At 38.5% G+C, this 71,551-nt stretch overlaps 3 protein-coding genes and 1 long non-coding RNA gene across 7 annotated transcripts; 2 read left to right on the forward strand and 2 right to left on the reverse strand.

Moving 5' to 3' along the window:
• Window positions 1-343: 343 nt before the first annotated feature.
• Window positions 344-22,657, reverse strand: tbc1d9 (TBC1 domain family, member 9 (with GRAM domain)). The gene is made up of 21 exons (XM_007561965.2): window positions 21,928-22,657; window positions 14,912-15,022; window positions 12,801-12,919; window positions 12,495-12,723; window positions 11,675-11,936; window positions 11,032-11,239; window positions 10,651-10,857; window positions 9,804-9,968; window positions 9,579-9,729; window positions 7,689-7,903; window positions 6,709-6,826; window positions 6,339-6,624; window positions 5,843-5,972; window positions 5,605-5,703; window positions 5,387-5,455; window positions 4,393-4,633; window positions 4,243-4,308; window positions 3,632-3,718; window positions 2,687-2,755; window positions 2,066-2,169; window positions 344-1,755 (listed from the first exon to the last, which is right to left on the reverse strand). Exons 1-21 carry the CDS (start codon window positions 22,046-22,048, stop codon window positions 982-984), a joined length of 3,831 nt encoding a protein of 1,276 aa, XP_007562027.1. The 5' UTR covers window positions 22,049-22,657; the 3' UTR covers window positions 344-981.
• Window positions 19,979-21,989, forward strand: LOC103144820 (uncharacterized). Its single transcript, XR_476948.2, has 3 exons — window positions 19,979-20,126; window positions 21,435-21,604; window positions 21,899-21,989. It is a non-coding gene; the product is annotated as an uncharacterized LOC103144820 (long non-coding RNA).
• Window positions 22,658-26,957: 4,300 nt separating the features above from the next.
• On the reverse strand, window positions 26,958-40,954 carry rnf150a (ring finger protein 150a). Its single transcript, XM_007561966.2, has 7 exons — window positions 40,006-40,954; window positions 35,917-36,167; window positions 35,102-35,173; window positions 34,625-34,707; window positions 34,405-34,501; window positions 34,091-34,301; window positions 26,958-32,083 (listed from the first exon to the last, which is right to left on the reverse strand). Exons 1-7 carry the CDS (start codon window positions 40,445-40,447, stop codon window positions 31,950-31,952), a joined length of 1,290 nt encoding a protein of 429 aa, XP_007562028.1. The 5' UTR covers window positions 40,448-40,954; the 3' UTR covers window positions 26,958-31,949.
• A 1,230-nt stretch (window positions 40,955-42,184) lies between these two features.
• Window positions 42,185-51,138, forward strand: znf330 (zinc finger protein 330). Of its 4 annotated transcripts, none has more exons than XR_476949.2 (11): window positions 42,185-42,291; window positions 42,488-42,625; window positions 42,714-42,733; window positions 42,821-42,891; window positions 43,217-43,293; window positions 44,249-44,375; window positions 44,458-44,562; window positions 44,711-44,757; window positions 47,299-47,416; window positions 49,392-49,906; window positions 50,501-51,138. XR_476949.2 is itself a non-coding variant. In XM_007561970.2 (11 exons), exons 2-10 carry the CDS (start codon window positions 42,506-42,508, stop codon window positions 49,658-49,660), a joined length of 954 nt encoding a protein of 317 aa, XP_007562032.1. In that variant the 5' UTR covers window positions 42,185-42,291; window positions 42,488-42,505; the 3' UTR covers window position 49,661; window positions 50,501-51,138. The 4 variants fall into 4 exon arrangements, 3 of the variants coding, with proteins under 3 accessions (XP_007562032.1, XP_007562031.1, XP_007562029.1); XM_007561970.2 differs by having other exon boundaries at window positions 49,392-49,661; XM_007561969.2 differs by having other exon boundaries at window positions 49,392-49,661; window positions 49,819-51,137.
• The last annotated feature ends 20,413 nt before the right edge of the window (window positions 51,139-71,551 follow it).

The raw sequence follows: 71,551 nt of genomic DNA on the forward strand, positions 1-71,551 counted from the left end.
TGCATATTGTCTTATAAAGGTACAGCCACTACTTATACACACTTGATTTCATCTGAGCAAACCATGAGCGAGTTTCTTCTCTGCAAAAACTCACAATCTTACCAAGTACGTTTGGTCCAGTTTCTTAGAAGTCTTGAAATTAACTTACAAGTAACTTTTCAGAAAGATATGAGAGCTTGTTTAAAGCCAATAATTTCTTAATATTGATGAAAATGTTCTAGTTCAACTGGCAGATTATTTCATTTATAACTGCCGGTTATAAATGAAATAAATGATTGCAATTTTCTGGCCGATTACAAGCTTTAAAAGTCTGACCTGCAGGTTCTGATTTTGGCCATGTTGATTTTTTTTTGTCTGAAATGTTGCTAAATATAGCAAGAAAGTCGCTGAGTTGGCAACAATGGGTTGACTGTTAACTGCCAATGTACAGAAAGTCGAGCCTCTCTCACTGCAGAGCAGAAGAGGACAGAGGTTGATTTTTAAACCTTTGCCAAGTAAATGAGATCGGCGGATAAGATCAGCTTTACATGTACGCGTCGGCCGATCAAAGATGGCCCATAATTAAGGAAATCAAGGCTGATTTATCAGTGGGAAAAATGTTTTGTTTTAAGTGAATAAATCTCCCAGAGGAACTAGTACTTTCTCATCAATATTAAGTGATTATTTACTTAAAACAAGCTCCTATATTTTCCTAAAAAGTTACTGGAAAGTTAGTGTACCTGAAATAAAACAAACCTAACATATTTTTCACTAGAAATTGGACCAAAAATACTTGGTAAGATTTTGTATTTTTGCAGTGTGGTCTTCTCTTCAGACAACAGGATCTATTGATTTACATGGTAGGTTTTAAACTTCTGGTAAAATACGTCATTAGAAGCAGATTTGGTCACATTCTTCACATTCTTTCACATATACACTTGTACAATTTTCTCCACAATCCTAGAAAATGTCACGGAAACCCTTCAGAACAGCTTTAGTCCTTCAGCCAGAGAGAGAGATCTCATAGTCACTAGTGGACAGCAGGGGGCGCCCGACTTTCCGCACGTTCTTGGCGTTGGTGATGCATGCCGCCACGTCCACCGGCTTCTCGAAGTACCGCACCAGAGCCTGTTCGGTGAGGACGGAGGCCAGGAACTGCTCGAAGGTGATGGCCCAGTCTTTGTCGATGCTGGTGCTGTGCGGCAGGCCGCCGCCGTTGGGAATCCCTCTCCGTTCGCGCTCCGAGGGCCGCTCGTCGCTGCACACCAGCACTGTGTCGTCGGCGATGTCTTCGCACTGCAGCTTCTCGTCCAGCTCGTGGGAGCCGGCGCTCAGCACCGAGTACGACGACATGGACGTGTCGTCTTTTGTTTCGTCGTCGGAGATGAGCATGGCGGATGACGTCCCCGTCTCCTTGGGGGACGAGTCTTCCAGCTTGATGTCCTGCATGGGCGCCAGCTCCTCGCTCACATCCTGCTGCTTGGCGTCCTCGCAGGGGCTCGGCTTGTCCTCCAGCTCCGCCGGGATGAAAACATCTCCCAGATCCAGAGGGTCTTGAGTGGATTTGAGATCCACCAAGTCTCTCCTGCACAAACTCGACTCCGAATTCGTCTCCTGGCTGGGATCCTTCCGGCCGCAGGAAGTGAAGAGCTTCCCCACTTCTCCCATTTCCAGCAGCAGACTGGTGACGGTTGCAGTGGCGTGATAAAGCTCCTGCTCAGCTACATCCTCACTGAACATGCTGTAGAGTGTCTTACAGAGCTCAATGAACTGACTCTGAAAGACAGAAACAATACATCACAATTCTTATCATTACAAGAAATGTTCACAATACATGATAAACATTATGATAAATGCCCAAACCTAAACAAGGGTTGCTGGTGCCTATAGAGATTTACTCTACACTAGGGATCCATGGATCCACTTTTTCACTTCTGATACCGATATGTGAGGTTTAGTATCGGCCAATACCAGTCCGATACAGAAAAAAATTGCTGAATTAACTTAAAACACTTAATTTTTAAAGACACAGACATAAATGTTTACGATCTCTAAGCACAAAGCCGTTTCTCAGATCAAATCCTACCTGGTTCAGCTTTGGAAGGTCCTTTGTGCTTTCTCGTTTGGGCTTCGTCTCCTCGTTCCACAGTTTCAAGTAGTGACGGTAATCAGGAGTGCTCAGTTTCTTCACTGTCAAAGAAATTTAAAGAATCTCTTCAAGATTTTAAAATTTTAATTAGACGTTTGGTTCCATATTACAGTTAAAACATTCTATAAACGGCACACATTTTCTTGCTAAGTATTTAGTAAAATTGCCTTTTAAGCTTATAACTTTGGTCAAACATTTGGGTTTCCACAAACGTCTCACAACAGTTTTCTAGAATTTTAGCCCATTCCTCCTGACAGAACCTTATTCATATGAAGGAAATCATTTGAGTGCTTTAGCAAACGCCATTCTCTGGCTTTCTATGTTGCTTTTTGAGTCGTGGCTTCTTCCTGTGCGAGCGGCCTTTCAGGCAGTGTTAATATAGGACTTACTTCACTGTGGATGATGACACATAATTAGCTTCAGCCCGCATTTTAAGGTCTTTGGATCTGATTCGCCCATTCCCCATACAGACACATTCATCTCAGACACAGAACCTCCTTCTTCCCTGATGAGGTTTTTTATTCAGCATCTTTTCTTGTGTCCTATGATTTCTCTCACCTTTTTCAGTCTTGAACGTAACTCTGACGAAGCCATCATCCTTCTCGCCTCGACCCTTTGAATCCCGACCTGAGAAGAGAAGTAATAAATAAGTAACCTGAGCTACAATAGATGTCTTAGATCGAAACATATTGATGTTTTAGAATGGTCTAGTCAAAGTCCAGATTTAATGCCCAAGGAGGCAAGACACAATGTGTTTTTATTTATTTATTCACTTGATTTTAATTGTGTTTCTTATTTAACGGAAACATATTTATCTATATTTACAGACAAAGTGCGTTCACACAATATTGGCATTGTGTTTGTTTTTCATACATAATTCCAACAATTAACACTGAATTTTGTCATATTAATTTGCAAAATTGTGGAAATGTTTGATGGGTTTGAATGAAGAAACAGAAAAGTGGTTGAAAAAGCAGCTAAACTATTCAAACTTTTGAAATACATTAAGGATAAAAAGAATGGAAAAGGCAAAAACAAAAACTGATTTAGAGCCGTCTTTGATTACTAGTAAATCAGACATTTATCAACATATTTTATTTATATTGATGATTTTGATTATGGCAAATTGTTAAGATGGAACAATTAACTGACGTTTTTATGGTTTATAGCACTCTGAGCTGCTTTGTTGCTGAAATGTGCTTTACAAACAAACTTGACCCAAATTGGACAAATGTATCCATTGAACAGCTTCTGCTACGTCATCTAGTTGAATCGGCAGATGGAGCTTCAATCAGTCAGTGGGATTTGTGGTTGCATGGTTAACACAACTGCATCCTTCATGTGCAAATCACATCGCCACAAAATCTGATTTTACTTTCTAACTGCCTGATAAAAATCTCCAGTCTGCTTTCCGAGTCTGTGTACCGATCTGCTCTGACTAAACCTGAAAAACAAAAATACGTGCGGCACAAAGAAGTGATCTGTTAGGAGGTTTAAACTTACTGATGGATGTTTCTGGAGTGATGTCTTCGAAGAAGTACTGAGTGGCTTCGAAGGCCGAGTCGGGCTCTTCTTGCTCATGAGTGATTTCTGGGGAAAAACAGTTTCTTTACAGAATTAGGCTAAAATGCAAAGTTCAGGGAGGCTGAAAAATTCTGTGTCTTGTTGAAAAACAGCATAATCTCTACAGCAGTGCAAAAAACTAAACCTTACTGTCTGGATACTAGTACAAATAATTTAGTAACCTAGAAATAAGATAAATAGAAGCGTTTCTACGGGCCATATAACGCCACAATTTAACATTTTGAAAATAAATTCACTTCATAGAAACACATAGGTTCTTTTGGTCGTATCAAAATTATTTTATTTTGCAAAACTGCAATCACACAAGTCACATGAACAACAACCAGAATGTCACTGATGGCGGAAAGACGAATTAGAAAACAGGAAGTAGATGGAGGATGATTGCACAGCATATTTTTTAATTTGTTCACGTGATTTTAATTGCATTTCTTATTTAATGGAAACACTTTGTGCTTTGACATCTGTAATAGAATGCAGCTACTGGTCAGTAGTATTAAAATATTATTTGTTGCTACTTGTCTGACACTCACCAGGCAAGACGTGCATCTTGTAGAGGAGCTTCAGCTTCTCTGTTAGATCCCCATGACACAAAACACCTGCAACACACAACATGGAGTTGAGAGCTGAGACAGAACCAACGACATCCAGAACGGATGTGTTCGTGACCCATCCCTGCTTACTCAGGCCGTTGATGAAGTCTCGGAAGTTGAGCAGGGCGTCTCCGTTTTCGTCCAGCAGACGGAAGAAGCGCACCGCCAGCGGGTCAGAGTGGGCTCCGTTGGCCCAGGGGAACAGCAGGGCGAACAGGCCCTTGAACAGCTCCACGTCGATGCGGTACTGCTCCAGGTACGGCAGGCTGGGGTCGTGGCGCTCGGTGGGGTTACTGCTGCTGCCCCAGTAACAGCTGCTCAGGTGCTCCGCCTGACGAAGACAACAGAAGAGGCAGGTACAAACTTTAAAAAATGCAACTGGAACTGAAGTGCTGTTTGTTTTGGCAAATTGACATCATTTTGGTAATTCTGACTGACCTAAAACAAGAGACGTTTGGTCTGATTTAACTTCAGACAGTGAGAAATAATAGCAAAGCTTCAAACTGCTGATAATTATTTTAGTAGTTTTTGGTTTCTGTTTAACAACTATGATGTAAGATAAAAACAAAAAACAACAAAAAAAACAGCATTTATTATTTTTCTGACTGTGAACTTTCAGTTATTTTATGGAGTGCAAAACTGGTCACTTGTTTTAAAACGGCTTTGTAATTTTACGAAGACAACAATCATTACAAAGTTGAGATTTTAGCCTATTTAGTGCAGCTGTAACCACAAACAGTCGTTACTGTGTGTGTGTGTGTATGTGTATGTGTATGTGTGTGTGTGTGTGTGTGTGTGTGTGTGTGTGAAACAACAAACGCAATTCTGCCGTGATATGTTAAACCTTCCTATTATCTGCTGAAAGCTTTGCTCTCTCACTCTCTTTTAATCCTCATTCCTCAATAACAACATTCACACTGAAGAGTGTTGCAGCACCACCTAATAGCGTTCAGAATGGTGATGTTGACTAAAACTTAAACCTTTTTCGATTAATCTGTTCTGGGTTGAATTTGTGGTAACCTTCTTTCTATAATGATCAAGTTTATATCTTGCGTTTTCTTACGATTAAAAAGTTCCGACTCACCTTGAAAAGCACATAAAGCTCCTCCAACTCATCAATACTGAAAGCCGTCTCTGTCACAATAGTTCGAACCTGGAATAAAAGAGAACAAACCGTGAGGATCTCATCTGTAAAACGACACCAAAGCTTCTTTTGTTACTTTCTACAGCTAGATTTAACGAGAAGCATGGAATAAACTCTGCGTGAAAAAGAAACTCTTAATGATTGCAGAGGTTTCTTACCACGTTGCGTTTGGTTGTGTCCTCAATGGTCTGAATGACCCTCAGTCTCTGTTTGAAGCGCATCTGTTCGATCACGTCTGCGCGGATCGAGCCGAATTTCTACCGAAAAGGAAAAAACACAGACATGAAGGCTGGATCTCCATCAGTACACTGCAAAAAACACAACATCTTCAAGTTATTGTGTTAAAAACCAGCCTTGCTAGTCAGTCAGACAGACACAAGCCGTCAGATGTTTTACCTCATAGGAGCTGCGGACCAGCTTGAAGATGTCAACCTCTGGATGTGGTTCTCCGTTGTCGGTGAGCAGAGAGTGAAGGTGAGGGATGGGAGGGAGGGTGCTGTCCTTGTTGGTCACACTGTCCAGGTACCTGCACACAGACAAAATGAGACCAATAAATGTGAAGTTATTTGGAAAACATAAAAGGTTATTTTCTATTAAATTAAAAACTGATTTTAATACTGAAATGCCAGAATCTGTAAAAGAAAGAAGTTTTGTGCTCTAAGGCTGAACAAACTGAAATTTGAAAGCTAAAGTGTTAACTTTACTGTTCTTGCAAAAATATGTGCACCGATTTATCAGCTTGCCGATTTATTGGTGCCGATCTCCTTAATTTTGGGAGATCAGTGATCAGCTGATACTTGCATGTGAAGCAGATCTTATCCACTGATCTTATCTACCTCAGCTAAGGCCTAAAAATCCCCTAGTAGCATCTCTAGCATCTCCTCCTCCTTACCTGCCCAGGACAGTCATGGCCTCTCCGTCGTCCTTGCAGCCCAGCAGCTGGTGGATGTTGGCGTGCAGGACAGAGAGCGCCAGCTGAAAGATGACCTTGATGCCGTCGTAGAAGAAACAGTCGACCACCACCACGGCGCTCTCGAACGGCATGACGGACAGGAAGAGGGTGAGGAACCAGGAGAGGGAGATGGTGGATATGACGCCCAGGTCCTGCATGCAGTCATACAGCTGTGGGACATACTCGCGGGCGAGCTCCTCGAACACTCCCTGATCAACCAGGGCTCCTAAACGTGAAGGATCGACGCCGTTACGTCTTCACACACACAAATCACCAAGTCAACAGTCCAGTTGGATGTGTTCAGACTGACCAACTACTCTTGTGTTGTAGTAGTCGGGCAGCATCCTCTCGCAGAGAGCCACCAGGAGCCAGAAAGCTTCTTCTTCTTTAGCATAAAGCAGTAACACAGATGTGACGATGTTCATGGCCTGTCGAGACAAGAAAGATTCAAAAACAGACCAGGAAGGCGAGCAGCTGCTGCTGCTGCGGCTGCGGCTGCTGCTTCAAAAAATCATTTTAATATGTCCCAATAGACACATGATCAGTATCAATAGATAATACGTCTGGTAGAATGTTCTGAACCAGTGTTCGGTTCTGGATCACTGAACTGCACAGCATTCTGGGAGATGTAGGCAGAGGAATAGCTTTAGCTGCTCAAACTCACATCTACCTTAGATAGGTTAGTGGAATCATCTAACTCACTCACTCTTTGGTTACCTAGCAACTCACTCACTCTTTGGTTACCTAGCAACTCACTCACTCTTTGGTTACTTAGCAACTCACTCACTCTTTGGTTACCTAGCAACTCACTCACTCTTTGGTTACCTAGCAACTCACTCACTCTTTGGTTACCTAGCAACTCACTCACTCTTTGGTTACCTAGCAACAACCTGTTGAGTAACTTGCGCTGCAGCAGTTTAGAGTTTCACCAATGTTCCTCATAACTGCTTAAAAATAAAAAAATAACTTTGTGGAGTGAAAACTACGGATGAAACAGGAAAGGTCACATTTGGTTGGCAGTATTTCAGATATTTAAAACAGAAAACTAATCAATAATTGTCGATATCGACTGATACAAAATGATTATATCATTTTTATCTCATCGTTCAGCCCAATCCAGAATGTCCCTTACGTTTTTTATTCGCCTTATTTATCAACATTTGATTCCGATCCAGTCTGATGCCACTTGATGGGGCCCGATATCTGATCCTGTGATTGGATAGCGACATCCCTCGCTGCTGCTGCTGCTGCTGCTGAGTCATGTTGGGATAATCACAATCGGGTCTTCACCTGACAGTATCCGATGTTGGGGTTCCTGAAGGCGTAGGCGGTCAGGACCCTGCGCAGTGCGGCGATGCCCATCTCGTTCTGGAAGGCCGGGTGCTCCGGCAGCGAGCGGTGCAGGTCCCTCTCGATCTCCTCGGTGGCCAGGTTGTACTTCCCCATCGATTTCTCCACCAGGTCTTCGTAGTAACCGGGGTGAGTCGTCATCTCGTTGATCGCCCCTGACCAGGAAAACACGCAGGATTTAAAAACTGAAAGCAGCAACATGTATGACATCTGAAATCATTTGCAACAAAATTACAAACATGCCTTTTTGTTTTCACATGCAGGTAAATTCAGAAACTTAAAGAATAAGGTATAATGTGTTATAGTGCAGACAAAAAGTAAATGAAACTACGATTCTGTTTTTGCTGCACTGTCAGATTTAAATAATTCTGATAAAAGTAAAATAATGTGTAGAAATCACAATAAAACTAAATATACCTTATGTAAATCAATATTATTTATGTTTTAGAAATTTCCACCTAAATTGGAAGTTTTTTAAGTTTGCGGCACAAAATCAGTTTTGTTCTCCTTTCATCTTTTCTCAGTTTATATGAAGGACCAGAAGCTGCACATTTAACACCAGATATAGTTCATATTAATAAAATGGCTTCATTTAACCTGTTAGTTCAGTAAACCTGCAGCTGTTCGTGCTCCACCTTTTTTTAATCGTATAGCACATCTCTGCAACAAGGCAGTTCAAAGTTCAAAGGTCAGTGTGATTCAAACTGAACAGTGAACTCTGCCTCCTGCACTGAGGATGTGTTTACTCTCTAAAAACTGGGTCAGGCCGTCTGTGACCAACCTACTTTCACTCAGGTGATGATCTGCAGCTGCAGGCATGAGACACGTAACTGTGGTTGTAAACTGAAACCTCTGGATCGTGTTCTTACTTGCGGCGTGTTTTGGGTGGTGAAAGATTTCGCTTCACGAGCCAAAGCTTGAAAAATGACACACTGCTGTTCCCTCTGATTCAGGTAAATCCAGCTGTGTTGGATTTTTTCCTGTCAGTTCAATAATATGCAACGTCTCCTTTTTCTATATTAACCCTTTAAAGGCCTGAAATTAACCTGACAATTGCCTTTAAAACTTTGAGACGTTTCTGGAAATATTTTGTAAAAGCATGTAGTTCAAACATTATGCAATAGCAAAGGCCGACTCCTGAGGTTTTCTTTAACATCTATCGTCTTTCTCAAGTCTTTTTGATCAGTTTTGTTCCTGATTTGTTTTAATCCAAAGTGACTTAACAGGATGACCTATGCCCAATTTTTATATCCAAAAGTATTCACACCTATTGACCTTTTCCACATTTTTTCACATTAAATCCACACATTTTGATGCATTTTACTGGAATATTGTGACGTAGATAAACCACCGCACAACATTCCAATTTAAAAAGGAATTTAATGTTTATTTTGTATTTTTTATGCATCTTGATTATTGTGTAAACTGCAAAGCTGCAGCTGTAAATGCAGCAAAAAGGTGGTTCAATAAAGTATTAAACTCAATGAGGCTGAGCAGAGTAGAGCCATTTTCCTTCCACCTCATTATGCACTACTTTGTAACGGTTGAAAATGTAATCCTAATTAAGTACATTGAAGTTTGTGGTTGTAATGTGACAGAATATAAAAAGGTTGAAGGAGTATTGATGCTTTTTGAACAAACTGAATCAAGCTGCAGAAGCTTTAGAGAAACTTCTCCCAGCAGATGTTAAACTGTTGTTGTCTAATCTGTAAACAGGAAGTCTTCGTTTCATAAAACGTGTCTGAAATACGCTTCAGGTTTCCTTTTCGTCTCAGTGTGTGGTTTCCAGCACGGGTTCCTGCAGGTAATGGGTTTGAATTGTTTGCCCACCTGAGAACAGCAGCCACAGCTCCCCCCTCATGCTCTCAGGGATGCCTTTGAGGACGAGCTCCTTCGTCTTCTCCGTGCGGTACATGCACACCCCCTCGCCGTACTCCGTGAAGTGGTTCTTCCACGCCTGCTCCTTCAGGAACTCCTTAGCCTGAGAGGAAGTGAAGATGGCAGGGTCAAAGGTCGGGCAGACGAGACGAGAGGATTTTTCATAATGGGACTCACCAGTTTGGGGTTAAACTCCTCAGGTGAGCGGCGGCGGTACATAGTCATGAGGGCCTCTGAGGCCGTCGGCACGCTGTTGTCGTTCAGGTTGAAGGTGCGTTCGATGTCTGAGGCCAGAGTCTGCTGCGGACTGCAGGAGAGCAGGGAGCCGTGATGGGAGTAAACCTGCAGAAGAGCAACATTTAAATGTATTTCTGAAAGGTGAGGCAAGTCAAAATGGACTTTTAGCTTTCATGCAAACAAAACTCCTCAGTGTTTTAGTAGTTTTTCTGGAAGCTTGTTCCAGATTTGTGGTGGATAGAAGCTGAATACTTTCTCTGTTTGGTTCTGGTTTTGGGGATGCAGAGCAGAACCAGAACCAGGAGAACTGAGAGATTTGGAAGGTTGATACAACAGCAGCAGATCTTTAATGTACTGTGGTGCTAAGCTGTTCAGTGATTTATAAACTAGCACCAGTATCTTAAGGTCTGTGAGCTGCAGGGAGCCAGTGGAAGGACGTTAGAACTGCTGTGATGAGCTCTAACTTCCTGGTTTTAGTCAGAACGCCAGCAGCAGCGTTCTGGATCTGATTTTTAGGCAGACCTTTAAAAATCTGCAGTAGATAAGATAAGCTGCAGTAAATAATGTTTACTGCAGCAGTAAACATTATTTACTGCTGCAGTAAATAATGTTAGGCTCTGCAAGTTCCTGAAACTAAAGTATTCAATCTAGAAATTCCACATTTATTCATTTCCTTGTATAGCCTCTTATTTATTTATACTCCAGAACAATATCCTGCTAAAACAGTGACTCCCTACTTTTTGTCAGAGGTAAGGAAGATCTGACTGAACCCCGACTGTGTTTTTACCTCGTCATCCGAGCTGTTCAGGCTGCCGTTCAGCTCCCTTTCCAGGTAAATCTTGGAGGTGGTTTGCTGCAGGAAGTCAGAGATCCTCTGCACCAGGAAGTCTCTGTCTTTCAGGTTGGCAAACAGAAAAGTCATGCGATTCTTGGTGCTGATGGAGAGCGGGCTAGGCAGAACGTTGGAGCTGTCTGCCTTCTCCACGATGGTCACCTGCAGGGCATTGAGACACATAAAAAAAACTAAATCATTTAGATCTTCCCAAATAAGACTCTCCTCAAATCACAAGTTGTATTTTTACAACCTGCCTTCCCAAGGCTGACAGGTGGTGACACACCACAACATGCAAACTATTACAACATGACCAAACTGCATGTCCTTTCTCACCTCCCGCAGGGGGATGATGAGGCTGCACAGCGTCTCCTCCTTGCTGGTGAAGCAGATGTAGTTGGTGGACACAAACATCTGGCCCAGGATGTGCATCTTGTTAAACGGCGTCCACAGCGTGCAGTCTGTGTGTCCGTCCAGTTTTTCGTCTTTGGGCAGACGGAAGAGAGCCCGGTAACGCTCGCTCTTTGCTCTCGCGTCCAGATCTCTAAAAGATGCAAAACCTTTGTATTATATGATGTTTTACTGAGGAGTTTTGAAAAAGATTAAATGTTTTTGTGAAGTTTTACAACTTGTGTGAATGAATAGACCAACAGACAGAGCAGTGCACAGCAGCCAAGTCAAATATTTGTCTAGATAAGACGTAGCGACCAAACACGGATAATACAATTAATTCAAAGGCTCAGTTTATGTCACCACACCCTTTGGTTTCCTACACTGCAAAAACACAATCTTAACAAGTAGTTTTTGGTCTAGTTTCTTGCAGTATATTTTGCTTTTGTTTTTTTCCAAGTGAACTAAAATATTTGCACTAGAAACTAGATCAAAATGACTTGGTAAGGTTTTGTGTTTTTGCAATGTAAGAGTCTCTTCCACTGATATGTCATCCAGCGTTAGCGTGGTTGTGTTAGCTTTCTCGTACCTCTTCAGCGCCGACACTTTCTTGGGCGACTTCTTCTTCAGCTTGGGCAGCGAGCGGTCCAGTTCGAAGCCTTTGTTGTCCAGCAGCCGCCGCATGGCGATGTTGGCCAGCTGCTCCGCCAGTTTGAAGGTCTCGTTGATGTTTAGGAAGACGGAGAAGACGTGCTCGTTGGCGCGAGTGCTCACCTTGATGACGTCGGGCAGGAGGAGGGTGGCGCTCTTCTCCAGCTGGGTGATGTCGGCCCAGCGGACCACCAGTTTGGCTGAGAGTGAGGAAATGATACTGTTCAATTTTAGACATGACCAAGCTATGCTTAATGAAGGCTAGCTGTAACTGAACCTTGGCTTAAGAAACTTGCTCTCTTAGTTGATTGTAAACTAAGGCTGCATTCACACCAGCCCACTTTAATCCACTTGGACCAAACTCTAGTTTGTTTAGCTAGAAAGTCTGGTTCGTTTGGGGAGGTGTGAAAGCGTAATCAAACTTTTATGCAGACTAAATAAACAAACTCTGGTCTTCCTCCAAACCTACGTCATGGTTTGGTTGCAGTGAACTCTTGTGCTGTTTAAATATATATGTAAACGCCAAACACACCAAAGGCTGCTCCAAAAGCAGAAAGTGGACTATAGTGCAGGGCATTCTGGGTAAATACAACCAACACAAACTCAAGAATCTAGCACTAAAGGTAGAAATGACTCTCAGTCTTTAAGACAAAGAATAAATCTTACAACAGCAAAAATCTGACAACACTCCATTTTTGTTTTTAAGCCTAAAATACGTACACTGCTGGGATGTATTTTGATACACAGATAATACACACCTTCTTTTCCCAGTAAATATGAGTAGAAGCAGATGTGGTTGATGCTGAGGTACAGCCATCCCTGCCGGGGAACCTTCCCCTTCCAATAGCTGCAGGAGTAATAGTTGACCAGCTTCTCTTCATCTGGCATCCCAAACAGTTTCCGGAACTTCGAACTCGCCTCCTTAAATTTGTCCGTGTCGTCGTCCTCTTTGACGTCATGATTCTTGTTGAACTCTGCGATTATCCCCTGCAAAAGAAACAGAAAATTGACAATTACAGAGGCATGACACAAAGGGGCCTTTCTGCATGAGGCTGAGGACTCACCTGCACTTTTCCTTTGACAAAGGTGGTGATGTCGTTCTCGTTCTCGAAGATGGACAGAGTCTGCAGCAGGTTGTGTTCGAGCCACTCCCAGTGCTCAGTGATCTCTTTCCGAGACGTTCCTGCAGGTCGAGGAGGACAAAAAAAGTTGGACTGTTACAGAAACACATTGGGCCTAAGGCGCCATCATGCTGAAAGGACAGTTAATTTATGAAATCCACTCCTTCATAAATCATGTGAAAACTTTCTCCATGTTTAAAATAACATTCTTCAGAAATTACTGCAAGTGAAAAAATATTAAGACTTAAAAAGCTCCAATAACCTGGGCGGATTTCTCTGCAAGTCATTAAAAAAACAACTTTGAATCACTTCCAGCATTCAGTCTACACCTACCATCAATTACAGTAAATCCTATTAAGTCAAACTAATTCAGCCGACTTCACATGAGGTTCAGGACATTAGAATACTTCAGCTAAGGCAGTAATTTGCAGATAAGATGAAAAGAATCAAAATAATCTTTAAAAATAGTCTGGAGAACAGTCCAAATTCAATTCAATTCAATTTAGTTCACCGCCAATTCACAACTAAAGTCAGCTTAAGGCACTTTACAAAAAAAGAAAAATCATTTCAATTCAATCAGGCATTCATTTTAATTGATCCTTGTTATCAAATAGTACAGTATGCTCAATTAATTATTCAAACTAATTTAAAAGGTTTCCATCTAAGGAAATGACTGAGTCAATGGAGAAATAAGGACCAACAGTGATATTAATAAAACTGAATATTTCCCTGACATTTCTGAAAGAAAAAAGAAAAGCTGGACAGAAATCTTTCCTTCCTAAGATTCTGGATAACAAAAATTATAGACGTTTGTAGGAGAATGGGTTGTTATCCAATTAAAACCAATTCAGGAGCAAAAATGAATTCAGTATTTGTTAGTTTTCTACAATAATTGTAGGAGATGGGTGTCACAATCTGTATGAAAAAATTACAATTGTATATCAGGGTGTAATTTTTCCAACCTAAAATCCAGGAGTTTGACCACATCAGAAATCTTTATACTGGACTTTATTATATAAAGAGAAATGTCAATATGTGGAAAAACCTCAACAAAACCAGCAGTATGTTCATATTCTGGTGCCATGTTTTTATTCTTTTCTAAAAACAATGAACAAAGAGTCTTTCATAGTAAATTCAATATTTGGCTTTTAAGCGGTTCAGCGATGAAAACAAGACCATGAGAGCGAAGCCCTGGGGCTCTGAGAAACGGTTTCAGCACAACAGAAGAGCCAAACAGTCAGCAGGGAGTTTATCCAACAGACCAACTGAAGTCAACAACAAACACTTTAAACTTTCATTTCTGATCATTCTGCTCTGTTCTGGCTTTTTTTTATTTCAAATTAAATTAAGTTGATGCTGAGATGTGACAGTAAAACAGATTATTTAGGTAGAAACTGATCCCAGAACAGTGATGGTTGCCACACGCTGCAGCTAACAGCCCTTCATTTAATGCACTCTGACCACATTAGACATCAGATTTCTGGGAGGAGGAACAAAGAACTGGGAGGAGATGGAAAAAGAGCCAAATCTATTTTAGAGTCAAGCTGTTATGTTAAAATGTCCATGTCAGACAAATGACTCCATTTAATAACAAACTGGTTGTTCACCTGTATAAATAAGATTTTAATTAATCTTCATTTAATTAAAAAGAAACAAAAGGTTCCTGCCAAACGACGCAGAAAGCCGATCAGGGAAACATGCAACATGATGCGGATATATGTGGCGAAGACGATATAACCTGCAATATGTGAACAAAATACAAACAATGTTCACCTCAGCATCCTTTTAAAACAACAACAAGCATATATTACTGCCATAGCATGCAGGAAGGCATGGCTAATATTTGCCGTCCAAGCAGTCCTTTGCAACATTAATATTGCAAAAAGTGATACTCCAATGGTGATAAATTTGCAACATATTATGCAACCCATTTCATTCAGCCTTTATCTGACTCCAAACAGTTAAAAATAAACTTAAAGTTTAAGTTGTGGCAGCTGAGTTTATTAATCTGTTTTGATAACATGAGGTGTGGGAGTGAAAAAATGTTCTCCTACCGTGAGCGATGATCCAGTAGACTACAGAGTCAGGGGTCTGGTAGAGGATCCGGTAAGGAGCCATCCGAGCGCTCGAGTCCAGAACGACATCCAAAGTCCCAACAAGCAAACCTGCAACCGCACAAAATAAATTATTAAACAAAAACCTGAAATCTTAAACTTCAGATTGTGCTCTAGCAAACAGGAGGGGAAAAAATATTTGATGCAGATTTTAAAACCGTAAATTAGCTGTAGACAAAAACAAAATTAGCTAAAAACATGTCACTATTTTTTCCATTTCAACAGGAAGAGTGCCATGGTTTAAATTTCCTGTGGCTTCAACTTATGTTTACTTACTAACCCGTCGTCCTCTGCAATACCGTTACTGCCCAGCATTTTTCTGACAAGTCCTACTTAAATTATAGATGAGCTATAACCAATGGTCTTATTAATAGTTAATAAGCCCTTTAATAATTTATCCATTAGTTGTAACCAATTAGCATGAATCCATTTGAAGTAACTGACTATTGGTCCAGGTTACGCCAGCGCTTCTCAAACTCAAATCTTCTAACTTAGCATGTTAAAAACGATAATTTAACATCAAGTTAATCCATTTGGGCTTTTTAACCTGTCTTATGCAGGAACATTTAAAATGTTGGCCACACTGCAAAGAAAGGAGAAATCTTAACATCTGACCTGCAGCAATAAAATGTTAAGTAGAAGCTTTTAAAACAAGAAAATGCAGACTCTGTTCAGGCCCACCAGATCCAGAAACACGGAGACAACTTTAAATCCGAAGCTTCCCCGCAGAGTTTCAAACTAGTGAAGAAGTTTTTGTGTAATTTCAATATTCAGTTTGTTTCAGCTCAAAGTTAAACCTTCAGCTCAAGTCACAGGTTGAAGAGAACTGAGAAAGCATCAAAAGTTCTTATTTTATGAAGGTATCAGTCAGGAGAAGTGTACAAAACCACCAATAGGAAAACAGTGACATAACAGGAACCTTATAGCTGAAAGGAGGCCGACAGCAACACCGAAGGAGCTACATGTGAGAACAACCTCCAGTGATGGTCACAGTTCTGCTAATCTGATAACAGCAGGGCTAATTTTGCTTAGCGTTTAGCATTTGTGCTAACCTTAAAATGTTTAGCACTCTAACCTTTTTCTAGATTAACGCTAAAGAGCTAATTTATTTGGTTATTTTGTAAACATTCAGTTGAATAAAGTCTGAGATCTGCTTTGAAATTTTGGCTATTGACTTAAGAATTCTTCAAATAGTTAAAACGTTTATTTTGAAACAAAGACTTTATGCAGCAATTCCATTCCTTCTCCTCCCTCTCTCTTGCTTTTTCCCCTGTAATCATAAATACAAAATCTTGGGGCATTACAGAACATATAAATTATGTCAAAATTAAATTGGTGCTTTCACAGGCAGATATAACTTGAACTGAAGTGAGCATTTAGCATTAGCTTCCACTAAGTCATGTGTTTGTGTAGTACTTTCGCATCAACTATCTTTTAGTTAGTGGTGCCAACCACCCACAGTCTCCTTTAAAATTCAAACATCAGAACCAAGTAGGTTTGCAAGACAAGATCCTTTCCAGGTTATTTTTGTTTTAAAGCTCCTTTGTGACAAATTGTATGACTCATGTAAAAAATGAGTAGGTGGGGGAGGATAGAGGAGACAAAGGAGGGAAAAGAAAGCAGCTTTATTAATGAAGGGAGCAGTTGGTGTGCAGGAAGAAAGCTCAGATTTCTCCTTAATCTTCCTTCTCATCTTATTTTCACCATTCAGCACCTATTTAGTTATGTAAAACAAAGCTGACACTCAACATTCTGCTAAAGAGGAAGCTGCTTTTGCATTCATGACATGTTTGACTACAGAAAAACAGCAAGTTAACGCCAAGTCACTGCTGACGCTTGCATGCCGACCTGAAAAAAACAAAAAAAGGCTTGAAGGTGTTAGTGTAAACCAACGTGTGACAAGCTGATGCTTCCTTCAGAAATCTTGTGGTGAAAGTTTGTGAAAACCTGCAGATCTGGACTCTAGTTGCCCTACATGAAACAACCAGCTTGATGGAGGTGTGAGTTGAGGTTTACTTCAGGAAAACCAAATGAGAATAACTGTGTCAGACTGCAGTGGAAACAAATAAGGTCTCTGGGTTTTTTCAGAAGAAACTTTCAGCTAAATCTGTCATATCTTAGTCCAGCACTTGAGGAATCGGTGTTCTCCTCTTCTGTGTTTGATGCCAAACATGAAGCCTGCAGGACTAACTCACAAAAACACAACGTGCTCCCTCTCACCACAACCTAAAAACCAGACAAACAGACAACAAAGCAGCTCTAATAGTCCAGTTATCCTTTCTGACTGAAAAACTCCTGCTGCTCAAAAATAAACTCTAAAAAAACAAAAAAAAAATCATATGACACTCTGACTTCTCTAAGACAGAGACAATCAGATGTTCCTGCTGCTCGAGCGAAACGAATCACATTCTGAGCTTGTTTTTCCATGTGGTGGAGGAGCAGGAAACCAGGTTCACACCATGTAAACAGTTACTTGTTTCAATTCACATTTTCGGTCCTCCCCCACAACTTGAAAAGAAAACAGAGGATCTGTGGTGGGTAACCACAAATGTCAACAATAAGCCCCCTGACCTGAAACTGATACAGAAACTGACCAAATTAGGCTACCTTCAGTAGGGCAATATACATTCCCATCGTCTTTAACCATCAACATTCACTTACAAGTGTTTCACTGCAAGCTGAGGCCTGCAGAAGGAGAAGCATGATCCTCTGCAAACAAAAATAATTTGTATTATGAAATGCGGTGCAAAAAAAGAATAGTGTGCAATTTTATGCCGTGAGCAACCTTGTGTTCAATTATGCAACAAATGACTCAACAGCCTGTGACTTAAAGCATTTACAGTGAGATCAAATGGGGTTTTGTTGTGTATTTTCCTATATTGCTAAAAACAAATTCCCCTCCTGCAGCTTTTGTAGCTTTTTTCGTCAACGTGACGCCTGGAATATGAGATACAACAATAACATACCAATCAGGACTCTTTGACAGCCCACATGCAGATATGATCACTCGCTGCCTTTCCATTACAAATGTGTGAAAATCTTTGTTGATATTCTGCTGATGTTGAAACAACAATTTTTCAAACAAATGAGGCGTTTCCATTAGATATGACATTAAAATCACAAATAAATAAGCTTGTTCACTCGATAAGTTATTAAAAATCATGGCAGCGATGAATGTGAACAGCTACAGAATATATATAGTCATAATCTCCATGACTGTGACTTCCCACCCCATTTTACAGAACAGTTGTGGATTCAACACGTTCAGATGACAACTTTTTATGAGCTGTGATGCTGTGAGACTTTTGGTTGAGCTAGCTGAGATGTTCAAAAAACAAACCATCATCTTCCTACCACTTCCTGTCTTCTTTGTTGTTTTCCCCAGTAGTAACATCCAACTGTTGACTTGTGTAATGTGAAAAAAAAAGTGTTTCAATACGGTTGAAAGAAAAAACACTATTTTAGCACAAAAACTATATTTAAATTATATTTAAATTATATCTAAATTAGCTTGTTTCTATTACTCAAATTTATTTTTGTAACTTCATACAAAGCTTCAATTAACTTCCCACTTTGGTGTCTCTATAAAAGATCTTCTGTCTGTTGACCTTTAGTCACTGCTCTGACTGACAGGCAGATTTTCAGGCCTTAAATGCAAATCTGCATTCCTTCTCATGCCCTCATCTTGGCAAAAACCTCAGGTGGAATCTTCTGGGGAAGGGATTAAACGTGGCACCGTGCACATTCAGAGAAAGGGCTGCCCTGCTCTAAATGTCAGGCTGGAAAGCTTCCAGAGATGATTACCATTTTTCTATTTCTCAGAGGCCACAGTGTCATAATGCTGCATCATGCAACCTTCTTCACACTTGATCGGTTTCACCGTGTTCTGCACAAACTGCCCATTCAGACTACATCCTGTCGCGTTTTACGCCTGCGCTGAGCTTCTGGTTTACATGCTCTGCTCTCGTGCTGAAGGTGGCTGCTCAGCATCCTGGAGGAAAAGCCGGAGGGCCGTGCCAGTGTTGCCGGGCGCTGCTCAGTAGCAACTGGCACGCACAGCAAGTCAGCAAGCACAGCTTTTACATAACCATGACATCATCCCCCGACACAACTTTAATATTGCCAAAGCAGAGACTGGGTTGGTGCTTTTGATGAGAGTTCAATAGATGTGGCGCAAATAAAATGATCTAGTTTTATTAATGCAGCTTTAAAATTATACTGGTGCTATGCTGGTTTCCATTCTGGATAACAGATGACTCTAAAACTGTAATTCAGCATACAAATCAAACAATCAACTGGGGTGATTAATTAGCACAATTAGCAAAGGAATGGGAAGACTACAAACAGTTAATTAATTGTCTGAACAAGGATAAAGAGCTTTGACACCTCGAATAAAAAAAATAAACTGCAGCTGAAATGTGTGCGGTTTCTTCAGATGTCTAAATAAAGGGGGGAAACGTGCAGCAAGGAAATTTAAGAAATAAGCAACACTTTATTTAACAGCTTCTCAGATTCAGAGGCTTTGACAAAAACTATTAATACCAAAAAATATTTCCACCCATGAACTTCTCCACATCTTGTTTCTAATTTTTCTATAAAGTTTTGTTTAATCTAACCGTGTTAAAGAGTGTCATGTGGCAATAATGTCGTTATTTAGCCTTTTGAATGACTGAATAAAAATGAGTTACTGATTGAAGCTTAAGATCCGAACTGAAATCTATTCCATAGAAAGCAGAGAGTGAAGCCTGGAATGACTTTACTTAACAGTAACTTTACTCAAACTGCAGCAGAATCTTTGCTTTTTTTTGACAAATACGATGACCTGCATCATTGTGAATAAAGATCTGAAACTAAGGCCCCGCTATGGGGGCTGTTTTTATTTTTAAATGGTAACTTTTACACACAGAAACAGTGTTTCAGAGGACTCTAAATGTGTTTTTTGGACTATAACATGTTAATTTTGATTAATTAATAACAGATTTTAAAGTGTTTACCACAATTCCTTTTTAAACATACAAAAGTCCCTGAGCCGGAACCTTTGTTGCCTGTTTCTGGTACGCCCGTAAATTTGACGCACAAATAGCAGCGGTGATTGAGGAAGCCATTTCTCTTGTAGAAGACAACGTTAGCAAAGCTAGCATCAACAGGAATCTAGGTAAGTAGAGTCTTAAGGCCTCCTTTTGAAACATTTGCTTCAAATGTTTAGTTAGGTTTTCGTCATCCATTTATAGACTTTGGTCACGTGACAACCAGTCAGGACGCACGTCGGTAAGAATCTGGTGTAAGGGCCAAGAAATGAAACTTGTACAATCCATTCGGCACATGATATCCTCAGTGAAAACAAAATACATTCATCATTATCGGTGTATATTTCTAGAGATTTTTACCCCAAAATAGGATTTAAATGTCATTTATTAGGTTAATCAGAAGGTAACTGGTGTGAAATATTGCAGCTAATAACCAGCTATAATCCACACCAACATGTTTTAGGTCAAGTCTTTAAGCTGCGATCGGTATTTTACTTTTTTAGTATAAAGGAACTGTGTCCAAATAGGTTGGACTTGGTAGCTGTTGCTGGTCACTAAGCTGCATCTGATTGAGGGTTTGCAATTAATCTGACAGCAAAGAGACAGCAGCCGTCTGTGGTCTGCTTGTAGCTGTCTGAAAAGATAACAAAACTAAAATCACGACTTTTCTCCAACACTAATCAGGGCTGGTATGAATGCATCCTTATGATGTTTACGCCCTATTTAGGACTTAATTAATCAAATTAGTTTGAATTTAGGCACGATTTGAATGCATGATGTGAATGCCAAGAGGACCGGCGACCGCTCCAAAAGAAGGAAGTGGCCTAAAGCGTAGGGCATTCTGGGTAAATACAACAAAAACAAACGCGATATTGTAGTGCTAGCGGGAGAGATAAAATCTGACGGCACTCTGTTTCGGTTTACATTTTATGAAGAAGGAAGTGTCTTCTTCAGAGGTTATCATGTCATTTCCTTCAGTAGGTCTTGGTGCAGCGCCACCACAGGCGAGGATGGGAACAGGTTGCTCAAAGGGTTTGGTTTGTTTGACACAATGCAGTGTGAAAATGATCTGCAGCAGCTGAAAATGTAACCAATGTTGCAACTTTGGTCCCCAGTCGTGAAAAACACCCAGTTATTGCTGGCAGATGAAGACTAGTCTGAAAACAATAACAAAACTCTTCTAATCAGGTGATTTAGTTAAATGTTTCAAACTATACTCCTGAATTTTCTCATGCAGAGGTCTTCATCTGTGCACCAATACTCCAAAAACTGCAGTCTGACTTTTAAAGCCCCAAAATCACCACAGTCAGCTGATTCCAGGCCAGAAAATGTTCTGTGTTTCAACTCGGAGAACATCAAGATCTCAATTTATGAGAACTTTGGCCAGTTATTTCAATAACCTCCTCATCCTTCTGCTGCTGTTTGACCCATTTTAGATGGAGTATGCCAATGAGGAAGAGGAGGATGAGTGAGGAAGAGAAGAAGAAGGATGATTCAGCATGAACAAGCAAACAGACTGACTCTCAGGCTGTTTGGCAAACAGATCCCCTGTTATTCAGCCTCCGTAGCTGTTAGCAGCAGCACAGCAGAAAGCGTCATTGTTTGGGTAGGAATCTAATTTCTTCTGCAGGCAATATCCTTACAAAGTCCCCTGATAAGACAAAAATAAGTTATTGTCTGTGGAGGCTAATATAAGATTCAGCTTTTCTTACGCCTTGAGTTGGTTAATTTCCAAATCAATAAGCAGCATGACTGAGTTACTGAAGGTAAGGGGTGACCCCTTACCTTCAGTAACTCATTGATTATTGATTTGGAAGTCACAGCTGATTGATCACATGACCATCACCTGGACATCTTTAATTAATGGAAAATTGTCATATTTATCACGGTGATGTTGCAGAGTCATGGCAGCTCAAGGCTGGGACTCACCGGCCAGTCCGCCGCCTCCATCCCCGTGGCCTTTCCGTCTCTGGAGGATGAAGTACGGATTCGCTCTCTCGGTGATCCATAGCGCTCCCGCCAGCAACACATCTTCGGGAATGACCCACATATTTCTACTTATTTGTATTTTATTTTATAACAGAACCATTGAATTCACTATCCGGTCAAACTGATCCTAGTAAGTAATGTTCATTAAATAAAAAAATCAACTATGGAGGCCTTGTTATTCACTTGGGCTAATATCTATCATTTATAACCGTTTAAGACTTAATGATTGAGGAAAAAACACGCATTGAAAGCGCTACTATAAATAAAACGAGCAGTTCGGGCTCGGCTCGGCCTATAAACAAGTGCTGTTAACCAGCAGGTTCCGCTACCGAGTTTTAAGGAAAACTGTATTTCTTTGGGGGGCCGAAGGCAGCCTGGCTCGGTTCTCCGCAGCCCGGGGAGCAGCGCTGGCTTTAGTCTTTGTTGTCCATGTCTCCACGGCAGGTGCGAATCAGTCCGCGGATAGCGCTTGTTTACAGGCGTTGTTATATTAGCTATCGGTCGATCTATCCACAGGAGTAAGCGGAAATGTCTTCCAGCTGTCGTGTCCGTCTGTATGCCGACGAATAACCGCGATTTTAACCCCGAGAATGCGATAAATAGCGCTGCGGCTCTGCGCTCCTCCTCTTGTTCGGCTGAAGCGCCGCCGTTGCTGCTGCACACAAAGCGCCTCGGTATGGAAAGCCGTTTTAGTATTTATTCGATGCAATAGATAAATATTTTCCTACATTGGTGTCGGGAAATCCACTGATAATTTAGGGACTGTAAACCAAACGAAAACTAACAGAGAAGAACATGCGGTATATTTGGGAAAGTGTGACACTAAGTGTGTGTTACACAGAAAATGCCTCCCAAATTAAAAATCGCCACCTTCCTAAAAATAATGGCCTATCATAATTTGCCAAAATTGATTTCTTTTTTTGCCTACATTATCTTTTTCCAAAAATTGATCCAGACAATTATACTTAGGAAGGTGACAAAATGTTGTTTGAGCAAAATAAAATCTGATTACTTTCATACCAAATCCAATTTCCGATTTTAATAGTTTTTTTTCTCTCTGATCCTTTAAAAAGAAATCACCAAAAACAGAAAATATTTCAAAAAGCTGTTTTTTATTTCAATCATACTGTCTGTTCATGAGACAATATGAATTTAAAGTTCAAATAAATTGGAGCTGTAAAATATGCTTGCCAAACAACATGGTAAGGCTTTGGCAAGCTGACGTTACTCTGAACTGTTGAAACACATTGGTGACAAAAAAAAATCAACTCGTCTTTTAGCACTCTGTTTAAAATGTTTTATGACCCAGTAGTGAGGACAAAACTGGAAAAGTGGGTTTCTTGGATTATTATTGATCCATTGCACCATCCAGCAGAATCCTGCTTGGCAGAGTAAATCTCTTCACTTGATTATCGGTTTAGTTTTGAACAGTGGCATTTGATAGAAGAATTGAGTGTTATCAGTTATAATTGATATATATATAACACTAATTAACAACCTTATATATATCCAGATGACTTGGTGGTTTTGAGTCCAACTTGTACTGCTCTCCAAATATCCAAAGCATAGAGGAACAGCCTTCTTTAAGTCGAATAAATGCTCAAACGACTTTCCATACAGCGTTCGCATGTCGTCAACGCGCAGGAGGCAGAGGAGCGTGAGCCGATTGTGTCCCCTTAAAACTTAAGCAGTTTAGTTTTGGTGTGTTCCTTTAACTCGTACATAAGAAGGAACAAAATGTATTTTTTTTTTCTTTTAGTGATGCAAAAACAACCGGAGGTCACACTGATAGCCGACTCTCATGATGTTTTTGAGCGTCAATGCGCATTTCACTGTTCCAAGTAACATATTCATCAACTCCCTGCAGGCCAAGCAGAAAGACTACCTCTGTAACTGTGGTTAACATGCATGAGAAAATGCATTTTCCAGACTTACACGCTCATTTTGCCAGTCACAAGAAAACTTCTTGTGTTAACTAAAAGCCGTGTGTGTAGATTGATGTTGCAAAACGAACCTTTTGTGAGAAATTTGCGTCATTGTGTTTATGATTGTTAGAGGTGGCTTTGTTGGTGAAAACATACACTTTTTGTGAAGCGTCATTTGACGAATTTAGGGTTTGGTTAGATTGCATAACTTGTTTTAATTACTCAACAAAAATATATTTGTTATGTGCTTTGATTGGTGTCACACTGCAAAAACAAGTATTTATTGTGTCATTTCTACTGCAAATATCTTAATGCACTTGAAATGAGAAATAATTATTTGACCAAGACATCCTTAAGTCATTAATTATTATTTTATTGTTTTAATAAAGTGCTACTTCCTATCCCAAATTTTTTGTCATAAAAGACATTTCAACGTATTTGAAGTGAACAAATCTGCCAGTAGAACTATCACTTTGTTTTACCAATAGTAAGGAATTATTGACTTAACCAAGATCCTATGTGTTGCTGAAAAGTTATTTGTAAGTTAATTTTGTCTTATTTGAAGTGTATTAAGACACTTGCACAAGGAATGAGAGAAAATTCAGTTTTTTTCAGAGTGCAGATGCATATAATTTGGTTTTGTGAGTGAGGGAGGCTGAATATACAAAACAGCACTTCCACTTTATTATAAAATTCTGAAGTTTGTGGTTGAAAAAAAAATGAAGAAATGTGAAAAAGCTCCTTTTGCAAGGTAGCTAAATCTAAATTCTGGATGACCTGGAGCTCAGAGTTCAGGTCTGAGGAGAAGACTCTGCAGAGATTTTCACCAGAGACCTCGCTTTGAGGTGACACTGCTAACCACCAACCACTGTGTGCCCCAGAATCACATATGTCTCTTTAAAAGTTCAGCTTGAGCAGGCGAATAAAGTCAGATTTTGGGAGTGAAGACCGTTCCGCGCCCAACATGCACACATCCTGAGAGCAGCTTTGCTTTGCTTCCTGTTCTGTGTGGCCTCAAAAACAGGATACAGAAAGATGGGGGAGCTGCTGCTCACTCGTCGGTTGACTCAGCTCTGGGTTCAGGTGGTTGTTTACGAACTTTCCCCTTCAATGAACCACTCTGAGTCTCCACGCCGCAGACTCTCAGGGCTGACAGGGTTACAGATGATGGTTCTGCTGAGGCAGAGGAAGAAATGAGTAATTCACCATACTGTACCTCTGCTTTGGCTTCCCCCCGCTGTGTGTTTATAGAAGAGAGGTCTGAACTGCAGGCTGGTGGGAATGACAATAATATCAGTTCCTGACCTTTTGAAACCAACAACAACTTGGTCACATTTAAATTTTTCAAAATGAATTGCTTTGAGGGCAGAGTATGGAAGGAAATCTTTTACTGAGGTAACAAAAGCCACTCAGAGGGACTGTCAGTGAATATCGGGGGCTTTCCCCTTCACTTTATTCACGGTAACATCAAAATAAGCGTTTTATACCCGTAAAGAAAAGGATGACACCATTCACCGTTGGCCATCAGATGAGAACGGATCATCTAGGACTATTTGTTCCACTTCTTGGTTCCTACCTCACATCCCCATTCTTTGCAAACACTGGCTCACTTCTCCTTTTAAAAGACAGGAAGGAAATCCATTCCAGTTTGTTTTGCTTTTTGGTTCAGGAATCCACAGAGTTTAAAAGAATTGCTGATTCAAACCTGCATTTATTGTTTTTACCTTTTGGTGAAAAGAAAACTGAAGATGAAGCTGCTACATATAGTTCCCTCCACACTTTTGCTTTTGTTGCTATTTGTGGTAAAAATGTGTTTAAATCCTGAAACTAAATTGAATTTTTATTTTGGGAGTATAATCTGGTCAAATTCTGGAAGATTTAACTTTTAATTTGAGTACATTTATTTAGAAGGGAAATAAATACCACATTTAAACTAAGTCTAGAAAAAGATCAACCTGGATTCTCTCCAGCGCCCCCTACAGGAACATCTGAGGATGCAAAAACACAAAATCTTACCAAGTATTTTTGGTCCAGTTTCTAGTGCAAATATTTTAGTGCACGTGAAATAAAACAAAACTAACTCACAAGTAACTTTTCCACAAATTATAGGAGCTTGTCTTAAGTAAATAATGCCTTAATATTGATGAAAAACTACCAGTTCCACTGGCAGATAATTGCACTTATTACAATTCATTTTCCCATATTATAAGTGCGATTCTATTTTTCCTTAGGTCCCTTCTGATTATCAATATAAATATGGTGGATTTTAGATGGCCTGATCCCTAAGCCATGGCACTTACACCTCTGTGCTTTATTTTCTTATTTTCATTTCCAAAGAAACAAAGAACATTTATTGAAACGGATCTAGAACTGATACCATATCTATACTGAAAGCTTTAACAGATTCATTTTGCTGTAGAAAGAAAACAAAACTGTTAAAAATTCCCCCTCTCTCTCTATGGGAATTTGCTCTGCTGGATTTTAGCATCAATTCCCTGGAAATGACCTTTTATATTCCAGTGAATAAATCAAAAGATTCTCTGATAGGTCATTGATTTTGAAAGTGCATCTCGCCCTAACTTGAACTAATCAGCGAAGTGAACTTTAGTATACTGTTTAGGATGAAAGCACTATTGACTCAGTACCACAACCAACCAAAACATGGGATTATTCACAAGTTTACATGATTTATCTGTCACTCTTGGTGTTGGCCTACATCATGTATCAAACTCAAGGCTTGGGGGCCAAATCTGGCCCGCTATAACGTTTTAAATGGCCCTCATATAAACAGAACCTTCAAAATAACAGTTGTGTGCTTAAATATGACTTTATCAATCAAATCAAAGACATTTTTATCTGTATTCTGCCTAAATAGATCAATGAGAAAAGATTGTCAGTATTGGGTCACATGTGCTCGCATCAGAATATGTTCCAAAATAGTGGTTTATCTATTTAGTCATGTTGGACTGCTATTTGAACAAAACTGTGTTGGGTGTAACCTTCTCTGGGAAACTTTTCAAAAAGGAAAACAGAGAAAAATCGAAATAAAATAAAACAGATTAGGATTTATTTCAAAATGCATTCAAACACATGCATTGAGTGGGGCACAAGAAACCAACACCATGTCGTTACACTGCAAAACTGAGTTACTTATGTTTGGTCTTATATCCTGCACCACACAAAACAGAGAAAATCTCAGAATATTTTCATGTGCATCAAATCACTCACATTGAGTAATATACCCCTTGTAGCTACCACATGTGCTTTTATAGTTTAAGTTAAGTTTTTCCCACCATCAGAATGGTTAAAGTGCAACACGACTGAGTGTAAATACATCCATACGGACAGTGGCGGCTCATCCTTTAATGTTGCCCTGGGCGGACCCCCTTTTTCTCCATCCCAACAACAGATTAAGGTTAAAATGTCCTTTGTTCCATTTGTAATTTAACAAACAGAATAAAGGTTTCATAAATCCCATTTATGAGCCATAGATGATCAAATACAGCCACAATTCATTAAAAAGACAATGGAAAATACACAAGAGGCTGCAAATCTTGTAGACGTATTTTCCTACAATGATTACCTCGTATTGAAGGGACATGTGAGGAAGCAAAATGAAACCTGTTTGGGGCAAAACTGGAAGAAAACCAAACAAAACAAAAAATAGTCAAGTGCTTAGGTGTTCCCAATTATGTGCTGCCCTGGGCAGTGTGCCATACAAACCACATAAAAAAAACAAAAATAAAACCAAGAATGGCTGGCTAAGATCAAAATAAAACAACGATTTAAGGCTGACGTTTACAGACCTAAAAATTAAGCAAAATTTTTAAATCATTTTCTAAAATTTCCTTGAAATTACAAAACGTAAATAGCTTCTAATTTTAGGAGAGGTTTCTTGGAGGGTTTTCATTAATATCTGTACATTCCTTTATGTTAACAGTTAATCACACAAATCTGGAAATAAACAGTTTAATTGTCATCAGGCAGTTCCCAGGACGCCTGACAGTCAGTCAAAACCCTGTAAACAGTAATAGACGCCATTTTCTGCTCAGCAAATCTAAATGAGCCTCTTAGAATCTTTTACTGCAATGAATGAATTGCTGCTGTTAGCACCCCCACATTTACATATTTGGAATAAATAACGTGTAAAAACACTTGATGGCTCTATGACACAATCTGTTTTGCAAACAGGGGACTGCAACCTTTAGCTCTTTAGGGACTAAAGGTTCACTTAAGTTTGGGCAGATATAACTAAGCAGTGTTTCAGCAGTTACTCTGTTTTTACGTAATTTAAAGGGGCAGTATTATGAATTTTCCTGGACATAATGCCATTTTGTTGCACAATTAAGTAACTATGTTACCTTCAGTTCTTATTAAAATGCTATGCATATTTAATATGATAAAGAAAATTTGACTTTGTAATTTAGCGCCTTGAAATTGGGTCCCTGTCTCTTTAAAAACTCCTGTTCTCTCAGGAAGTCATCACAACATGGCTCCTCTGTTAAGTCTTTAGCAACATATTTACCAGCGTTGCTCTGAGAAGAAGCTTGTAAAATTGGCTCAGCAAATGTTCAGGTGTTGCTAATTACTGCTGGCTAGTCTGAAGGAGCTGAGTGGGGGAGGGCTGCTCTGCGAGGTGAAAGCTTGGAAGTTTGGAAACTGCAGCCTCTAGGAGGAAGAGCTAAGTCCACTTAGCAAATGGTTGCCATGGAGATTATAGGATTTCTCAAACATGCATGAAAGAATCAAGGTCAGCACTCCAGGTTTGTTTTTGATGAGGAAATAACATTATAACATAATGATTTAAAAGTTGATTTTACATAATACCGCCTCTTTAAGAACCAAACTGCAGTAATAAGATTTTATTATCCCTAAGCTTACGAAATCCTTTTTTTAACTTTTATAAAAATATAAAATAGAAATAATCTTATTTTCATTCAAAAACTCATAAAACAATTGCATAACTTTTATCGTTTTTGAAAGTTTCGCAGCTCAAGATAAATTGTAAGAAGGAGGAAAAAGTGCAAAAATGACTTGTTGAATTTTAATGGGTGCTGACCCCTGACCTGAAACTTTTCTATAGAGTTTGACCTTTGTATTTTGAGTTTTTATTATCATTACTCAGCATTAGTCACACTTTACCCTCCCTCAGTAGAAGAAAGGTTTAAGCTAAATTAATATCTACTTGCAGGAACTTTATTAAACTTTCAGAAGTGTCCAACCTTTAATTTAATATAATTTATTTAGTGAGGGAAAAAAAAAGATTCCCATTCATTATTGGTCGTTGTAACAATGTCACAAATTACTTCTAACATGAACATTTCCTCTGAAATACACACAACTGAATAATGTTTTTATGTTTTTTTTCCCATGGGAAATAAATATGTTACACAGAGACCCATTTCTCTTAATCTTAAATATTAGATATATATGAGAATATTCCGTTTAAATGACGTAAAACTGTCTGGAAATGGCCTGCCTAAGCTTGTCTACACTCACAACCTAGGCAGTAATGGAAAAGATTAAATTAACTGGATCTGCACAAACCACATTGTTTCCTGAAATTATGGTACTTCAGTGAAATATTTTCTATCTTTACCAAGAGTGGGAATAAATGTGGAGGGTGGTAGCAACAGGTTAAACGGTTTATACCAATCAAACTAATACGTAAAGTTCTTCCTCTTACAGATGACACACCATCACTCTTCTGGGCATTTGTTCCATGTCTGCAATTTGAGAAAATCTAATAAAATAAATTATTTTCACCCAAACTTAGCTCATGTACGTGTTTCTTTAAAAAAAACCCACACGCATAAGCATTGATTCAATCACAAGGATAGCTGGTACATTGTTCTCTTAAAGGATAAGGAAAAGGATTTTAGTGAGAAACTTGGCATATTTGGCTGGTTTTTGAAACAAACGATTTAGTTTAGCTGATACTCAGACATTTATGATCCCTTTTGATCCTGAAACTGTCTGCTACATGTACATGTGCTGGTGTACCAATAAAAGAACGATCTCCAGTTTCTTAGGCAGTAAGTTAGAAAAGTTTTCCAAGCAGAACGTTTCGATTCCCGAATCATCAGCTGATAAAAAGCCAAAAGTAAATCTTCTAGAAACAACAAAGGCTTTTTCAATGGGGGCAAAGGTTTCTGAAACAGGGGAATGTGCAATAACATGAACCAATCGACCCAAACAGCTGTTACAACAGAGCCTGCAGGACTCTGCAGAAACAAAGAGAAAAGTCTGAGTCGCTAGAAACAAGAACTTCTGATCAAACTCCATGAAGGATACCTGGAAAACTACTTGCTTGGTGAACCGAAACATTAAATTAAACAAAATATGTCTAACTAAAATCTAACTTGAATGTAGTTTTTCATATTGTAAAGTAAATAATTATAAAATTGGAGCTGGCATAATTCTATTGTCACACAATTTTGATCTGCTGAAACAAATAAAACCTAAAATACACTCGTTCAGATATGTTTTTGGTCTCTTTCAGTTTCTGAGAGGAATTTGAGTCTCTAGTGGGTAAAAGCAACAGAGTGCCTTTGTGTTGCTTCATCCTCAAAGGTAAAATGTAAAAGGTTTTTACTACTGTGAAAGATTTAGTACCAGTCCTTTCTAAAAACCAGAAATGTCAGATTTAAAGAGTAAAAGCAAATGAGGTGGATTAGCAGTACTTAACAATGGATGATGTCATCCAGGACTTTTCTGTGGAGAATCGTCTCAGCTGCCCAGATATTATTATTATTAGCGTATCTTGTCAGTCATAAGACTGTCTGTCATACAGCAACAGTCTTCAGTCAGAGGCCGTTTCGGATTAGTTGCAAGACTGACAGCTGCCAGGGAACTTCCTGCCCACAGCATCACCGTCTACAATGACCGTTTGAAGATATTTTGATGATTATTGTAGTTCACTTTTTTGTTATTGAAGTGGTGGAAACAAGTGTAACGGACATTTTGAGCTCTAACTGCCTCATAAACCTGTGCTTTCATTCAAAAATGTGGCAACAATTAAACAGCGATGTTGAACTGTCACAACTCTGTGGGGTTATTAACTTCTGGTTATGGAATAATCAGCAGCAGTTTCAGAAGGGCAACCAGGACATCACTTCAAAAATCTAAAGGCTCACACAGAGATCTAGTTGTGCTTGCTTATTTCCATAACAGGCATTTACAGAAAGTTAAAAAATGGAAAACCTTTACTTTTATAAAATCAGAAGAACATGTGCTTGAATTTTCTAACTTCTTGTTTGGAACCTTTTAAAAAAATCATCAAGTTTTCAGGTGATGTACTAGCAAATTTGGTGAGGGAGTTAATAGCAGCTGTTTTGGACTGCAAACTGCTGGTATATGAGCTACAGAACTGTGCAAAAGTCTTCAGTCACTGCCAATTTCGTTCTTTCCAGTTCTTGCAACCTTTAAATGTGGTTCAGACCAGTTTTTCTCCAGAGTTTCTAAAGGTCTTACTAAATATTTTATGTGTTCAGAAATGAGGGGGAAAAAAGGCAAATAAAGGAATGATTCACAGGCCTAAAAACACATCCACAGCACATGAACAGTATGTGAATGGCATGTCATCAAGGAATAGAAAAAATTTAAGCAGAGACGAAGGAGACGTCAGAAACTCTGGAGAACTGCTGATCCAGATCACGTAGAGCTGGAAGGAATAATGAGGGACAACTCAACACTTTTGCACAGTGCTAAGTGTGCACTGTTTGTTTTTGGCAGTGATCCTCGATGTCATGCTGACCGAAGCTGCACACATGCATTAGGGAGGCCATGTTGTGTCCAGTCTCCATCATCATCGTCGCAGTTTGTCTTTGTAGTACGTGAAACCGCTCTGAGGTTTGACAATGTGAGAGCTGTTCGTCATGGTCTGGTCTCCATGAAGCACAACAAGCAACATGACAAATCTGTCTATAGTCAGTGAAACAGAACCGAGTGTTTTTGGATCTTCTTTACGACCAAACGTGAATAATCTCTCAATCCCTCATGTGTTGCTTTTGTGCATCTTTTCTGCAGAATGTCTCCTCAACATGTATTGTCCCTGGACTTCGCGTCATCGTGCTCCTGCTCCAAAGGAAAGTCTGCTTCCGACACGCTGGCATCAACACTCAGGATAGCAGACGTGTCTGAATCGCTGCTCATCGGAGGCTGGTTCTCACCTGGAGGGTCAAACAAAGGTGAGTCAACATCGCAAAACACAAAGTCTTGAAATAAGACTAGACGAACTTTAAAAATAACTTAGAAAAGTCTGTATTTGTATTCTGTTGACTTACCACCCCCTTGTGGTGGGATTTGAGTTAGATTTTATGGCGTCCTATTTTATGGCCAAAAAGTCAAGCATGGTCGCCCACAGCATGTTATCATTACTTTTAAGTCTTTAAGTATCTTTGTCTGTAAATTAACACATTTTATGGTATCAGAAAGTTTTTTTGATTAGTAGTAATTAAGTTTAATTAGTCTAATCTGCCTAATACTTCTGTGTTAGCTGTAGCTTAGCTAACTGTGTTGCTAGCTAATATAAATATGCATTTACGGTGTGCAAAATGCAGTCTGTCTAGCATAGCATGCTGCCTGTGTGAGGACAGAATAGTGATGCTGTGTGAATGATAGAAAATACCAAGTCAACTCAAACGTTCCTGTTGTTGAGGAAAAATGAATATTTTTAGTGTTTAAATACAGTTAGTCATATGACATGTGAGAAAGGTATGAGCATGGTTACTTTGAACAAAATTCTTACTTTAGAATAGGTTTATGTTAATGATTTAATCTAAAACTGTTGATGGGTAAGGTCTCAACTTACAGGAAGGAATGATAGACAGAGATCTGAAGGTACCTTATAGTAGGGTCTGTTTGGTTATCATTGGTCAGGAGGCCATAAAATTAGCATTTGCAGGAAGGCAGTATCATTTGGATGAGCGTGAGAGAGAGAACTTTGCCCTGTTCACAGAAGATCATAAAAGTCTTCCAAACTAGCATCTGGGATGGTGTGAAGATTGGTGAAAAAACTGAATACAACATAGAAAATCTAAAACCACTATCATCTAATTTGTAAGACGTTTTTCTTAGTAATTAACAGCATGCTCTGATTGAAAATAGTCTAATCATAGTTTTAGAATTAATAATTTTAGTTAGTGATTAATTCATTCTGAAATTGTCTGTTAGTTTATCAGAATCAAATAGAAAATGTGTGAAAGAAAATCTTTTGTTTAGTATTCGAAAAGTGCTCAGGTTTATGGTGAAAGGTTCTTGGAAAATGATTGTGTTAATTCTTATACTCAGGATTGATTCTTTCATTTGATAGGTTAGAAAAAGGAATTGCACCCCATTCTGCCCCGCTGATTTTTGTGTTACTTTTGGTTTACAGCAAGAGTCAATCTTTTGAAGTGCTGAATGACAGGAGAACAAATGAGGTCTGTGGAGATAACATTTGCTTCAACTTCCTACATGATTTTAAGTTTCTCTTTGAGGTACCTGAGTAGGGAGAAGACGGGAGAGATTCCAGGTTTCACACTTATCTGTGAAATACCTATTTCTGTTTTTCTCTGCTCAGAAAGCCATAAAACAGCATGAATTCAGGCCGGTTAATGAGGAACTCTGTTCTTCTTTGTTTAGAAAGGGTTGTTGTTTGTTTGTCGTTTCCATCTTTTGTCTTTTTCCCTCTCTCAGGTAAATTCATGTGTCGTTTGTGCTTTGAGTTTTCTGATGTTTTGTGATGTGCTTTTGTGGTGATAGTATGCATCTGTCTTGAATAAATGCTGATTATTGTGATATCTCTGTGTGATCTCAGTCTTTGCACACAGCATTTCCTGAATCCGGACATAAGAGAGGATATAACGAGTCAAAAATGTTTTAAAAAGGGTTAATAAGCTTTAAAAATTTTCCTCTCGTAATACCATCCAAAGCTGATTAAAATTATTTAGTACAAAATTCATGTCTCTGATGATAATATTCAAGCTATAGAATCAAGAAGCAAGTCTTCTGAACAGCTTGCAGTTACCCTTTTTAGCCACTTGGTGGCAGCAAATCTTTTTTTTTTTTTTTTTACATCCCTAATGTTTTCAGTTATAAAGCCAATCACAATGAGTTCGGCTCCATATTTCAGGCTAAAACCTTTCCACACTGACGTGTTGGTAATGCGATGAAGCATGTGTAACCTGTGGACGTACAGCTTGCAATAATGTGGCTCTGTCCTGCCTGCGACGTCGTTTCTTGGTAATGATGGAGTTGGTGCAGATCTATCACCCTTCCTGCAGGATCCAGCACCACTGAACTCTCGTTGACTGTGATTTCACTCGCAGCGCTGATGGGGTTGGTCAGAGGACCCCCAACACTTGTCTCGTAATCTGGGGGAGTCTCACTGGTACAGTCAGCACTGAACTGGAACAGATTAAACATATGCTTAGCATCTTACCAGCCTTTAAATAGGAAATAGCATCAGTGTAATGATACACTTAGTAAATAAACCAAAAACGTAGCTTACAGGAATTCCCAGAGCTTTCAGGATGTTTATTTTGCACATCGGACACGTTCTGTGGTCTTGCAGCCACGGATCTACACAGTGTTTATGGAAGACATGTCTGACCAGACGAGATGAAACATACACATCAGAAACATGGTGAACAGTGGAACGTCTAAAGACTGGGGGCTCTGCTGTCTGTGATCAAATCGATGTTAAGGCATTCGGCAGACAGAAAACTCACCTGCAGGGTAATATCCTCACAACGTCATTGGGTTTGTAGCATTCAATGCAAACTGCACAGTTGTCAAAGTCTGGTTCAGTTTCCTTAAACACAAACAAAACATCAAGAGGCTAAATTCCAGTGTTTTCAAGAAAAGATCTCAGAGCAGTAAGCACACTCATGTTAAAATGCCATGATCTGGTCATATCTTAAGTAAAAACAAACAAAAAAACAGGATAAACAATTTCAAGACATGTTCCTACTTAAGTTGAGGTTTATCCTGTAAACCTCACCTAAAACAGTTTGAAGGAAAAATTTCAACTTCACATCTAGACTTCCTGGTTATTAGTCCGCCTTGCAAAGTTTCACAATCAATAACCATTACCAATCAACTAATCAATAATCAAAACAAAACCAGGACAGGCTGCTATATGTTTTAAGTCATGAGCTTTTTGTTGTTTTTTATTTTAATTACAAAGTGTGCAGAATCTGCTTTACCTTGTCTCCTTTCTTTAAAGTGCGCACTTGAAGCTTACTGATGGCCTTTTTAGCAGCATCTCCCAAACGCCTCTGCAGGCAGAAAACACACACAAAAACAACACAGTAATGGTCAGAGGCGTCTTTCTGTGGCAAATATGCTTGAAAAGCCAACAAAAAAAAATTAAGCTGCAAAGAAATCTAGCATCTCACTGATTTGCTTAATTTATAAGATTTGCAGCAGACTTTAACGGATTTTAATGGTTTTTATCTCCATCTTGTGTTTTGCCTGTTATGCAACAGATAACAGGAAGGCTAAATGTATTACAATTATGTTTTATCTATAGAAGCTTTTAAGTTCTGCTATTAAACATTCTGAAAATGTTTGCATCCTTTTTGTCTGGGCAGTGAATTGTTGTGTCATGATTGTTGAAGACATTTTCCAAATATAAGCTTCACAAATCAATTGGGAATCAAAAACGAAAAAAAGTCCTGAAAGGTTTGAACTGCATTTGAGTTACTTAAAAGATTTTCTCCAAATCACTTACTGACAGAAACCCACAGACAGTTTGGCTTGGGTGCAACTGGAATTGGTATTTGGAACTGAACATCTTCATGTCATCTGTAAGGAAATGCCTTCATAAATAAGGAGAAGAGCAGCGGCCCTAAAGTGGATCCCTGTGGGTCGCCCATTTCACAGATTTGAATAGCAGACCTTAAAACATGGATGTCCATTATTTTCCAATTCTGTGTGAGAAATGTAACTTGCATAAATGAACTTCTTACAAAAATTGAGATAATATCAAAATGCTCTGAAGGGTTGCGGTCGGTCATACCTGGTTGCGGTCTCGTGCGTTAGCGTAGCGGAACCTCTGGATGTAGTAGAACACGAGCCAGGCGAGTGAGATGATCATGAGGACGATGAAGGAGATGGAAACAAACACCACAGACGTTCTGCTCACATATTTCTGCAGGTTGCGCGTTCCCACACTGATGTGCATCACCACCACGAAGCGCTGCTCCAGTAAATTCACAATCTCCCGACCTTTAGGTTCAGGGATCATGATAGCCACGATGTCGCCTGTATCTGTGCAACACATGAAGCACGACAAAGAGCAAAGTTGAACAAGACTTCACAGTCTACAAAAATGTTAATTTCTCCTGGAAGGAGTTCCAACTGAATGTAAATGTATGTTGTGCTTTAAGGTTTCTCACAATGCCAAAGCACTGTGAGAAACCTTGGGCTGATTGCTGGGAGCTTAGATGAAGAAGCTCAACCAAATCCTCTCTTAAAGGCTTCCTGCCAGCAACCATCTGTTGATTTATGCATAAATTGTTACTGTGTTGTAGCTACTTTGGTGGAGTGCTTATTGTCCATTTGGAAGCAAAGCGTTAACTTCCTGAAGGAGATCATGAGAAGTTTCTTAAATATGTCAACATTATGTTCTTTCAACATGATGCCATCTTTTTGTGAACTTCAAAGTGCGGATGGTGTTCTCAGGCTTGCAAACTTTCATTTTTTTCCACCAAATGTTAGAATAATCATTTTAGTCTCAGTAGACTGTAGGACTTTGCTCCAAAATGATTTTTTTAATTTACTGATTTAATTTAATGAAACACCTAACCCTAACCCTACAACTTCAATGACTTCCCCAAACTGAGAGATTAGATTTAAAAACCTGTGGAGCAATGCTGGACGTGTGATAGGAAGATGACAAGAGAAAAACATTGTGAGTGACTACCGAAGCTCTGCTCCCTCTTCTGTAACTCAGATAATGATTCCAAGAACTGTTTAGCAATCGGAGCACAGTTACATCATTCTCCCTCTGTTGCCTGTGTGTGACAGAGAATCAGACAGTGAGGGAGGCTCCCTGCGGTGTTTCATCCATTTGTCACTCCCCATAAACGGCGCCTCATCACCAAACAAAACTGGGGTTCAAACAGATAATGATCCTGCAGAGAGAAAGCACGTTTCCTGAAGCGTCCCAGGCTTTGAATCCCACACATTAGCAACATTTGCAGCACTTTGGTGCCTTTTGTCTGTCACACTGATTATTCCCTTTATGTAACGAGTCTTTTGTAAAACATTCACAGTTGCTGCTCGTGTGGTATTCTGGTAAAAATCTCACTAATGTCACAAATTATTTTATTAAACACTAAAACAGACTTGGCTGAAAAATTTTACTGTTCCTTTTCTGAGGTAGAACAATTATATGAGATGCAACTTTAGCACCAAGACTTGATCCTGGCATGAACTGGAAACTTGTAGTTGTCAACATGGACAAGACAGGTGACTTTGTTTAGCCATATAGATATTACATATAGATATTACATATAGATATTACATATAGATTGACTGAATGGAAACATCAGTGGGATTTTGTGGTACCGTGCCTAACTGAATCAGATCTTACGTTTCAGACTGTGACTACTTTACAAAAATCTAGTTTGAGGTTAAAACAGCATGAAGAAAAATTGGTGCATGCTTTTATTTTATGCTCATTAGACTGTAGTTGTGTTTTCCTTGGTTTCTATAAAATAGAAACAAAAATATAAATTAGGCAGACACAACTTAGCCAGGATGCTGCTGCCAGAGTCAATATTATGAGATTAAAGTTGTAAAATTATTACTTTATTCTTGTATTTTGACTTATTTTTGTCATTTATTTTTTTTATTTTTCTTAACGTGGTCCTAATTCTTTGGTAAAAGGTTTGGATACCACTGCTGTAATCTGGTGAAGATCTACATCTTGTCAGAGGTCACATTTAGTAGCAGATTCAACATTCGTTGAACAGTTATTGTTTTGCAAATTAATGTTTCACCTTTGTAACTTTAAACATCTCCACATGCACATTTATGGTTTTATTGGCCATGGCCATACGGAGCTGGTGGGAATTAATGCATCTCCCCAGCTCGACAGAGTAATTTAAAGGACAAACTCTGTAAAATACAATAATCTATGCACCAACTTTGAGCTTTATGTCAACAGAAATAACTGTAGAGTTGCTTAGCGATGTGGGATTTATCAAAGAAACTGACAGTAAATCATAAGGAAACCATCTGAAAGAGACACAAACCTAATGAGAAAAAGGTTTCAGATTCTTTCGGCAGAAATATGAACTCAAAGGGAAAATGTGTAAATGTGGTTAATTATAGCAGTCACCTATTCCTATAAAGTATTCAACGAATACTTAGCCACATTCAAAATTATTTTTCATACTGTATGGCATAAATTGTTAAATGATTGTTTGATTTAATGTTTTTACAAACCCAACTGAACTTTAATTATGGAAATATTAAGGTTTCATATGAACATTTGCTATGAAAAGCAGCTGGTTGCTGAACATGTTCTTACCAAAAATAAGAAAGATTGCTGTACAGTGAACACCTACCTACCTATTTGTGTTTCAGTATTTGCAGATTTACTTGCAGAGCAAATCTAAAATTTTCAAAGAAAATGCAGATCAAGGAGCTAAAATACTTTGGCACAATGCTACTTGACATTGTAACACTTGCAAAGCAGCCAATCTGGGAGCAGCATTTATTTTCTTTGGTGCCATTTGGCTGTAGGAAGGGAAATAAGAAAGACTGTAGATTTTAACTTCTGTGGTAGGGCCAAGATTGTTTTCACTGTGCGTAATAAATTGTTATTGAACTATTGAAGCTTTTCCCTCCTAACATCTGTTAGAACTCTACTGATCCTTTAATCAAACTCCCTTAAAGCACCAAGTTTCTGTTTAATCTTAACGACGGCCACACCTTTATGAAAAGCAGCAACAGGCTGATAACACACTGCTATTCAACAGGAAGACGGAGCTCTGTCAACAAATCAGACTCTGACAGCAACACCAAAACAACAGAGAGCAACTCCGGGTTTTGGAGTTGCACTTGTTGACACCAAGGATGGCACTACCAGTTAGTAGTTTTAAAGGGTCATTATTATGTAAAATCAACCTTTTAGATCTTATCATGTTATAATGTGAATCAAAAACATATCTGTAGTCCTGCTTTGATTCTGTCTGTCATGCATGTTTGAGAAGCCTTTTCATCTCCCATGGAAACTGTTTGGGGTACAAAATGTTTGGTGTTGCAGTCTCCAGATCAAGCTTCCACCTCACATAACACCCCTGCCCACGACTCCCCTCTCAGCTCCTTCAGACTAGCGGCAGCAGCAATTAGCAAACACCTGGTGGAACTGAGCATCTGCTGAGCTCATTATATGAGCTACTTCTCAGTGCAACACCCATAAGGACGTAGTAAACAGCTTAATGTAGAAATGTTGTGATGACATGCTGAAGGCGAAATGTCAGAAAGAGCAGAAGCTTCTTAAAAAGACAGAGGTGCGATTTCAAGTCGTTAAATTGCCAAGTCAAATTTCTTTTAATTTATTTTATGTTACATTTGATGTAACATTAATTGTGCTATGAAATGTCACTGGAACGTACATAATACTGCCCATTTAAGAGGTGATTATTTTTTCACTAAGAACCAGGCTGGTTTTTAGACATATTTTTTTTATAACATAATTATTTTCACTCTGTAATTGAGTTTACTCTGGTTCTCTTTTTCTTGGAATGGAAATGAGATTATTTACCATCTGAAACCTGACTCCTGAGCTCCAGTCAGCATCTGAACTCAGAGGAAACTTGTCCTTGGGGATCCAGGTCATTGATTCGGTTCTTCAGCCAGATCATTCATTCATAATATATCAGATGCCACTGATTCAGGAGACCTCAGAGGCCCCAGCTCCAGGATCTATTAATCACCCTCTAAGTTTCGCGCAGTGATTAGTGAGAGCCGCTCCGAGGCCTCGCTTAACCAGCCGGACACCTGTAGGAAGATCCGTCTTCTCTGACATCACCGCATCAAACGCAAACTGAAAATCTCGGCGTTTCTGGTCCGATTCGGACCGGTTTCCTCTTACCTGAGTGGGGCATCGTGATGGTGTCGTTGGCACTGTTGTATATAACAACCGCAGACGCGTTGCTGTTTGCGGCGTTGCGGATTTTCTCCCTGAATGTGCAGTTTCCTTCAGCCACCAGCGCCACCCAGGCCGTGTTCTGGGGGACCGGGGGAAAGCGGACGTTCGGGTCGCAGCCCTGTCTGTCCTGCGGGAGGCCGGGGATCAGGACCCGACCTCTGGCTTCTCTCTTGGGCGAGTGCTCTCCGTACCGGCCGCACTCGGTCTTCTCCGTCCGGACCTCCGAGGAAACCGGGTCCAGGTAGGTGATATTGACGAAGGCCGTGTACCACTCCTCTTTCTCTGCGGCCGTGAAGTCCAGGCAGAGCAGCTGGACGAAGCAGAAGGACAGCAGCCAGGTCCACAGAGCCAGACTGCGGCAGGCTCGGAGGAGGGACGGAGCCATGGCTCGGCTGATGGATGGACGGATAGACGGCGAGTTCAGCGCTAAACTCGCATCACATCTGCTTCAGAGGGATGTGACTTTGAAAAGACAGGAAAACCTCCATAATGTCCGAGGTCCTGCTCCAACAGGCTGGCAGAGTGGCAGTTTGCGTGGAAGCAGCCACGGAGCATCTCAGAGAGGGGTGTGCATTGTGTTGTTGTTCAGCGTCAGTTGGTGGGCGTGGCTCTCAGGAGGGACTCTGTTGACTGAGCCCATCCAATGTGCCGAGTCTTTTAAATGAACCGAACTGTCCTATTTTTCCGACAATGTTTAATGTATGGAATCGTTTAACTGCGAAAGCTAGAAAATGAATACATGAGCATTATCTTGTTAAAATGAGAATGTTTCTCGCTGAAATTGATTAGGATAAGATTAAAATTTTATTAAAACTAAAAAAAAAGTTTCTCGTTTAAATGAGAAAGGTGTAAAACAACACCTTGCAGGACGTTGTTGTCTTGAAGTCAGAGAACATGAAGACCTTTTATGTCCTTTAAGAAGTCATCATCTGTCAGATGAATGCATTAATGCAATAGTTTTGATTCGTTAATTACATAGATTTTAATGCATAAAAAATTTAACCCAATTAGTTGCATCTTCTTTTTTTCTATAAAAAGTCCCAAGCTTGAACTTTTGTATTGTGTTGGTGGTACGCCTGATAAAGACTATAAAGACGTTTCTCTTGGCCAAGCTAATGTCAACACTGTCCTAATTTCTAAGGAAGAATATGTGACAAGTTGTCTAATATGATGATCTCTCCCGGATCACTTAGTTTATTTGAGCCAAATGATCCGGCTCTTGAATAGAAACCGGAATTCCCATCACTAACCGGCTAGCTGATCATCAGCACGTGACCTAGCCATACACAAGGCGCATCTGACGCTCAAAATCACGTGGAAGAAATAAATATGTTCAGTTGTTACGATCAAACTAGACACAGAAGCATCGAATTGTAAATATTAGCTTTTCTTTATGGAACCTGATTTATGACCGACTTTGAAAAAATAAAATACATTTTAAAAACAAAAGGTATACATAAACAAATTATTTATTTTTTAAATTATGTTAGAATTATTATGTTTAATAACGGACTTGTGCTATAGTAATGTAGGACCTTCCCTTATATTTTTTAGAAAATATTGGCATTATGAGTAAGGAATTATTTTTATTGCTCTTTATATAATAATATAGCAAAACCCCCTCCATATATTTTTTTTATTATTTCCCTTAATCTTAAAGTAAACGTAAAATAAATGTGCTGTTTTACCCAGTATGATGACTTTTCCTAAATTCTACAATTTTCTTTCAATATGATAATACTGACGAGAATTGATTTCTTCATCCCATCACTTCTTTTTGACATACAGCTTAACTATGCTTTTAACGTCACGTTTGCTCATTTTTACATCCATATTTACTTTTTTTTGCAACATTTTTGGCAAATTTGTCAGCTAGTTTTTTCCTTTCTGTGTGCAGGAGCCACAATAATTGAACCTCTACTGACCAAATTATTTCTATCAAAATTTCCTGTCTTGAGTATAAATCTAAACATATTAAAATCTTCTTATTCTTCCTGTACCCAACCCAATGGCATCAACATTGCTGTCAATTATTTTATTTGTCATAACATTTTAACGATTTAAGTGATGTAAGATTCAGTCCACACTCCATTCCTGCTGATGGTGGTAAGGCACCAAGAGAAATAGAGGAGAAGTGACTGCTGTTCCACTTGCGGAACCCAAATCACTGCATTATGTTTCACCGGACACCTTTTTCAGACGGACTTAACGCTAGCTTCGCTGGGTGAGGTAAAGAAAATTTAAAGTTATTTCTTATATCTGAAATGATATTTTCATTAATTATTCAGGAGTCAGTTAGTGTTTGTATGCTACCATTAATTAAAATAAAACCTAAAATAAATGAGCACAAAGTGGATGCCATTAGTTTTCTACTTCTGTTTTTAAAAGCTAAGATCACCATGAACTTTTCCCTTTCCTGCTACAGCTATTATTGATTCCAGAGATGCCCAAAAAGAAAACCGGAGCCAGGAAAAAGGCGGAGAACCGCAAAGAGCGAGAGAAACAGATCCGAGCCAACAGGGAGCATGTGGAAGTGGCCAAACACCCCTGCAACGTGAACATGGTCAGTAGTCACTACCGCTGCTACTGCTTTGGCTAACAGTGCAAACACTGCAGCGTGCTAATCCTCTCTGTTTATTTGGTTTTTACAGGAATGTGACAAATGTCAGAGGTAAGTCTGTATTTTAAGAAGATGAAACAGATTCAGAAGAACTTTGATTTGAAGAGAAATAAACGTATTCCTGCTTATTTTTCTTAGGAAGCAGAAGAACAGGGCATTCTGCTACTTCTGTAACTCTGTGCAGAAGCTGCCTGTCTGCGCTCAGTGTGGTGAGTTTTTTTTCTCACTTTTCTTTAAATTAAACACCAAGCTAAAGACTGATTCCACCTAATTGTTCACTATCTCAAGCATTTTTAATTCATTTAAGAAAGTTACTCATGTAAGTATCTTCAAAAACGTGTGGACAAGAAAGCTTTCTAGTTGCAGTCAATCTTGCAATGAATCTGAAGATGCCTCTGACTGAAGAGTGTTGTTGTATGACTGTCTTATTAAATTACACACAATGGACTGTTTCAATTTTATTTATGATTATTGGAGTAAAATAATGTTATTGTTATAATAAATGTTGATTTATTTGTGGGGTTTTTTTTTTAGGTAAAACTAAGTGCATGAAGGCTTCTGATTGTGTTATCAAGCATCCAGGGATCCACAGCACAGGAATGGCCATGGTGGTGAGTTTATATCAAACCATAAGTAAATCTTGTTCTGATCTGGATCTGTTTTAGAAACTAGATGGTAACACTTACACTATCTGGTTAGATATACAGTTCTAGATATTTTCTGTGGTTAAATAAAATTAGTCGCTTTATTAAAGTAAATGCTTATATGAAACTACCTACTATTTTATCTGATGTATGTCATTCTTCTCTTTAAAATCTTGTAATTGATAATTTGTTTATTAGTTTCAGTGTTTTTAAAAAAGCCAGATTAAGTGCAGAACATAACTGTGTCATATTTTAATTGTAGGATTTTATTTATTAGGGAATAAAGTTGATATAGTCAGGAACAGGATGAATGAGCCTCAAGAGTTCAAAAGCCAAGAACATATTTCCACTAGGGGGCACCGATTTCAGTTTCAAGAAAATATTTTGATATCTTCCCAAAGAGACCAAGTTTTTGCATGTTCTCTAAAGGAGATGGGAGCAGTGATGAGGAAAAAAATAAATCACTTTTTCCTCAGAATTCAGACATTTTTTGTCAGAGTTCTGACTTTTTTTACAAGTATTATAGCTAGATAAACTGCTCTAGATGTGATGAGATCAAAGTCAGAGTTCTTTTATTCATTACTTTCTGGAGTCCTGGTCTTCTTCCATAAGAACAGCTGCTGATTTATTTTTGGTATTTTTTTTTGTCAGGCTGCTGGTTAACAGGCTGAAAGGGATTTTTATTTTTAGCTCCTATTTTAATTTTTTTTATATTGAGCTTCTTTTTTTATGTCGGCATTCAGCTTGAAAGGTTTCTTTTCGGCTCTTTAAGAAATGTTTTCAAAGAGCTTTTCGTTTATGCCTCAATCCTTCTTGAACTAATAATAATCTTGTTGAATGTGTTGCCAGTTTTTCTCCAGTTAACCAAGTTTAGATAATTTTTATCCTGTCCAGATATGTAAAACATGTTTTTATCCACAAGGGGGCAGTGTGTGACTTCTGTGAAGCCTGGGTCTGCCATGGTAGGAAATGTCTGAGCACCCACGCCTGCTCGTGTCCTCTGGCCGACGCTGACTGCATCGAGTGTGAGCGTGGAGTCTGGGATCATGGTAAGACACTCCCCTCTGCTTGTAAACAAATCCCATCGGCTCAAACACTGATAATCAACGGGATGCTCCATTTCCTTTGCAGGAGGTCGGATTTTCCGCTGTTCCTTCTGTCGGAATTTCTTATGTGAGGATGATCAATTTGAGCACCAGGCCAGCTGTCAAGTCCTGCAGGCAGAAACCTTTAAATGTGAGTCATGTGGATTTACGCGCCCATTCATGTGGTTAAAAGGAAAATAAATTGTGTCTTATTTGTTCTGCAGAGTAATACCTGGAGGAGATTTGTGCACTGAAGAGAAAGTGAATGCATTTTTATCCTTTCCTGTGTTTTATTTCAGGCGTTTCCTGTAACAGACTGGGACAACACTCGTGCCTGCGTTGTAAGGTGAGAATGTTCAGCTGGAAATTTTATCCATTCCATCAGCCTGCATCACACGAGAAAAGACCGGCCCTCAAAATTCCTTTAACTTATTCTGTGAGCTAAAATTAGACAAACGCAAGTACTTTTTGTTTTTGTTTGTACCATTTCAACAAATCTTGCAGGTATACTGAGGCTGAATAAATGAAACTAAAGATTAAGGCTTTCCCATCTGAGCAGCTGCGCGGAAACGCTCCGATCAGATAAAACTTGACTTGCCAGAAACTTGTTTGACCTCCTGCAGACAGGGTAGACTTTAAACTGAGCGGCTAAAAATAAGCACATGTTGTTATGCAAGCTCTACCTCAGGGTCAAGTTATCATCAAGTTATCATGGCGTTTAAAATGAAAACGCCATGATAACTTGGCGTTTTCCTTTTAATGAACACAGTTCATTAAAAGGAATGCTTTGAAAGCAAAACACTTAAAAGAAGTTGGGGGTCAGAGAGTGATGCATGATCATAAAAACAAATAACACTTGCAGCAGGTACTGTTGCAAAAGGTGTTTCTACATGATATTACCTCAGGAAGGCTGAGGTAATAGGCTATCTCATATGAATATGCACGCTTTGCATATTCTCAACTATGCACCACTCTGTTCTGACTTGTTGCACAAAGTCACAAAAACACATTGAAATGTTTTTTGTTTTTTTTTAGAGGGACAAAATGAGGAAAAGCTTATAAAAACTCTGCATCTTGATCCCAGTTGGTTATAGTTATTTAAAGCAATTTTTGTGTAAGTTAATATCTTTAGTTTCAAACAGGATCTAACTGCATTTCTACAGTTAGATAAAAAAAAAAGACATATAACCACGGTTAAGTTGAGTTAAGCTGACTCAGCATTCTTTAAGACGTTAGAGGTTTACATAAACGCTGTTACTGTGGCAGGGTTGCACAACAGCAGCATGAAAGGAAAACGTTAAGTTCAAAGGTTGCAAATTAAAAGGTAATTAAACATTTATAACAAGAAGAGTTGGAACAAGACCATTCTCTACTCCAGGGAACAGGAAGTCAGTGTGTCATCTGTCCCTAGATTCCCTTCTGAAGCCATTTCACAATTTGAAAATGTTAAGCAATTAGATCTGGCAACTACTCGCAGCTAAAGGAGAAGAAATGATTAACTGGACCTTTGATTTATTATTTACACTGCAAAACATGAAATTTTACCAAGCATTTTTAGCCAGTTTCATGTATGAATATCTTGGTATACTTGAAATAAGAGAAACACTTAACATGTGACTTCTCAGTGAAGATATAAGAGCCTGTTTTTAAGTAAATAATTCCTTAACAATGATTAAAAACTACTAAGTTTACTGTCAGATTTTTTTTCACTTGAAACAAGATATTTTTAGTGAAATAATCTGCTAGTGGAGCTGGTACTTTTTAATCTCTATCAAGGAATTATTGGGCGCCTTTATCCTGTTGAAAAGTTACTCGTCAGTTAGTTTTGTCTTCTTTTAAATGTACTAAATAATGTACTACAATATTTGCTAAACCAAAAATACTTGGTAGCATTTTGTGTTTTTGCGGTGTAGAAGTTTTGATCAGTGGAAATTTCCAGGATGTCGACTCTTGACATTTTAATATACTGTCGCCATGACAGAGTAGGAGAGAGGAAATCCAGTCCTGGAGGCTTCAGATCTGAAGAAGCTGTCGAGCGTAGTGGTATCTTGGCGGAGGCGGAACAGATCGTCCATCACGGAGAGCAGAGTCCTCACTGACTCTAGTGGACCTTGGCCGATAAGTGGGGTCCACTTAGAACTCAGTGTTTCAGCTGTTTTGCAGTTTTCTGGAAGTTTGTTCCATTGTGGTGCCTAGAAGCTTCTCCGTGTTTGTTTACTGGCAAAAATGTTTTCATATTTGCCAATAAGCAGAAAAATCTTCTGCAGGCCTTTTACCGCATCCTGTTATATTTTGCTCCAATGACCCAAACCCATTGAATTCAGGTGGTTGGTTTCATGCCTGCATAAAAAGCCGTTTCAACCTGTGATCATTCACTCAGTCGTTTGGTGTTCCTCAAGGCTGCATTCTCGGGCAACTTTTACTGTCTGTATTTACTCCTAGCTCAAACTGCGAAGTATTACACCTTCTGTTACTATTCATAAAAGCACATAAACTGCTGGTTCTTTTAAATGAGACCTTATTGCATCTTTGATTTGTTTTAAACTTAATGTCTTCAGTTTCTGGATATTCCCTCAGTTTTCTTGTTTTTTACAGTAGTACCATTATTTTTTCATGGTGTTTAAATTTGTGTATAAATGACTAGAAGTAAACTGTCTATTGATTCTTGACTACTTCCACTTCCTCATCTACTCAGCATGACTGGTTTTTCTATTCAAAGGGGTAAAAACAGAAATGACTTGACTCAAAGTGTTTATTATTTTAGTTCTGTCCTTGCAGTGTCGGTTTCCTTTGTTGTTCTGTCGCTTGAACATTTTCTTTCTTGAACACTTTCATGCATAGTTGAAAGGACAGTGAGTATTAAAAGTTTTCTTCTTCATATCTGCAGGCCTGTTACTGTGACGACCATGCCAAGAGTAAAGTGTTCAAACAGGAGAAAGGCAAGGCTCCACCTTGTCCGAAGTGCGGCCATGAGACCCAGGAGACAAAAGACCTCAGCATGTCCAGTGAGTTTCACACAACCGGAGCGCGTCTTGTCATTCCTGTAAATCTGCCAATTCAAGCAAGTTGCAGCAACCTCGTTTTCCTGCTTGAATGCTTTTGGAAAACGAAACAGAAAATATGCACTGATTACTTCTTGGCACAGGGGCTTATTTCCCATAAAATGTTTATAGAGACCTGGATACAAACAACTTACCCTGAATGCCCTTTTCTCTTTCTTCTCTTTTTTTGTTTGTTGAGGTTTACATATAAATGTCTGTAAAGTATTTTTCTTACTGCAGTGTAAGGGAAGTAAAAACCAACTGCTTCCCCTGAAATGTATATCCCTCTTCTGGCTCCTGAGAGATAAAAATGTCTGTTATTAAACACAGCAGTGGGCGGCTGTGGTAGTTTCTGAAAGCCAGATCCTTGAGTGAACACAACTTTTCTCCATATTTGATGGTAAACTGTAGCAGTTTTATTGTTGTTTGGGAACATTAATATAAAATCCGACCCGTAGTACTGACAGCTGAAGGGTCATAGGAACCCTGGGAGGTCCACCAGTGTAACATGGGAATAAAACGCTCTTTTAAAGATCATCCTTATTTACTTTACTTCTCAGCTCTCGCAAGTAATTAAAAAAAAGGATTTTAACTCCTTAAAGGGTCAGTATTATGTAAAATTGACTTTTTTTTAGCTTTACATCATTACCTCAACATGTAAAGCTAAAGAACAGCTTTAGCTTTACTTCAACAAAAACATACCAGGAGTGATTTTTTCATGTGTATTTAAGAAATCCTATCTCCATGGCAACCATTCAGCAGTTCACAGCACCTGGTTGGATTTAGCACCAACTTCGAGATGCAGCTCCTCCTCTGAGCTGCAGCTTCCAAGCTTTCAACTTCTGCCTCACTGAGCAGCCTTCCCCAACTCAGCTCCTTCAGACTAGCCAGCGGCAATTGGTAAATACTTGATGGAACTAAGCCTCATTATAGGAGCTACTTCTCAGTGAATCGCTGGTAATAATGTTGTTAAAGGGTTAATAGAGCAGCCATGTTGTGATGACTTCCTGCTGCTGTTTCAGAAAGAGCAGGTATTCTTAAAGAGACAGAGGCCCAATTTCAAGGCATCAAATTTTAAAGTCAAAAGTTTTGTAAGTCTTGTGTGTGTGTGTGTGTGTGTGTGTGTGTGTGTGTATGATGTGTGTGAAGGTAACATATTTACTTCATTGTGCTATAAAATTGCATTATGTGCTTTGGAAATACGTAATACTGCCCCTTTAAAGGGTTCTTGGGTATTGTTGGAGCCTTAGTGCCAAAAAAGGCTTATAAATAAATTTATTTAGGTGCCAAGTCATCAAAAACCATTATAATTTTAGATTTTTTTATATGTAAATATTGTTTTGTGAAAAACATGACATTTTGAATGGATTTCAATACAAAAAGTACTGAAGGGTCACAGATTGCTTTTTTTTAGATTGGGGAAAAATTATGACTTAAATGAATGAAAAAATTTTACTAATGTGTCAGTGCTGCCACATGTAAAATGTAAAATCCCCAAAATGATCCTACATATCCTTTATACAAACATCTGTCAATAGTTGTTTATTTCTCTGCTTTTTTTCCTCCTGCATGTAATTTTTATTGTTTAAATTCAAGATGTGGTTCCAAAGAGCAGGTCTGTTTTCCATAAACTGAGCCCAGTAAACATGTAAATACATGTCTTCTTAAAACTCCACATTTTCTCTTTTAGCCTCTTTATTGTTATTGCAAGCCATAAAACTTAATGCTCCAGAATGCCTGCTTTAAAATACACACGGTGAGAGGAGAATTCTTGAGTAAAAAACTGACAGTTGCCTTCAAACTATATACAGTCTTGTAAAAATTATTCGGATTCATGCACAGAATTAATTTGTGCAAGCTTGATTTTCATGCAAACATGCATGTCTGCAGCGGAGACGAGATCTGCTCTAAATCTGATTGGTTCGTTTGTTTTCCGCAGCTCGCACCTTGAAGTTTGGTCGGCAGGCCGGTGGCGACGACGACGAAGACGACTACGACGGCGCGTCCGGGTACGACGCCTACTGGAAGAACCTGGCAGCTGGAGGAAGCCGACAAGACGACTATGGAGATGATGATGATGAGGAGGAGGAGGAGGAAGAGGAGGATGACGGGTATGAGGAGGATGAGGAAGAGGATGAAGATGAAGAGGAGGATGAAACTGCTTCGGAGTCCCTGGCTGAGCTGAAGATAGATGGCACTGCAGCCTAAAGTAAGACTGAGGAGTTGATGGTCAGAGTGGATTTTAACTGAGTGAAAGTCACAGAGTTTGGCAGTTAGCATTCAAGCAGCCTGAGGTTCTTGTAATCTTTGGAAGTGGTTTATATGCATTCTTTTTTTTAAGCTTTTCACATGTTTTTTTTGTCCAGTCCTGGTATCAATATGGTATGATGAGGAAGAGGAGGACAAACGGAGAAAAACCATAAACTGTACCAGAAAGCCCAAGTTTACCCAGGAGTGAGTAAATAAATATCAAAAGGCAAAACTGATTATTAAAAGCTGCATTCTGCAGTTTGTTGACTAAGAACTATGAGATTCTCACAGTTAGACCAGGCTTAATAAAAGAACAATCTAAGAAAGGATATTTACAAATTAACACCTGTGTAAATAAATAAAACATGATTTTTTTCTTTAAAAAAATAGAAAAGCAAAAATCCTTCTTACAGCTGCTAAAATAATCTACGTTTAACTTGCTGCTGTTTTTCCCCATCTTGCGTAACAGGAGTATATTGTTAAATTATCAAGTTTGTTGGCAAAATGTAATAATATTTCAATCAAAGGCCAGGCAGTACTTGGCATCATGTGGGGGAGGGGCATTAGTACATTATTGTAAACTCCCATACATAACTTAACAGATTTCATTTGCATTGCATTAAAATAACTTTACAAAAGCATTTAATTGAAATTCAGGAGCAGGATTTTGTTTTGCAGTTTCTCTGTAAAACAAGATGAGTTTTAAATATCGTAAAAAGTCGTAATTTGTCAGATTATGACTTCTTAAAAAGGCATAAAGCGGCTTCCTCTGACACCTTCTTACTTTGTTTCTTCTAGGTGACACTCAACCATCGCACAAGGTGTTGCTGTTTTACTGTTACGACTTTTCTCGTTTAAAACATGTTTTGGTTTTAACAAAATATAAAACTTTACTTTTTTTATCTTGTTAAAATGTAAAACTCTCTTGTTTTAGCAAGAAATGCTCCTGAAATGAACACTTCTGTACTTTCATGTGTAAAAATTATATGATGGGAAATTTTTGTAGTTTTTAATCTGTGCCGGATCTCTGGATACATAGTTGTGGATTTTTTTTAAATGCTTGAGCATTAGCAAATAAAAACATAACTGCCATATGTAGAAACAACACTGGTTCTTCACATGAGATTTTTCTCGCAAAAAAGAGTTGTGGGTCATGTATACTGGATTGAAATCAGGAGAAAAGCAGTTAAAGTCTAAGGAAAATCCTCATAAAGGCTGATTGACCTGTTGATCAGAACCACTGTTGAAGATGAGAAAGTCTAGCTGTTAGAAAGCATAAAACATAAGAAAGGTTCTCTATTTGAAGCTCCTTGTTCATTCCAGCGCTCTCTGGTGACTTTTAGGAATGTTGTGAACCATTTTAAACTTCACCCTTCTGCAAGGAATTGAAGGAATAAAGTTTAGTATGAATCTAAATCAATAAAATTGTGACTGAACATTCTTTATTTTAATTCATTCTCTGAAATGTTTGGTTTTTAACAGGGTTGGGACTTCAATTTTGATGACTGAATTATGTAAATTTAACTCATTTAATTGGATATTTTTTTATTTATTTGCACGTTTCTGGTACACCCGTACATCTGACGCACAAATGCTTAATTGTTTTTTATTTAAAATGTGATTAATTGTAATTAATTAATAACAGCCCCTGCAATTTACTGGCTAAACATTTTAATTGAGTCGGAGCTTAAGTGGTTGGAGCTCCACTAGTAACATTATTCAGTTAGCTTACAATACTTGTATATGAATTCAAAATCTCTTGCTGTAATGAGAACCAGTGGGAAGATCTCATGACAAATGTTTCCACTATTGTGTGTCCAAGGTTTTTGGTGTGGTGTGTCTGTGGGAGTTTGATTTCATCATGTCTGTTTATTATGGGCTTCATTAGTGAAACCCCATAACAAGAGTTCACTTGTTTTTCCATCATTTTATAGCTAGCTGGATTTTCCCAACTAACAGGCCAGATGTCTGTCTCCTTTTGGTGTCACCCTTCATGTCTACTGTAACAGAGAATTTAACATGAGCATGACGTGCAGCCGGGCTGCCTCAGGACATTCAGTTCTTTTTGAAACAGCTTAAGGAACGCATACAGTTGATCCTACACATTTATTTTCCCACTGAAGTACTTTACCATGTGTTTTTATGATCTAACTTGCCAAGAGATTAGGAACTGCTATTTTTGTGTGTTTTTGTGACTTTTCTCAACAAGATTTAATTTTTCCTTCAAAGCCCCCATTGACTCTTTCCAATTTTGACAGAGTATGCATGCAGGATAATGGTAATAAGCGGTTTGACTACTCTAAGGGATGGATGAGGGCAATGTTTTTCTTGAATTAAGATTACCTGAAGACACAAAATAAAAAAACACATTCCTTTCTGAGAAACTTCTTTTGTTCTGTTAAACTATCAAAATTAGTTTTTGTCCTAAATGCTACAATAATTATAGGATATGTCAGATTAATGTCTTCAAAACCAGAAGTTTACTTATATTTTCTCAGTATTTAGCAAAGTTATTATAGTTTAAGTTAAATGAATTAAATAAAAACTGAAATTGAGAAAACATTTTTAACTGAAATAAATAAAAGTAATTAATGGTGAAAAACTAACTGAATTGTGTGTTTGTGAAATGGAAACATGCTGAAATTATAGATATAATATCCCTCATTTTTATGCTTATGATCTACTTTTTAATCTTTCAAACTGATGTGAAATTGATTTTTTTTTCCTCTCCACATCTGTCAGGAAATTACAGCACTCCATACTCCTGGCGGCACTTACAGTATTCCACAAAATGGTGACACCAGAGATTAGGAGAAAACTCCAGACTCAGTGGTTGTTAAGGAATAATTAAATACATTATTTGAAAATGTTATCTTCTGTTGAGTATTTATCCAGTGGATGTAAAATTGTAGAATACTTTCACCTTGAATTCTGTACCTACAATTTAAACTGTCCATCTAGCCAGGCTGCTTCCTGGCTAGGGATGCAAACAATTAATCTACTTACGGTTAATTGTCAAATAATGTTTTTATAGATTACAAATAGTTCCAATCGATTACCTAAAACTGTCTGCTTAGACCTTCTATTAGAGTGGTACTTTACCCTCCAACCAGAAGAGGGCGCCGTCGGTCATCCTGAAGCGGCTCTAGTTGGTGTAGAAACAAATATGGCGCCCATACTAGTATGGGAAAGAGAAACGGACCGAACAGAGACCCGTGTGGGACGCAAATGGGTTCTGTGTGTGTGGTTTTGTTTAGAAATATAAACACTCAAGTTTCACCTCTTTAGTGATCATTCAACTGTGCTTCTTATTTAAAAATGACTGATTTGTTATGAAGACGAGGATGTGATGACAAAGAAGCAGAAAAATTGTAACAAGAAGTAAAAAATGTCTACACAGGGTTGATTTTGACAGCTGTTGTGAGTTAATGCACTTCATGGAGAAACATTTTCTCCATGAAGTGCATGGAGAAAATGCACTTCATGGAGAATAATTTCGAATTTGAAAACGAATTAAATTATATCCTCACATGGATATAATTTAAGGTACAACTCAAACACACTCATTCTTTTGGTGGCGTCATGACAAATAATATCACATCTACAGGTCTGGTTCATCATTGGGTGAAATTTGCCTTAAGGTTCCAAAAAATATAAGCAAAAACATCTTGGGACTGTCCAGTATTTTTACCTTCTGCGAAGGAGGTGGAGCAATTTAAAACAAAGAAGAAAGTCTGATAATCCTACCGACCTAATGGAAGAAAACTCCCATCAGACGCTGAGAAAGAAAAAGTGTGGTTTTTAAATACAGCAAACACAATTATCAAGTTTCAACTAATCATAGTAATTACTGTTTCCACACTTCCTTTCTTATTATCCCAACTCCTAATCTGCAGAGAAAGGAAACGCTTAGTAATTTAAGCATTTGACATGCTGCAATTTATCAAATGACCACAAAACAGCCTGGAAGTTGTAAATTATGATGCAGATGAAACGGTGTCTAGGTGCCAAATAAACATAAAACAAAACAAAAAAAAATAATAAAAAAAATGTGATCATGATGAGTTTGGCACGGTGACGCTTCTGGGAAACCATCTGATTTCTCCGGCAGGGCGAAGCTGCAGAAGTGTTCCCGTAATAAAAGTGACATGACAGCTGAAAAACTTTTACAATAAATTCTAGAAACAACTCCTTTACAGTGACGGAGGAGGAGTGCGCGCTCGACGTGACGAGAGAGACGCACAGGGCGGGCGTGTGTGAGTCTGTGTGTGTGTGCGTGTGTGTGTGAGTGAGTGTGTGTTGGGAGAGAGAGTGGAACTGCGGAACCGCACTCACGCTCGGCTCAAGTGTAACCAACAGTGGATTTCGGACCAATGAGACAAAGCGGAGTTACTGTCGCAGATCCAATGCGAAGATGTGATAGAGTTGTGCTGGTGCTGTGCTGGGTAGAGGAGCCCCCGCGGCAGCTGCGCTGATGATACAAGAATTCATGACGGCGCTCCAGGTCATCCATCTCCAGCTCAGATTGCCCCGGGACCAGCGAGCGGTAAGCGGGTTTACCTCCCCACTCTGACCCGACAGCAGGGCCCAGCAAGCCCAACTTCGGATATATTATAAGAAGCATTTTTTTTTATTATGATTATTATTTGTAGTAAAGTAACTGTGCGCAGGTTTAATCCGGCGTGGCCTCACTGCGCATGTGTTTACCTTTCAGCACCGTTTTCGATCACCTTCAGGCAACACTCTTATTTGGTTTAGAAAACTTGAAAAGCCACCTTCTCAGATTCACTTTCACTTTCATTTTCCAAGAGCTTATGGCTCCACCTGCTGTTTGGAGGTTGTAGGTGCCGGAGTCACCAGACACTCAACTAGGTAATTGTGCAATGCAATTACTTTTTTATCCATTAACAACAACAAAAAAAGCAATTTATAAATTTTCTATCATCTTACAAAAAAAAGATGACTTAATTTGATATAATTTATGTCCCCATAGGGCAACTTATTTGCAGCAGAGTCTAAATCTACACCACAACAGTACACTCCCACACCGCAGAGGACAGGGAAAAAAAAAAACAAAAACTAAATACACATTACAAATTTATATCAGGAATCCAACAACATGACTCATCTGAAACCATTTCAAAACCCTGTAGCTAAAGGAATAAATTATCTCCAGTACCTGTTTGATATTGCCTTTTGGGCCTAAGTAAGCCTCCTTTTTCATGGTATTAGTCTGAACTCAGAGTGCAAAGGATGCCAAGGCTTTCAGGATCGATCTTGCCCTCTTAGTAACTCTAGTTTTCATGACTTAATTCATGTTTCTTAAAACACAATCTATGATTAGTGTGCAAACCCGACCTATTATTTATCAAGCTGAGGTTTCCGAACCAGTACATTATGCCAAAAGTTCAAATGGATTCAGAAGAAAAATAAAACACTCAAGATTAAAAGCTAATATTTATACTGACTGACAATCTCTACCACTGTACCATTAATAGCTGTTTGTACGATCGTAGAGAGACTTCTTCGAAAATCAATCAGCATATCTTTTGTTTTCAAAACATCTAACTGCAAGCATGACTTATTGCACCACTGGATAAATTGTTCTAATATAAACAGGGCTAAAAAAACATAAACAGAAGAAATCTTTAAAGGGAAAGAGTGATGAAAGCTAGGGTGAGGATTTATAGGCATCAGTACAGTTTTACGCTGAGAATGAACAATACAGATGCAAGTTTTGCTTCAAGGATGCAGATAGAGAAGTAAAGTGAAGGTCAGAAGGAGCTGCATTGCATCTTTGTAGATTTAAAGAACGTGTACAACAAGGTGCTGAGAGAAGAGCTGTGGTATGGCATGAGTAGGTCTGAATTGGCAGAGAAGTATTCTAAGGGCCCTGCATGGTTGGAACAAAGACAAACTGTTGACACATAGTTTCAGCACATTTGCACACACCCTTCAAGGTCCACAAGACGTATCAAACCGGTGCTTTATCATATGAGTGGTTTACAACAGTTACAGTAAACACAGCGGCCAGGACGGAGAGAAACAACTCTTACAAGTTCACAAATTTGGAGGAAATAATGATTGACGAGCTGCAACATCTCATTTTATTTTCAATGTTATCAAGAAAACGAAAAACAGAATGCATTGGCGGGAAGCTAAGCCACCCAAAACTATCCATGCTGCTGTCAATGTGAAGAGCCTGCTTCTGGAAGTTGAGTAATTGAGGCTGGCTTCTGCATAAACAAACATACCCAGGAAATTCTGACCAAGCACACAATAGTTTCACATGCAGAGGGGAGCAAAAAGTTTACAAAAGACAACATGGGGCAGACAACAAAACGACACACAACTCTGACAATGAAAACAGATTTCGGCAGTTCAGCCTGACCATGCAGAGCCCTGTAGAGTGGGGTAGGACATGCATGAAAGCTGTGAGAGAGTAGTGAGGTGTGCTGAGGAGTTCAAGGTAAAGCTCAATAGAGACCTCAACATGCAGAAGTCAAGGTTTTCTTTGGGAGTGATGAGGATGGGTAGGATCAGGTATGAATACATCAATCAATAAAGTTTATTTGTATTGCACATTTCAGCAAAAAGGCAGTTCAAAGTGCTTTACATCATGAACACATAAAAACATCATAAACACACAGACACTCATGAGAGGGACAGCTCACGTTGAATGTTTTGGAGATAAAATCAGGATAAACTGAGTTGTTTTTAGACATGTTCAGAGGAGAGACACTGATTACATCAGCAGAAGGATGGTGAGGTTGGAACCACAGGGCTTTATTTATGCTTTATTTCAAATTTTAAACTTTGCTTTAAACTTCTCCACAACGTTCTCATTGACCTGCTTGCTGGGATTCATGGTCTTCATTAAGCTGATTGGTCTCTGAAAAACCACTGAGGCCTTCATGAAACAGATTTATTCACGCTGACAAACTATTCATAGGAGGTCTCTATTAAGTTGGGAACTTTTCAAGCCTATTGGTTGCTCTGGATTTTTTTTTACTTTTTATTTTATGTTAGTTCTGTCTTGTTTTTTTGGAGACTTTTGCTCATAATTGTTTTTGGTTGAAGGTATTGCATGATTTAGGATACTGTGCACAAATTCTTTGTGCAGATCAAAGAATTTGTGCTCTTATGTTTTATTATTTTCAGACAGTTGTTAAGATGCGTAGCCATGGCTACGAGGGGTAATTCTTACTATCAGGAGCAGCTCATTAGCATCTAAAAAGCTCTAATGATACCTGAACTTTGACCCCAAGTCCCAGAACTGAGAGAGGAGGAAGTGCAAACCATCTCTTCCATCAGTTATAATGGTCTTCAGTCAGATTTTTTGTAAGACTGACGCTACTGGAGATCCTTCCTACTCACAGCATCACCATCCACAACAACTCTGGTGATACATGGATGATATGACAACATTTCATTTCCCTTTGGAACGAATAAAGTATCTCTGAGTTCAGCTGAACTGAATTGATCCAGTGGGGGCTGAATACAAATGCACACCACTGATTTAAAGATTTTTAAACCGAGTATCATTTCCCCTCCATTTTACAATTTTCCACTACTCTACTTTTTGTTGGCCATGAAATCCCAATAAAATGAATTGTTTCTGCTGCACTGTTGGCACATATAGAGAAGTTGTGAGGTGACATTCCTAACCTCTGATTAAATGCCGCCCGTGTTTATTATTGGTTACAAGAAAGGTTGTTGAAGAATACATTACTTCGAACATCTACAGTCACAATATTATGAACAGAATCTGGGACTTTATCGTTACCCTTGCTTTGAAGTTTTTCCCATCACTTGATGTCTTTGGATTTGAAACTTTGAAACAAATAATATGTTCTCCATTTGTCTCAGACATGCTCATGGGTTGGAAGACTAGTGGGATGTGCTAGCTGTTCTACTCTGACCTGACTAGCACCTCTAACCTAACATATATAATATATGAACAGACTATTGGTGCAGCTATTGTTAGCTTATTGTTGGACTTACACAGCAGCCATTTTAACTTTTGAGGTCACAAATCACAGCTGGGAAGGGACTGTGCCCTCCTCCAGATGTTACTGCACTGTTAAAATTCAAAGTTTAGCAAAGCCTTTTCTTTCTCATTAAACATTATTCTTAACAATTTCTTGTGTTCAGAACAAACAAAAATAAAATGTGTTTCAATTTCAGATTGAGACTTGTGACGCTGAGAGGTGAAATGTTTTAATGTGACGAGTTTCCATAAAATATTGAGAGGATCACTGGTGCAAGTTAAAGATGGAAAAATAAAGGATTTTTTGTGCTGTGTATTTACACATTTTGAACAAATCACAGGTTGTAAGCTAACATCAAAGGTGCATTTAAACACTGCAGATATTTTAGTAATTAATTATGCAGTACATAATGCACACTCTAACAATAATGGAGGAAGATTTCTGCAGCTAAATTAGTTGGTTGCTACTAAAATACTCCAATTTCACTCCAGATGACTAACACATTGAACCAAATGTCTACTGAATACTTTCCAAAGGTTTGATATAAGTAAACATATTAAAGTGTTCTCCTTTTATGGCTTTTAGAAAAGTGACCTGTTCCAGTCGACGTGGAAGCTGTGCTGTCGAGACAGCCACAAAACTCAGGTGTGGCTTTGTTTCTTTACTCTGAGGTAGGCATACAGTCTGTGACTTGATGGGAAATTAATACAGCTAAATGTACAACTGGAATACTTAATGAAAACTAACGAGACTGGAAAACATAAATACAAAAACGGGCAAGAGTCATTTGAAATGTTCAATTGGTACTAAATGTATACACACCCCTCTTAAAAAGAAAACTTTTTGCGATGTAAAAAAGGTTATAATATTTAATTCCCAAACTTTTTGCACACTTATCGTTTTCTTATCACGGTATACCTTGACAGCGGTAACTGGCCCATGCCTAATTCATGCCTTTGTATGACCCAATGCTTGGGTCATACAAAGGCCCAAGCGTTGTTTTTCCAAAACAGGAAAAAAAGATATCTGCTCTCTTTGTCTAGGACGTTTGCTCCTTTAGTGATCTGTGTTTCGTAGAAGATGCTGGAGGGAGGAAATCCTTTAGCAGAAGCTTGTGTTGGCACTCAAACAGCAGGAAGTAACAGTTCCTCCATCTGTGAGAGATGACCACAGAAAATCTGTTCTCATCTGTCTTTATTTAACTAAGAGCTGAAGTCCGAAGAAGATCAGATCCTCAAATGAAATACTCCAACAACACATTAGTTTAAGGTTGTGCAAACTTCTGCAGCCTGTGTTGTGAAAAAAGATTTATCCAGGCATTTTTAAAGTGTTAGAAACTTTATGAAACATGACAGGAAGCAGGCAGCTTTAACTTATAGAGATGAAAACATATTTTTATAAGAAAAGACAGAACTGCAGTTCTCAAGACAAGCTTCTCCAGTTGCAGAGAAAACAGACGTCTGCAGATCTAAAGCTTGCAGCTGCAGACAGCAAAAAAGCTCCTACTACACCCACAGCTAATAGGGAATTAAAGACAAAACACAAACCATAATGTTAGACAGGCATGAGTTTGAGAAATTCACCTGTTTCTTTTTCTGGTTATTTTTCAGTTCAATTGTGAAACATAAAAGCCACATTAAAGGTGGAAAACGATCTAAAATTATTAATATTGGTCTAATTTCCCTTTACCCATAAAATAGGTGATTGTGTAAACCATTTAAGTTCATTTTTTTTAACTTCAGAAAAATAATAGCAAAAGAGAAAATTGATAATTAACAAACAAGTATTTTATTATTTCACTGCAGCTCAGCAAAGGACACACCTGGCACCTTTAGCATAAAAAACAACATTTATCCATTAGCCTCCTTTAGTCTTCTCATGTATATATTTGCTGAATTCTTTGACTAATCTGCAGTGTAATTATGGTGGCTCCTTGTTTTACAGCTTGCTGACTTCATGCGTTAGTGCTACTAAAATCGACGTGCAGGATCTGCAGACCTGTCTCCAGAAAGATCTGAAAGGCGCCATTGAGGTGAGAGAAGGTATCAGATACACTAAGATTTTGTTTATAATTTTCCTTTAAAACTCAACAGTCCATCCAAGATTGCTCTTATGTTACTCTTATGATTGTGTTGTTGGGAAAAAGACCAATAAATGCAAACGAAGTCGTCTTTCCTTCCCTCAGTGTCTGTTATTTTCTTCTTAGAATCAGAGTCAGAATAGATTTGTTGGCTGAGATAGTGTGCTAATGTGAGGAATTTGACTTGGATTTAAAAGTGCTCACATTATACAGACAGATATAAATATGTAAGTTATGGTGAAATAAATTAAGGATAAAGGAACAATTTGTTCATCTATTTACTGACAGTTTTGTATTGAGAAAGAAATAAAATATGCTTTGATGTACTAAAAATGGAACATTTTTTGTTTCAGAGCAGGGCAGCCGGCTGCTCTGCATCTATTAATACAGTTTATTTCATTTATTTATTTTTACAAAATGCACATCAGAAATTTTTATTCACTTTTACATACATTCCTGCCCTAGTTTACAAAATGTCGTCACGCCTGTCTAAACTTTAGCACAATACCTAATTAATCCCAAAGTCACAGTTTTTTTTTTATCTTGTTCTGATGCTGAAGTTGGAAACGGTGAAAAACCTCACCAAAGTTCACAACCTTTATGAACAGAGTTTCTTGGTGCAACCAATAATCTCAAGGTGTTTAGATTATTATAATTTAATGGAGGAGTTAAATTATTTCTGAAAAAGGAGATTTGTAGGTAAGTTGTAGGCGCCAGTGCTGCACCGCTCCATCATGTTGAAGAGATTTATGGCAGCTGATTTATGATGATTCTTTAAAAATATACTTGTACAGCGCTGTCACTACCAGTAACTGCAGTCAAATCCACCTGATGTAATGACCGGAAAAACATTCTTAATCACCCAGTGAAAAATTACATATATAAAACTTGTTGCCTCATAACTCAATCCTAGAAGGACTGTTTTCATCTGCAGAAAAGATTATTTTGACTTTCTGCTCTCTTATATTTGAGTACATTTTTTCCAGTGTATGTTTTGTTTTTGAAAGTAATTATGTATTAGGAAATAGTTTTATTAAAAACCTTATGTTGTGTCATTTTTTGCCCTTCCTTTCAGAAATCTAATGCCAAGCTGTACGCCCCAAAAACTGAAGACATGACAGTAAGTTGTAAATGCTCAGTTGCAGATTCCTTTTCACATTTTCACACAGGGAAGAGTAAAAATGTCAAAAAATGCATTTAAAAAGCACATTTAAAACAGCTGTTTGCCAAAGGGCTGCACATTTAAGATAATCACAAAGTTTTGGAGCTTTCTCTGTGCTTTTGAGGGTAATGGGTGCGGCTCTTGCTTCGATTAGACTGCACTCATGTTGATAATCGACAAGTAGTACCACAACAAAAGTATGCAACATGAATATTTTATCATTCCTGCTGCTTTATCCGATTCGAGGCTTTCACTCTTCACCACCCCTACCAGTGAAGACATACTCCAGGAAATTCCTGTTTCAACGAAGTAATCCGGGTGTGAATACTTTCTCTTTCACACCGAGGGATTGATTGCACTGAGCGGGGGAGAAAGACTGAAACACCAGTTACGTCCCTCTTGGATCTGAGTTTTGGCTCTGGGAAAGGCAAACCATTCACTTGGCTTCTGTGACTGCAACAGTACGTTCCCCTCCCTAGTAAACATGCCAGTTCTGAAGAGGGAGAAAGTAAGAAGAAAAGCCAAGTGTGGGATGAGGAATGCATTTCCATGTCACAGACATGCATGGGGTGTTCTAATCTGCGGTGAGTTTGGTGAACCATTTCCTACAGTTTGCAATTATACATTTGTTTTGCAGGAGTTAAAATGTTCATCCCAAATAATAAACTTTGGGAAGCGGGTGAGAACATAGTGGAAATACTGTGGAACTGTGGAAGTATTCGTTAATCATTCCTTTGGCCAGATGCATTTCTCCCAGAAAGATAAAGACCTGGAGCCTTAACTTCACTGGTGATGAAGTCCTTTAAGGAACATTTATACTGAAAGTTAATCTTATAAATCAGGTACAGACCTGCTGAGAGCCCATACAGTTTGCCTATAGACCATGAAGAGGAGCAGCGGATGCTTGCACTACATCCTTAGATATACAGATGATACAGTTATTGTTCTTCAAAAGAATGGCAACGAGGACAAGCATGGGCCTGTGGCGGAGCCATGAAGCCCACCTCAACTAGAACACTGTGCAAACAAATGAAAAGCAAGAGCTCAAAAAACCCAAAGTGCCCTTTGCACTTTAAATTCAAACTGTAGAGACACACAGTTAAAGGATAAAGAAAATATTTTCTATGTAATACAGTTTTTAATGAAATACTTGTCATCTTATTCATTTCCGGTGATTTTATTTTTATTTGTTTTTAACTGCTATTGCATTGGTTGTTGGATGCGAATTGTTTCTTGTTGTAACACTATTTCTGGATGGCCTGTTCCAAACTGAGTTTTCCTATTATGCACATTTAGGAGATCAGAGAGGTATAAGGGTTTTACAGCATGGAGCTGGAGGGCTGATGATCTGGGCTTGTACCACAGCAGGAGCATCTGAGCATGTTGAGTTAACAAAAAAACCTATGCAAATCTGAACAAACGTTTTTCAAAAAGGGACAATACACAGCTTTACAATTAAAGTCATACATGACTGATCTAGCCAACAGGTGATCCTTTGCAGACAATGGCAGATGTTAATTTAGCAAATATGTTTTTATTGTTTTAGCATATACATATATCACAATATCATCAGCAAACATCTGCAAACTCACATCAACACACTGCTCAGAAAGACAATATACAAGCTAAATAGTAAGGGACTCAACAGTTGACATATTGCAACTTTGCATAGCAAAGTGTTCTGGAGTGAAATGTGTGACAACATCTGTCTGTTATCTGGATCAGCAAGACAGTGATCCCAGACATGATGGCTGAAAACTGAAAGACTAGGTGTTGTAATGTCCTAGTAAAAGTCCAGCGCTCAACCTGACTGAAATGCTGTGCAGAAACTATTTTCTTCAAACCGCAGTGTACTTAAGCAATGTTTTGAAAGAAGATTTGACCTAAATGCCTGAACAGTGTTGTGAGAAACTGATGCGGTACAATGGAAAACAATGTGACTCATTTAACCCACCACTAAGGTGGATTTACAAACTGTTGAATCATAGTGTACTTTGGGCTTGTTCCTACAAGAGTACACTTAATACTGACCTAAATACGAATCTGAGCTTTCTCATCATGAAGGATGTTGTTCTCTTGCAGGATAGCTGTCAGCAAAAGGTGCTCTTCTGTTATATGTTGGAACTGATGATGGTCTTCGAAGAGGAAGACACGGAGCCGAGCAAAACACAATGCATCTTTAACTTCAACCGTACACTGTTACCTGAGGTGAGTGTTTGTAGCTCCAGTTTGTATTTTTGCCATTTGAAAATATTTAGACAAAACAATGTTTTCAAGAAATCTTTTTCTCTTCTTTGAAATTTCAGAAAAATTGTCCAGCATGTGAAATCTACTCCCTGGAAAACAGTAAAGTTTTCTACAACAGACTTTTGAACATTTTGCAAAAAATAAATGCAATGTAAAAACTTGTATAGACTTGTATATAAAAATATTTTATTCTGTGAATATTCCAATGTAAGCATCAAAACAGATGACTGCCATCCTCCAATATGAATGAATGAATGTATTTTCATTGTTCATACTCCAGGCAAATGTATTTAAAAAGTCTGAATGCATATATATGACACCGTTCACCATATGAACCATATTTTAGTTGTACAGTTGTACTTTGTAGCCATGTTGTATATTAAAGACGCTTCTTAACACTACTGAATGTAACACTTGTACAATTTGTGTAAAAATTAACTGTAGGGTCTTCAGTATATCTACTTATGCTGTAAATACAGATTACTTTAAACGCATTTGAGTGCTTTGCATTTTATTTAAAAATTTGTTAAAAATTTCCAGAGGATGTTGCTTTTTAAGCAAGGAGAGGAGAATTTGAACATTAGCAGGCACTTGAAATAAAATCTGCAATACCAAAAAACAAAAAACACACATCAGGCCTGTTAATGCTCTACAAGTACAGCTATCAGAGTCTCATGGAAAAGTGTATTAAATGCTGTGGTTATTTAACTTGTTCATCTTGTTTTCTATCACACTTTTTCCCTCTACTCAACTTTCCCTCAATATGTTTGGATACAACACTCAGTGAACATCCAGCTTCTTTAGCTTTGGTCTTTTGTGGTTTACAGCAGACTCATTGTATTTTCAGGGGTTAGTTGCCCACAGCAAATACTTGACATCCTCTCAGAAAATGCTTTTATCTGCCTATTTCAACATTTCAAATACCAAATATACCTAACTATGCATTAATACGCACAGTGGAAACCATCTTACCACTACCACAGAAGTTAATATCTACAGTCCTCCATATTTGATTAATATCTTCAAAGTAAAAACAGCACAAAAAACATCTTGCTGCACAAACCAGCACAAACAAAGTTGAGTTGATTGACACCAATATTGTTTGACTTGAAGAAGGTGGGGAGCTGGTTGACCTTTCATGACCTCTGCAAACATTTATTAACATCTTCAAAATGATAGCGGCACAAAAAAAAAAATTGCTGCATAAACGTAGCACAAACTCTTGACACTAAGTTTGTTGACTTTGAAGAAGGTGGGGGGACCAACTTCACTCAGGTGTTAAACAAGTATTAGAAAACATCAGCAAGATTTTGAGTTTCACTTTCACCAGCTTGTGCTCAACGCTGTCACGGTTGCTAGGCAACAGAACATACGCCGAGGTAATGGCGGGGAAAAATCTGGAGACTGGCCCGTTCGCTCACTTCCAGATTTTGTAGTCAACGAAGGAACCTGCTACGTCGACTGAGTAGGGAGGGTCCTGCGAAGGACGCAGTCCCTGAATTTGGACACACCCAAGGATCCAATCTAGCTGTTTGATATTTCCACAATATTTATAGTGCAGTGACACAGAATTATAGTTAAAAGTTGAGTTGGCAAACAAACAGTCATCATTCTGGAAGATGAATCATCACTTTAGTCTGACTTTGACTCCTCAGCAGGAGGTAGTTTCACAGAATCTGTTCCTTTTAGACTCTCTAAGGTGTGTTTCTGCAATGTTCAAGCAGGTTGCTGTGTGTGTGTGTGTGTGTGTGTGTGTGTGTGTGTGGCTGATCAGCAGTGGCAGTAGTTGGTCACCTCTCTGACCAAGGCTCTTCATCGTTTTTGTGTTTTTGTTTTCTGTTTGAACTCGATTCAGTCGACTACATTTCTTGAAATTCCCGGCAGGAATCGGCCTGTGCCACACCCTAACCTGATTCATCTTTGTCTCATTGTCTTCATCTGTTTTTCTATTTGTACATCACAATGTGAAGCTTCAGTCAGTTGTTTTCATCTCTTTTGTCAAACATTTCAGGCTTTGTTATATCTATTTTAACAAAGCCTGTGGTTCTTGTTTGAATTGGAGATTTTGGTGCCGACAACACTAAAGGTCTGCTAAATTTATGCCACAGTGATGTCGATTCTTGCATCCGAGTTCTCCGTTCCTGCGCCTTACAACACTTACTATAGTTTGGTTGGGCAGTCAGAACTTCGGAGGGCTCATAGCACCTTTTGTGTGTTGCTTAACTTGGTTAAGTTTAGAAACATTTTGACCTAAAGTGTTCTTGAAAAGACTGCTCTATTATTTCTCTCCCTCTTTCCACAAAGGGAAACTCACTTATATTCCTGTTTGAACAAGATGGTGTTTCACTTAGTTCAGCTGAAGGTTGGAACCTGACAAGTTCAGAACAAGCAAATGTATTTGTTCGTATCATCTTACACGTTGCATAATCTCTGTTCCCACAAGTTGAACTGACGTTCTAGCATAAAGAACTTGTTTAAAGCTGAATTTAAAGCAAAAACAACCAAACTCTGTGCATGTCCTTGTTTGCTTTTAACTATATCAGTTCTGGATGATAAAATCTGAAAAGAGGTCATGCATTGAAACTTAAGAAATACCTGGCAAGACTGATAAAGATTGATTGCACAATTATTTGGCAGAGGACAGCTTGATGCTGAGAAACATAAGTTAAAATGTAAGAGATAAGAAGCAGATGCCTGAAAAATAAACCCATAACATCCTGCTCACTGATCAGATGCACTCGAAGATTTTCATCTTTCCTGGATCATAGTTCCGCAAGTTCAAAAAGCAACACAAATACTTTCTGTTTCTGCAGCTCACTGCCTGGAGTGTTTACAGCTTTGACTAGATATTTACACACATTTTATGAAAACACATAATCTTTTGTTCTTCTAACATTAAATCAGACAATGTGCATGTTTTATGTTTTACTGCTGCATCCTTTGTGCACAAATGAACATTATAGGAAGTCCTCCCTCCCAATACATTCAATAAATGCTCACATTCCTGCTGCTATTTGAAGTTTTTCCATTTCTTTAAAATAGTCTCTTGTTGTTTATATGCCAAAGTGTACATACACATTTTGTACATTTTTTAAATAATCCCACTCAGTTTCCCATTTCTTCAAAGCAGTTTTCTGTTTTTAATAACGGTACAATATTATTTTGTCCTTTAGTGTAAAGTCTGTTTTTATAAATCCTTTTATCTTTGTGTGAATCTACAGTATGTGCTTCGACGTACCTGTCACTTTGCTGCTGGTATAGAAAATGAAGGTAATTGCTATTCTTTTAAACTCTGTCAAATGGTATTTCCGTAATGATTTTTATTTTCTAAATGTGAGATCAATGTGATTTTTTAAAAAACTTTTAACATGAGGACTAAAAGCGCCAGTTTACGGGCGGCCCGCTCTGTCGCTATGCCATGCTCTGCTGATTTATTTTAAGGTTCTACTCAAGCACACGGCTTCCTCGTGTGACATTGTGGGAAAACAGAAAGAAGCTCACCAAGACATCTGGAAGAGAAATGTTGACCTCCACATCCTTGGTAAAAATGTACGGATCCTGAAGGTTCCATGTTCATCTGTGCAAACCGACACGCCGTACAGCGAGGAAGAAGCCGTTACTCCAAAAGCAACGGAAAAGGACAGATTTCTGTCAGTAATTACATGCAAAGATACGGAAACACTGTAAGTGTAACACTGTGTCATAAGTGGAGTATCGAAAAAAGTTTGGTGCACATTTGTAATGCAGACACAGGTGTTGAATCTTCAGGATGAAAGATGACCTCAAGCACACCAAAACGATTTAAAGAAAACTAAGTCAATAATCTGGAGTCGGCCTCCGCTGCTATTTTCAAGCTACAACAATAAGCAAATTACGATTCTCAAACAGTGCAGAAACTCCTCCTTCTGTGCAATGATTGGCCAGAAATCAAGCTCAATGGGACAAATCCCAGACGAAGCACCGAAGGGCGATGAGAATCATGCAGAATTGTGTAAAAAATCAAAGGCCAGGCTAGATCTTTTTGGAATTGAAGGAAGATATGTTTTGCTGGTTTAATGTCAGACATTAAGAAAAAAGGTTAGGTGTCTTTTTTATGATGTTTGTAAAAGTCTAGTTTCAACAGTTTGGTGAGTGTTAGAAACCTGAATAGAAATGACATGAGAGTAAATATTGACATTCTTTTAGCTGAAATTTTTGACAGTTAAAACCCAAATATAATCCTGGTAGTAATAGTAGTATTACCTGAGCTAGCAACAAAAGCATTCTTTGAAATGAAAGAGCAAAATTATCAGACAGAAACAATAGACAGCAAACATCGAGGAACCTGAGCTTCATGAGAGCAACAACAGAAACAGGCTTTCAGGAAGAGGTCAAGTTCTGTTCATACAGGACAAGAACAAAAAAACATTTAACTGAGTGAATAAATGGCTGGCTGGAAAAATATTCTGAAAATGCAGCTTCCCAATCTGCATTTTCTTTTAAATACCTAAAAAAAAACATTATGAAAAAAAAATCTGCAAATAAGTTGAGCTTTCCATGAATAAATTGGAGTTACTTTCCACAGAAAAAAAAAAAATCAGCAAATACTGAACTGTGAAAAGGAGTCAACCGTTTTGTGATGCAGAAAATGCAATTGATTATAGTTGTGGAACTTATCATTTGTTCCTCCTTGACAGTGATGACCAGAGAGAGAATGGATGCTGCACAGGGACCAGAGAATGACTTCTCTTAAATACTTTCCCTGATATGACGGAGGAGACGAGGGAGTCGGAGCATCCCAGCCAGTTGGATGTTTTTTTTTTTGGCATATTTATAGGATGACTGAACAGCAACAAAAGCAACCTTCTACATCCCAAAAGGTCTGTTAGAGTGGAAACGTGTCTTTTCTGTAACTTTACATCCTCATTGGTCAGGTCTGTTGTCTTTCCTGTCATATTAACTCCCTGCAAATCAAAGGGCAGGAAAACTGTAGAAAGTATTTAGACCCCAAACTGTTGAATTAATGTCTCATTTGTCTAAAATCTTTTGTTTCACTCTGAAAGGTCAATGACATGAACCATCCTGTCCAACTAACCACTGAGGATGGCATCTGGTGTGTGGAGCGCTAATATTATCATAATGTATTAGCCTTCATAAATATACAGTAGGCTACCGTAGGACAGTACAAAGGTTAGATTTACACACTATTACCAAACTGTTGTGACGCACTGCAAATCAAACTTCAGTGAGTGCATCATAAACACTTTGTCTTATTTGTTGCCAGCATTTTTTTATTAGAATCCAAAGTCTTATTCTCTTATTTATATCATCTGGAGTCAATGGCATAAAATTATGACAAATTTGTATTTGTAAAAATGAACAACAGTAAGCCAGTTACAACACATACACAGCTTACAGTCAACTTAATAAAAAAAAATGAAGCAATTTTAAATAGACATCTTAAAAGTATATAAATATACAAGTGACATGAATTATGATCCATCTATCCATCTATTTGTCTATGACATATAAATGTGCTAAAGGCTACAGAAAACATTTATTTAAACACATAAAGCACATATATAAAAAATAGGATATATGTGTGCATGTGTGTGTGTCCACTGTAAAGCTGAGACAACTAAAAAACATTTAGCTAGTCATCATTTTGAGCATCAGGAAGGTGAATGTTGTTGGACAGGTGACTTCTACATAAAAATACTTTGCCTTTAAACACTCACACACACGCACGCACGCACGCACGCACGCACGCACGCACGCACACACACACACACACACAGCTTCAGGCTGTGTATTGCCACCAGGGCCATAAAAATAAGCATGAGTAAAAAGTGCTCTTGCTTTCAAAGCAACATGTTTGTCAAATCCAGATTCCTTTCTGGACATCAATATCTGTACCCTGCTTACATAAATACAAGTTCAACAATAAAACGATTTGCATTTTCATTCCTATTCGTAAGCGTTCGTAATTCTTTCCCGAATATCACAAAATGAGGTTTTATTTACAACACACACTCTGCGCCACGAGTCCTTAGGAGTCAACTTTGCCGTACGTCCCGTCTGGAGGTCGGTAGCATTTGGGGAAGGCCATCAGCTGCAACATGTTGAAGGCGTATTTCCTGCATCTAATATTCTTTTGAACGTTCTCAATCCGACATCCTTCTCTGATGATGAAATTATAAAGTGGAAATGAGAGAAAGAAAAGAAAAAGGACAAAAAAAAAAAGAAAACATGAGCGATGGTTTTAATTATGACAGAGCTTGATAGGAATAATGTTAAATAAAATGCAAATGTTTCTATTGTTTTTTTGGATAGCATTTATTTGTTTTTACAAGCACAGTTATTTTATTTGAAGAGTTTTATGTGGTGAAATAATTCAAAGGTTTTTCTAGATAAAAATGTGAAAATCATGACAGGGCTTTTGCCTTTAGAAATCATTTCATTCGTAAAGCGTTTGTCTGTGTAAGTTGATCACAGTATTTGATGAGACATTTTAAGGCCTCAGTGTAATTAAGTTGTTTATCGGTGGCTGCAGTTAATGATCCACAGTTCGTGATTTATTAGAGTTCACTACACACATGATTCCTGTACGTGACGGAGCTCCATGCTCAGTAAATTTCATTTTCATGTTTAGAGCCATAAAAATATATGATTTGCTAAAGCATCACCATCAGGACTAATAGGAGATGAGAGAGAAATAAAAACACTTTCCAAGCAAACTGGGTGAGCATGAACACAGTGTTTTCAATAAAAGCACTACAAAGATAAACCACATAAAATACCAGCAATTCTGGACATTTCATTTGAAAAAGAAAAGAGTTAAAGTTCAAATTATTTGTATTTCTGGCAGGTTTTTCCATTTAACCAAAAGTTGACTTCTTTGATGTAAAGGTAAGTGTTTTTTTCTTTTTTACAGCACTTTTTCTTTATATTATAAAAATGTTTTACTTTCATACTAAGTACGTTTCTGATAGAAAATGAGACGGTAACTTTTAAAAAAGATAAAATGACACAAAAGGCATATGAATCTGAAACAAAACAAGATTTTTCATCTGCTCTTATTCATATTTAGTGACATTACAGTAATTGCGAAACTTTTTTCTTCCTTCCTCAGGTATCAGAACAAACTTCCAGAAAACTGCAAAACAGCCGAAACACTGAGATCCTTTAAATCGAGTCTAAAAACCTGCATGAACATTGACCAAGATATTTGATGTGTAGTGATGATCTGGATGTTGACGTTTGACGACATGTAATGTTTATGGCTTGTTTCATAATTGGTGGCTGATATTTTTTATGATGTAATGCACTTTGAACTGCCTTGTTGCTGAAATGTGCAACACAAACTCGACTTGACTTCAGGTATTTTGACAATTAGATTTTGCTTTCTGTATTTGGATTGTGCAGGAAAACAACGCAGCAGCAAACTGGGGTTTTGAGCTCTGAGCAAAACAAAAACATAAACGACAAATTATGTTACGGAGCGGCTCAGTGAAAGTCCAGACTTTAACTGGGACACAGTGGTGCGACCCTTCAGTAATCTCCCAATGTGGTCAAATTAAAATCAAAGGGCAGTGGACCAAAGTTCCTCTGCAGTGTTTAAAAAAAAACAAACAACTCATTATCAATTTGCCAGATACAGAACCACCAATTCAGGGGCCAAATCATTCCCACATTCAATCAGGTTAATTTTTATTTTACCTTATTTTGGTCTGGAAATCTACAGAAAATCTATTTTATGATCTTAAATACTGAAGTGTGACGAACATAGAAGACCTTTTTACTGCTCTGTAGTCCTTTCTATGAAGCATGTTTGAGTTGATTTTAGTACAGATGAAAGTTAGAGATGCATAAATGGGGACAATGTTGTAATCTTGTTGGATTCAAAGCCAGTATCGTGTTTAATGCATGTCAAAGTTCTTAGAGTGTAAGACTCTGTAACTGAGTGTCAGGATGTTGAGGATTACTGAGCTTAACTATAAGTCAAACTAGCAGTTATTACAGAGGGACATCTGAACAGGCTGAAGAGAAAAACCTTGAAAAATATAAAGATTTGTCCTTAAACAGGAAAAAAATGTAGAAATTTATCCACAGGCATTTGTGATTAAACCAAACCTTTGAGACATGCATGGTAAAGAACAGACTGTTGTGGTGAACAGTATCATGTCAGCATTTGTGCTTTTGGTTTGCTTCTGCAGAATGAGCCGTCGAAGGTTTCCATTTTCCATTACAGGAACAGAAAAATGCAGAAGAAACCTGAGCAAAAGTTTTTAGCTCAAATAAAACATTGTGTGGACAGTCTTTGTTTTTGTTGTGTAAAGCTTGGTGCAGAGAGGACAATGTGTGGACAGTGTGTGGACAGTGTGTGTTTC

This window comes from Poecilia formosa, unplaced genomic scaffold (assembly GCF_000485575.1).
Source record: "Poecilia formosa unplaced genomic scaffold, Poecilia_formosa-5.1.2 Scaffold132, whole genome shotgun sequence".
Taxonomy (NCBI): domain Eukaryota; kingdom Metazoa; phylum Chordata; class Actinopteri; order Cyprinodontiformes; family Poeciliidae; genus Poecilia; species Poecilia formosa.

Excerpts from the sequence above, each read along its gene's own strand:
- rnf150a (XM_007561966.2), bottom strand. The coding sequence starts at position 40,447 with ATGGCTCCGTCCCTCCTCCGAGCCTGCCGCAGTCTGGCTCTGTGGACC. Across the intron at positions 35,174-35,916 it reads ACGCACGAGACCGCAACCAG|AGGCGTTTGGGAGATGCTGC; the intron begins GTATGACCGACC and ends TTCTGCCTGCAG. Across the intron at positions 34,502-34,624 it reads GTGAGGATATTACCCTGCAG|ACATGTCTTCCATAAACACT; the intron begins GTGAGTTTTCTG and ends TCGTCTGGTCAG.
- tbc1d9 (XM_007561965.2), bottom strand. The coding sequence starts at position 22,048 with ATGTGGGTCATTCCCGAAGATGTGTTGCTGGCGGGAGCGCTATGGATC. Across the intron at positions 12,920-14,911 it reads CTACTGGATCATCGCTCACG|GAACGTCTCGGAAAGAGATC; the intron begins GTAGGAGAACAT and ends CTCGACCTGCAG. Across the intron at positions 4,634-5,386 it reads AGCTTTATGTGCTTTTCAAG|GCGGAGCACCTGAGCAGCTG; the intron begins GTGAGTCGGAAC and ends TGTCTTCGTCAG.
- znf330 (XM_007561970.2), top strand. The coding sequence starts at position 42,506 with ATGCCCAAAAAGAAAACCGGAGCCAGGAAAAAGGCGGAGAACCGCAAA. Across the intron at positions 42,626-42,713 it reads ACCCCTGCAACGTGAACATG|GAATGTGACAAATGTCAGAG; the intron begins GTCAGTAGTCAC and ends TGGTTTTTACAG. Across the intron at positions 42,734-42,820 it reads GAATGTGACAAATGTCAGAG|GAAGCAGAAGAACAGGGCAT; the intron begins GTAAGTCTGTAT and ends TATTTTTCTTAG.